Raw genomic sequence first — 72089 nt, 5'->3', positions numbered from 1 at the left:
TTAACTACAAATGTGTGATTCAAAAGTTCATCCAGATCCAAATAGCATGAATATCGCATTTGGCTATTTAAAAATCCATAGGAAGTATAATTAACTGCAGTACTTTTTGCAACTAAATTAACATAATTATTTAAAATATCAATTATTCAGTGCTTTGATGGAACTCAGAACTATAATCATAATAAGTGGCAATCTACCAGATTGATTTTTTTCCTAATTATTTCATCAGAAGATATCATTCTAACCTATCAAACTGTCTTAAAACCATATCTCTTTAAATTTCAGAGACGAATATAAGAAAATATAAATTTATGTTGTTATTCGCATGATTTTTCATAATTACAATATATTTTGCTTATAAGAAAAGATTTTCATGTAGATTATAATTGCTAGGAAATAAGCTTTTAGAAAATCTTACCTTTAGAATCTATGGAATATTCAATTTTACTACTGACATATAGCCAATTGGAGAATGTAACTCACACTTACTGGCGAGAGCTATTGTGCAAGTATACCTGTATGATGGAAAAGTACTGCAGCTATCTTTCCATCCAGAAACATTTCATCAACAGAAAAGATTAATGGCAATGGAGATTTCCTTTTAGAAAGGTAGAGCAACCATGCTTGATACAACTAAGCAAAATTAAATTTTAAATGATCATATAAATTTCATCTTCAATTTCATGGTCTTCAGAGAACACGTGAATACTGATTGGTTTGATCATGCATACTAAAAGAAACTAAAGTAAGATGCAAACAAAATCCGTAAAATGCATTAAGAAATTATAGAAAGTTACAATTTTGCCAGCTCCTGACTATACCTTTTTGAGCTGTCTAAGGAACTTGAACTCTGATTGAACAGGTAAGAAAATGAGGCTGGCAAGGCTGTCACTGTGTATTCTCTATCTCTGTGGAGAAGTCTCCAGGGACTAAGGTTAATCTGAACTTTTATGGGTTCTGCATCTCAGACACTCAGTTTCCTTAGATCTTTTATTTCACTGGCATTGTACAGGATTTTTGCCATTACTTGGTAGCTAAAGACTATGTGCTCTGAGCATACCTACCAATATTAATGTCTCATTTATCCAAAGCTTATAAATCCACAGAAAGAGTATGCTTTAATATAATGATTTCTCTCAAGAATGAAGGACAAATTCTCCACATTTTAAAAAAACTGGCAAGCATTCTATGGATGAGAATTAGGGAGATCTGAACATAAAAGGCCAATCCAAAATGTGACAGTCTTAAAAAACTAATCTAGATTCTACAGAGTTCCTGGATTTTGTGTCATCAGCCTAAGTAGAATATTAGTACCTGAATATGTAGCATAATAGAAAGGCTCATTCATGTGTACTTAAAATGTACTCCGACAAAAAATTAAGGATTACACTTACAATATCTAGGACAATAGCTAAATTGCAAGTAACCTAAACTAAATTTGATATATTATTGCTAAAAGTTTCCAGTTTATTTCAAAAGTGTACCTTTTAAAATAATCTTTTGTTCCTATTACATACAATGATATCTTTTAATGACACACAGCATATGGATGCATGGAAAGCAAGTTTTGAAGAGGTAGAAGAATTACATTTTAAATAAAATGAAGCTTTAATTTGAATTGGTTTTATAAGAGGGAGGTTAGATATGATCAAAGTACATTATATGCATGCAGAATAATAACACAAAGAAATCTACTATTTTATTTCTAGTAAATGTTAAGTATAACCTAAAAAATAATAGAAATGTTGCCAAGAGAGAAGAGAGTTTTACTATAGTCTTTAGTTTTTTTCTCACATAACTATAGTGCATGTATAAATGCTAAGAGGTTAACATTGATACTCTATATTTTAATAAATATTGAACTACAGACTTTATTTTAATTTTATCAGTCTTTATTTTGGTTGTTAGAATCCAGTCCAAGAAACTATGTTGCATTTATTCTCTTTAGCGTTTATGGCATGTGAGGATTTATCAATCTGAGTTTCCTGATATTGACAGCTTTGATGAATGTCCATCCATGAGTGCATGTCCAGTGTCTTCTTCATTTTTAATTTAGGATAAATACCCTTCTTTTCCTATCACACAATGGGACACATTCTGTGAAAGGATTTTAATCAATAAGTAAATGTATATATGAATAGGTAGATGATAACTATAGATATGGGAATATATATGCGTGAGGCTATAAAGATATTTTCTAGTTCTGTTTGCACCTAGAAGTTATAACACACTTGGAGAATGAGCACTGTTAATGTGTGCTGTCCTGAAATTGGATGGGGCATATAGTATCTATATAACTCACCACTGGTATTGTTAAACTTGAAAACTTTGTGGAGATATTGTCTGCCAGTCTCTCCTTAAGGAAGTTTCTAATTTATTCCTTTCAGGACTATGAAAATGAGCCACTAATTTAGGCAAACCTCAATAGGCATGATGGAACTAAAATCCACCCCCTTAAGAGGGCAATGCACACATATTATTTGGAATTTTGTAAAGGAGTTTTATTTCTTATCCCTCATGTTTTTTCAATCACTTCTATCTAGCCATCTGTCCATATATCTACCTACCTATTAAACATCAGTTGTGCTGTCTCTATCTCTAATCACATACCACAGGATACTTTCTATCCTCTATTCCCATAGTTTTTTTTTACTTTTTTCTAGAGATAGTGAAAACTGCATTATCCAACATTTATTTCTATTTTTTTCAACCTAGTACAGATAGATGTACAGTTCTTTCAGAAATTTCAAACCATACCTTAATGAGAAACAAATTTATCAAGTATATACAAAGTTTACATAGAATTTTTTTTAATTATGCTTTCCTTTTACTTATTGCCCTCCACAGTTCCTTAGTTACCTCCTTTAAAAAAAATCAAATCCCTTCAGTGAGGTTATGCAGGCCTTTATAACAACAGCTAGATCATTTATTAGAGTCTACATTCTTTTCTGAGATCCTCCTTCATCTTAATTTTTATTTTTAATTTTTGTGAACTAAAATAAGTGCATAAAGTATCCACTACATAAGCACCATACAGAAAAACTTATATTTATACTGAAAAACATTTGCAATTTGCATGTGCTACTTCCATCTGCAACTGTGTTGTAGTCCTCTTTTCAGGTAAATTTATGTTCTTCCTTTAATATTCAGCAAGATGATTGCATTTGGGGAGACTACCTGACTCAGGAAACTTTAGGATCTCCTGCCTCTAGGCTCCATTTTTGCCATGTGCAGTGCATATGGTAGTGATCTTTATGGTCTCGTAGTGAACTTTTTAACGGAGCAGCAGTGCTCAGAGCAAAACCTGTGCTTCTGAAAATGATAATATTTATTTCACCAATTTCTTCTATAAAGTCAAAAACTCCCTCTAGTTTTGCCTTCTTGTATTGCCAGAAACTCTTGTACCTGTGTGAGACAACTCTTCATCACTGTGATTAACACATCTGATGAGAGCAATTTAGAGAACAAAACTGATTATGGCCTCATGGTTTCAGAAGTTGAGTCCATGCTTGGATGACTCTATTTCTCTGAGTCTGAGTTAAGGCAGAGAATCACGGTCAAAGGATATGGTGCAGGAAAGTTGCTCAGTTAATGGCAACTGGAAAGCAGAGAGAGATCAGTTAACAGGGACAAAATATAAACCCTAAAGGTCTGTCCAGAGTGACCAATTTCCTGCAGCCACAACTTATCTTCCTATAGTTACCACACAGTAAAGTAGTCATTTCAAATTTTTAAATCTCCAAATGGATTAATACATTGATTATGATGCAGCTCTCAAAATCTAATCATTTTGCATTTTAATATTCCTGTACTAATGTATTAGCCTCATCCGTAATATACCTCATATCTGATACACCTCATATCTAAACCATAACATTCTACCCATGACCCCCAAAAGCTAATTCCCATATCACAATTCAGAATACATTTTTAGTTCCTCTCCAAGATTCTCCACAGTCTTAACAGTTCCAGCATTGCCTCAAATTTCCAAGTCCAAAATCTCCAAGACTGAAGACGAACTCTTGGTTGTGAGTCCTTGTAATTATCAAAAGCAAGTTATATACATCCAATATATAATGACACAGAGTAAACATTCCCATTCCAAAAGGAAGAAATAGGGGCATAGAAATAAGGTATGGGACCAAAACAAGACCTAAACCCAGCATGGCCAAGAATTCTGTTGGCTCAATGTTCAGCATGTGAGACACATGGCACTGTGACAAGAGCTCCACAGGACTTGGGTGTACCTCCCACTTTCTGTTGACTGCTGTGGCTTACACGGTCTCTCATGACTCTTTCCCGGTTGCCCTGAGTGGAACAGCTTTTCTCTACCACAGCCTTTCACTACAATGTTCCACCTCACTTTGTGCCTTGAGGTTGCTGATACCCAATTTTTCTCCCAGTTCTCAGGCCACCCTTTCTACCAGGTTATTAAATGTTGATTTTCACATTTCTTCATCTTCATAAAACATGGTCTCAGTAAGATTTTCAGTTATATTTAAAATATAATTGCCAACAATAAGTGAGTAACCAAAAAATATGCCTTCCTCCCAAACTTACAGTGATCTGGATATGCTAATATTAAACTATCTACGGAGAAACTTTATTGTACAGATAATTTATCTCATTTTGACTCAAGAACAATTTCCCTTATCTCTGTTTATTCTCTGACACTGATTAATGACAATGTGATTTATAATTCTAAATTCAAAATCTGGAGAGTCATTTTCAAATCAAGTACAAGTTTTCTATAATCCCTTTTCAACTGTTCCTTTCTATATAGTCCATTTTCTCTAATGTGCTTTCACAAAAATTGATTTAAACCCATTATAATTGTTAATATACCAATCCTATCCACTTTTTACAGTTTCTTATCCTTCAACCAACAATACGCACATTTACAACTTCACCTTGAATAAATACCATAGAGGATTACAATTTTCCCTTTTGGTTACCCTATTCTCACCACCATTGTTGTATTGTTTTCCTCATTTGCAAGAGCAATAAACAAATTTTCATTAAATTTGACACCAAACCACATTAACTTGTTGGTCTTTTTTGACTTCAAAATAGCAATTCATTAGTTATTAGAATCATTCTCCTGAAAGAATTTCCCCAATGGATCCTAAAACATTTCTAACAAACACTAGTCAAATATGACCTTAGAATAACACATTATGATATTTTTCCTTGAAATTCTTTCTCATTTGTGGAAAATCATTATAGATGGAATTAAAATTAGTATTAAATTATTATTAAAGATGGAATTCTTTCTCTTAAAAAAATTAAACATTTATTTATTTTATTTATTTGTGTCTCTCTGTGACTGTGTGCTTGCATGTATTAATGGCATGTTGCTTATTATTACTATGTAAAATTTTTAAAAAGTCATAGCCATCAATAATTTGTAGCCCTTTGTAATCCAATTAATGTTATTAAATACACAAGTTTCTCTATGTGGAGGAGACTGATTATTTAACATTGTAGCATGATGAGGTCTCCTTTTTAGATTAACAATTGTATATGGAAAGAAATTCCATGAAAAATTCAGAGTGGGGGAGAATGTACATATACAACTGGGTTAGGAGTATACACAAAACTGGAATTTTTTTCATTTGATTCTGTTAAAGATAGTGATAATACTCCTTGGTAGAGTCCCATTGGCACTCAAGGACCATTAGAAAATGTGTGCCTTCATAGTCATGTGTCTATAAATTTTTAATATACATCACCTAATAAAAGAGCTTTGTGCCTTCAAAAATATTGAAAAGATAGTACATATTTCCCATATGTCTTATATCCATTTTCTTTTCTTATTAATACTTTATATTAATATGGGATATTTGCTATAATTAATAACCTGTGTCAATGCATTATATTTAGCTAAAGTCCGTAATTTATTTATATTTCACCTATTTATATTTTCACCTATCCTTTTTCTGTTCCATAAACTTTTCCAGAATACCATTACATTTAGTTGTCATGCTTCCTTAGGCTATTTCCTGTCTGTCAGTTTTTTAGCCTCTTGTAGTTTTTAATGACTTTGACAGTTTTCCAAATTAACCTTTTTAAATGCTGCTTCAATAAATAATTCAAAGAATAATAATGTGAAAAATCAACTTTGATTACTCTAAATTCTGATGATATTAAAGATCTTTATATAAAAATAAGTCCATTTACATGTCATGAGGCTTCAGAAGGAAAATAAGATAAAAGCCTAAAGCAATTATATGGTTTCATCAACTAACACAATTTTACACCTTTTTTACATGGCCTTAGGCAATATGTAGCAATTTAATAATTTGTGCCTAGTGTGCTCTTTATTTATTACACATCCCAGTTCCAACTTTATTAAAAAGGCAAGTATGTTGCCTCACTAAATATTTTTTTTTCTTTCTATACAAGTAAGTATTTTCTATTTCCCACTTTCCATTGACTGCTGAAATCAAGCAAATAATTTAAGAAATGGGGAGTCTGTGAAATCAAATTCTACTTGCCTTTCCTTTACACCATTTTTCCATAAGGGATAGTTTACTATTCTTGATGTTCTGTTTTTAAAGAACTGCAGGAAATAGAACTTAAAAATGCATGATGTTGAGGAATTATTTCTTTATACCATGAATATTGCTGTCAGGATGACACATAGAATTCATTTGTCCATCAGCAACCACAAATGCATTAACTGCCTCCTAAGTGCTTGCAGAGTAAATTCATGGGGTGGAAAAAATGGTTAGAAATGGCCTTCTTCCAGAGAAGACCATTGTTTCATGACTCAGTCATATGCATTCCAGCCAAATGTTAATATTAAGTGCCTATGCTATACTAAAATCTGTAACAGAACTTAAATATTTGAAGAGTTGTTGTCCTCAGGGAGATTGCAGCTGGTTAGAGAGGACAGGATTTATTTCAATTACATACACATACACACACATACAATTTTTCCTGTAGGTATAAAACAGGTATAAAGTTAGCATAGTGCCTGAATCTTCTTAATAAGAAAAGTTTAACCTTAACTCACACCTAAGACTTTAAAAATACTAAAAAACAAACAACAACAACAAAAATGCATACGTTCCTAGAAGTTATATCCACCTGCCTTTTAGGGTTCTATGCCAGAAATTTTCTGGGATAAAAATCAAAGCTGTGTCTTTGAATTCTGGCCAAGATGTGATTTTGTAATGCAGATGGCACACCCGCACAGTAGCCTGGTGTTCATCCGATTGCCGTCCTGAAAAATGAGCACAGAAAGAGTAAATGAAATTTGATTAGCAAGTCTTCCTTTTAAAACAGATGTTGTACCAGATATAAATTATTCTTTTTAGAATTTCTAACATATGCCAAAGTATTTATCACAGATTAACTGCATGAACTTGCATGCTATTACTAAAGTTTCTGAGTGTGAAAATGGATGGATACATTTTTCACAGTTCTGATCAAAAGATATATGAGAATGTGTAATTGTAATTCAGATAAGAAAAGCTATATTTAAAGACCTTAGAAAATATTTATGTGAACAAAATGAACTGTTTTCTATGTGTTCTTTTCTTTGATCCTTATTGAAATTTAATTGATACTGAAAAATACTATTTAGAGTTAATATTTTATGTTACAAATATACCTTAACACGAATGTACCCTTAACATTTTATAAGTATTGCTCAAAATATCTATATCTTCTCTTGCTTCTCATTGTATCATATTATTCATAAATGAGTCCTTAGTCACAGATATTTCCTGAAACACTGAAAAATTTGAATTTAATTTTTGTTAAATTCCTTGTTGAAAATTGTCCAATGTATGCTTCACGTCCAAGCTGGTATTTACTCGGCATCAGATAATTTATACATCATAATTAAAACAGTGCTTTCTAAAAAATAATTCATCTGTTTCAAATCTTGTTTTGTGTTGCAGTCTAAGAGATAAGAGTATTCATAGTAAAAATAAAAATTGGGATTAACCTTTCCCATTGTATTTTTGAAATTAACCACTTATTGTAGCTAGTGATTTCAGAATATAAGCACTAAAGAGTCTATAATATTTTTAAAAAAATAGCCTGGCTATTCAGCTATTTTTATTGTTGTGATGTTTTAGATGTCTTTCAATTTTTTTGGCTTTGCCAGAACAAGCTAATACAAAAAGAAAAAACTATATTTTCTCATTAATTTATTCTGTGAAAATTTTCTTAGTTTTTAAATAAAATCAAATGGAAAAATTGATAGCAGATTTATATTACTTCAATATGAAACCTGAGTTGAGCCTCTTGAGGTTACAGTTACCATGGTAACAGAAGTCAGCTTTTTTTCAACAGTTTCTATCCTAACTGTTCTTATACTGAGTGATTTCTTCAAAAATAGGACTCAGGGGGTGTAGTATTGAGAAATTTTATTTCCTATAAGGACTCATATCCATGTAATTTGTTAGAAGTAATTCTGGAACATGGCATTTAATTAAATATAAATGTTATCAACATGGCTTTTGAAAGCACAGTAATCTCCCAGTAAACAGGCAGATATAGGAAAATGTAAAATGAAGAAGTATCCTGACCAGATCACTCTGATAATTATATTATTAATAATCAAATTTTCTATTTATGGGTAAATTTAAAAATACCTATAAAAAGTGTTCTGGATGATAAGGATACTTATCTGATATGCTATACTTTTACAAGTCAAATGGGGTGTTAATTTTAGCAAATTTATAAAAAATATTTTTCTTTTCACAATGTCTAGGTAAAGGGAAGTCAATAAAATACAAAGCTACATTCTCACATATATATACATATATTCAAAATAAAGTCATAATTTTTATACTACTTTTACCTTCCAAAACTTTAAGGTGTAACAGATTAGCTCTATTACAACTTTGCAGTTTGATATTTAATTTCCTTTTTTCTCTAATTTTAACAAATACTGTCAAATAACATCTTTTCATTTAAAAAATGAGCTGTGAGTAAGCCATTCCAATATGGTTAATTTTCCCCATGCAGTGTTTTACTTATCCAGGTGGTATTTGAAGTTTTCTAATCCGAAAGAAAATAGATAATGAATTCACCCATCACTAACTGTTTAGGTGATCTGAAGTTGATCACTCAAATTTTCTGATGTTTAATTTCTTCATTGTTAGGACCAGGATAAGAAAAAAAGCACTTTGCTTTGTTATTATGTCAAATAAAAGTAAATATGACAGATAATTCCAACTTTCTATAGCTTCATAAATTCCTATCCCTCTAGATTGAGTGACTCTCTTGTTACTAAATCATATTTGATCTATAGTGTGATTCACAATCATTACTCTTTTGTTTGACTAAGTTTCTGGTACACAGCTGCTCATGAAACGGGTGAAGTTAATTTAATGTGTAACTAGAGAAGATGAGTCACAGGGAATATGGAAATCAAAAGAGACCATTGTTAGGTCTCTACTCCACTTTAGGACTAACTCTATATACTGCGTTATTGACATAGAAATAATTCTACAACAAACCCTCCTCTTGAAATCAACTTGTCATTTAGGGATGCATTTTAATTGTTATTCAGGATTCTATATAAGAAAAAATTAAATCCTTATAAGTTTTTTAAAAACTATACTTTTGTACACCCATCTACATAAATTCTTTCTAAAACAAGCCAAGCTGTCTGTTGGGATAGAAATACTACTGGGTAGCATGGCATTATTTTAACTATTTGTGACCTTGAGAAAATGTCTTTCTTGTCCTGAGAATTCAGTCTTAGGATGCAGCAATTGGTATGGACTGACTCACCTGCAATTTAATAGAAACTTGATGACGATTAATGACTATGGAAAAAATTAATTTGAAGGGTAATGAATCATCATAAGTTTTACATGGGAAGGTAAAGATCATGTTCTCATAACCTTTCTGGGAAGTTACAAGTACAGGTTACAACCCAAATGTACCTTTTGGTATTGAATGGATAACAGACAAATGGGTGGAAAAATAAAAGCAAGCAAAATGTTTTACTTTAACACTTTAAGTTATATTATCGAATATTTTTTTCTAGTCTATATTATAATTAAAAAGGATAATGAGCCGCATTGCTTTTTTTTTTTTCCTGTCTTCTATTTCCTGGTAGTTTATTAAGGAACATACTAAAGAATGAAAGAAACAAACAAAGAGTTAGATTTTTTGGTCCTAAAACTTTTCCTGAAACAAAAGCTGAAATCTAAGTAGTTTCTTTCACCTCATACCATGTTGACATCTTTATTGGAATTGTTCTCTTTCTTGGATGTTTGCACCACTCTCTGCCGGTGATATTCATAACATTTGGGAAGGTTAGCCTGTTTCACGTATGTGTATAAACCTGGCTTATCACTCAGACTAGAGTTCTTTTCTAGCATTTGAATTATTCATTTTTAAAAGTTTTTGGATAATTCCTCATTAAGTCAGCAAGTTGATAGGAAAAATAAATAAATAAAAAGTGTCATATGTTCCCTAAATTGAGAAAGCATCTTGAAAGAAATGAAAACAACAACAACAAAAAATGCATCTTTAGGCCAGCACAGTGGCACAGGCCTATAATCCCAGTGGCTCAGAAGGCTGAGGCAGGAGGATTTTGAGTTCAAAGCCAGCCTCAGAAATTTAGGGAGGCATTTAGCAACACAGGGAGGCACTTAGAAACTCAGCAAGACCCTGTCTCTTAATAAAATATTAAATAGGGCTGGGGACGTGGCTCAGTGGTTGAGCACCCCTGGGTTTAATTCTCAGTACCAAAAAAAAAAAAAAAAAAAAACTCTCAAATTGATTTCAAATTACAATGTATTCTGAAATGAATATAATAAATTATCTACAAAATCTAATTGTAACTATCTATTTTCAAATTAGGTGTGATTGTCAAAAGGCATTTGAAAAAATATTTACTTGTACCAAGTATTGTATTTACTCAGACCTTATCTTCCTGGGGTAATAATCTTTTCAATCTTTGCGATAAAATATATCTCTGAGTATACACATTTGGGAAAAAAGATTTTAGAATTAAAAACCGTTTATATGCAAAACGACACTGACCTTTAAAAACAACATTTTAATATATTTGTCTAAAGCTTGAACCAATTTTATAAATTTCAAGAAATATTTTTCTGCAAAATCAAAAAGTACCTTAAATTGAGAATCATGTTTAAATATCACATCCATTATTTAGATAGAAAAATATTTTAAAATTAAAATCAAAATACATGTTAACTAATTTTCAGTCTGATACTTTGACCATAAATATATTTTAAATGATTCAGCAAATAAGTGCCCTAACATAGAAATTATGTTTTTTCTTATATGTTTACTATGCAGTTTTATTTCAAATACCAAGAAGTTTGATTTATTTTGAGTAAAATTTAGCAGTGTGTAAAAAATTTGTCAACATTAGCAAATGGATCCAATACTCAGTTTTGCTCATAGAAAACTATAATATTCAACTGTTGGGTGCTAAGGACCAAATTTTATGGAACAATCCTCTGATTTCACCTTCATACAGCTGTGTGGATCTAGCACAATCAGTAATGTCATCTTTATAACTACTAATGAATATCTCAGTACCCCACTGAAATTGGGTGAATTCCTAGAATTTTACCTATTCAGAGCCCTATTTTCATTTTGGGATCTTCTTTTAAAACATACAATCTTCCTTAAAATCAAAGTTGTCTTATTCACTAGTTAGAATATTGGTGTAAATTGATTGAACATCTTGAAAGTTAACCTGAAAGCATTCCTCAACTGTCTCTATTTTCCTAAGGGCATTGTTCCTTAAATTTTGATATTGGCAATCATGTAGCAATGTTACAGGTGGAACATGGATATATAGCTTTTACACTGGAAGCGGGTATCTGAAGAAAGTTTAACAATTTAATCATTAGGTATTAAGTTTTAAATTTTAAATATAATTAGGTGACTGTCTTTATAACAGAAATTTTAAGTTTCAGAATTTTAGTGGTTTACCTATAGTTATTCCTCTGTATTCCAAGGTCCATATCCACATATTCAACCAATCTTGGACTAGAAATATTGAGAAAAAAATGAATTCTATAGTAAACACGTACATTTTCCCTGTTATTATGCCCTAAAATATAATAATATGTGACAACAAATTCTACCATTATGCACAACTGTAATGCACCTAAAATGTGGAGAAAAAACATAGCATAATAATTATGTACATATATTTTATATTATATTAGGTATTAAAGCTAAACCACAGTAAAATATACAGGAATATGTACATAGCAGGTATATAAATGTTGTTCCATTTTACATAAATGATCAGATCATCCATCGATTTTGGTATTTTCAAAACTCCTTGAACCAATCCACCAGGGATACTGATGGAGAACTACACTGGAACATACATAAATGATTATAAAACATAATAACTAAAAGTAATAAAAACACCTCTTGAAGCAAGAAACAACAATGAAAGGCAATGTTATGGTTCATTTTCCTTTCACTGGATCATGCAATTCCTATACACCTGATAAAACATTTTTTTCTAAATGTTTCTCTAGGGATGATGCTAGAAGAGATTCATATTGGAATTGGAGAACTGAATAAAACAAATGACCCTCCCATTGTGGGTATGAGCCATCCAGCCCATTGAGAGCATAAATAAGAGAAAAAGATAAAAGAAAATTGAATTTTCTTTCTCTCTTGGATTATATCAGCTTGGTAATTCATTTTGTTCTATTCTCCAAATTTTTGTTTTTCAAGGCTTTTGAAATTTATACCAACCATCAGGACTCTGATTCTGAGGTATTCTAACTGTGCCACTGAATTTCTGAGTCACACACTTACAGATATCAGAAATTTGGACTTCTCAACCTCTATAACTGCACAAGTCAATTTCTTATTATTAGTCTTACTATGGATATATTTATAAATACATATTAAATATCTATCTATACCTATATCATATTTGTCCTATTTCTCTGCAGAACTCCAAAATATATAATTTGGTATTATTAATGGTTTCTTTTTTGTCCCCATTATTTTTGTCCTGTTTCTACCTTGTATTATATATATTATTATAGATTGCCCATTTCTGTATTACATATATGGTGCTTCTCTTCACTGAAGGGCAGACTCAGAATTTGATTTTTCCATAAAAGGGTTGTTACGTATTTGGTGAAACATACCCATCAAACCAGATACAGTCATTCATACCTGTCATGCCAGCTATTTGGGAAATCAAGGCAAGAGAATTGCAAGTTTGAGGCCAGTCTGGGCAACTTAGTGAGATGATAATGCAGCTCAATGGTAGAACACTTGTTTGTCATGCACTAGGCTCTTGATTGAGTTCCCTATACCAAAAAGTAAATAAATAAACAACCACAAAAAAATACCTCACCAAATAGTGTCATAAGATCCATGTTCAATGTCTGTCTTTTTAAAATAATATCTTATAGTTTAGTTTGATGATTTCCCCAGCTTCTAGTTTTATAAACTATTTAACCAATTTTATTACTTTGGTACCTATTATTTGAGATTATGTTTGGTGACCTCAAACTTAAATAATCCTTGTTGTTGTGTACTATACTTACTGTTTTGTGTTAAAATATAGAAAAAAATCTTATTATATACTTGAAATATGATAAGAATCATAATAATTTAAATTAAATATATTCTCAGGCATACTTTGAAAGATCTTATTTATTTCAGCCCTTTAAACAAATACTGAGAGAAAACATCCTGTGTATGATGCTCATTTACACATAAAAATGTGTGTGTAAATATATGAGATATTTTTCTTGCTTCTGGAAATAAATTATTTGAAAGATAACTATGTCCCCTTTCTTCACTGACTATGCAAGGGAGAAAATATATTTTTTAATTAAAATTTTATATAGTGGGTATAGAACATCTATCTTCAGCCATGAATCAATAGATGGCACAATTTTCACTAAAAATAAATGAAATTGGAAAAGTCTGTAGAAACTAACTTTAGTCACAAACAACAGGTAGCACAAACCTGTGCTCATTGAGAAGACAGAAAATGCCAAGATGAGATGCATACTCATCTGGCTTTCTGTCAAGATATGTGGGGCCACATCAGAGTATGGTGATCTTCCTTACAGAAACAAAGTCTGCAAGTTGAGGATGCTTAATTTGCTCAATGGTGGTAAATTCAAATAGGAAAATAATTACCTTATAATTAAAATGTATAAACCTGTCTATATGCTATATACAAAAGGTAAAATTTAAAAATGAAAATACAGCAACAGCAAGTGTAAAGGTTTAAGTGGGAAAAATTACCATAAAATCATAAAAGTAAATAAAAAAGATTTATGTGATCTCATTAATGAGATCATAGACAATAATTTTAAAATATTGATTAATAATTTATTGGTATGTTGTACGGGGGATAGAACTCAGGGTCTCACAAATGTAAGACAACAGCTTATGCTGATGTACATTTCCAACCCTTAACAAACATTTCAAAAGATGACTTTATAAAGGAACATTTATACAGACACAAGAATTCCAATGTGAAATCAGCCATGGTGGAACTCTCAGCAACTAGGCTCACTCAGGAAGGAAAATACCAAGTTCAAGCCCAGTTTTGACAATTTAGTGAGATCCTGTCTCAAAATAAAAAATAAAAAGAAAAGATTGGGAATATAGTTCAGTGATAGAGTGACCCTGGGTTCAAAAAAGAAAAAATCTTAATGCGAATTCACCCAATGGATAAGCTCTAAAACATATGATACAAAATCACATAAAACTAAAAGAATAGTCATACTTTTAATCAAAGGTATCTTAGTGAGAAACTGAACAATTAGACTTAATAATCCCTAAGGATATAAAAAAATGAACAAAACTATCCACTAATTTAATTTTTAAAAATTTTTTATTCTAATTGTTATATATGGTAGCAGAATGCATTACAATTCATATTATATAGAGAGAGCACAATTGTTCATATCTCTGCTTGAATACAAAGTATATTCACACCATTCATGTTTTCTTCATTCATGTACTTAGGGTAGTTTTGTTCATCTCATTCCACCATTTTTTATATACTCCCTTGCCCAGCTCCCTCCTCTTCCCTCCCCTTTGCCAAATCTAGAGTTTGTCTAATCTTCCCATGCTCCCCCTCCCAACCCCCCTAAGAATCAGCCTCTTTATATCAGAAAAAAAATTTAATTTTTTTAATCAACATAAATTCTAAACCTAACATCTGTTAAAAAGCACACACACACAATACATCAAGTCTTATCTTGGTCAGTTTTTCAAGAAATTTCATGGTTAGGTTAACAAGAAGTTGTAAGAGATTGATATACAAAACCTAATTTTATCCCTATATAGTTGCAATCAAAACTAAAAGTAAAATAAATATTGCACTTACAAAACCATTAAAATAATTAGCAATAAGGATGAATTTACAAATGATATGTACAAATCTTCTAATGATGAAACACTGGAGATAAAAACTTTTAAAAATATATAAACAAAGCAAAACACCATCAATAAGATTTAAAAGACTCAAATTCTTAATGTTGTCATTGTTCTGAAATTAGTCATAATACAACTTCAATCAAAATTCCAACAATCTATTTCATAAAATAAAAATTTGGTTCAATTTTTTAATAGTATATAGAACAAAGCCAACTAAAATAATTTTCAGCATGAAATCCATAGCTGAAGGATTCACATGACTGAATTAAAAGCATGTGAAGCAATAACTGACAATAATATTAAAATTAGATAAGTAGATCAAGGTAAAATAGTAGGTATAAAATGACACAACTACATATGGTAAATCCATATGGTTAGTAGAATTTGCACAAAGACAGACCTATTAAGCTACGACAACTATATAAAACAAAAATACCATATCTCAAAACACATGCAAATTAATGTAAATTAATTTATAGATATATGCACAAAGTTAAAATTATAAAGCTACTGGAAGGAAACAAGATTTTTACAAGATGTTTATGGAAACCTTAGCAACACATATTGTTTCTTTTGCTGAGAAGAAACTTTTTAGTTTAAATCCAACAGGAACATATCGCAACATCATAAAGTCTATCTATACTAAGCCCCAAGCCAACACATTCTAAATGGAGAAAAATTAAAGGCATTCCTTCTAAAATCTAGAACAAGATAGGGATGCCCTCTTTCACCACTTCTATTCAACATAGTTATTGAAACACTGGCAAGAGCAATTAGTAAGATGAAATAAATCAAAAGGATATTATAGGAAAAGAACAACTTAAAATAGCACTATTTGCTGACAATATGATTTTATACCTAGAAGACACAAAAGTTCTACCAGAAAAATTCTAGAACTAATAAATGAATTCAGCAATGTAGCAAAATATAAAATCAACACCCATAAATCAAATGCATTTCTGTATATCAGTGACAAATCCACAGAAAGGAAACAAGGAAAACTACCCCATTTATAATAACCTCAAATAAAATAAAATATTTGAGAATCAACTAAAGAGGTAAAAGATTTATATGAGAATAACTACAGAAACCTAAAGAAAAAAAAATCAAAGAATACCTTAGAAGATGTAAAGATCTACCTTGCTCTTGGATAGGCAGAATTAATATTATCAAAATGATCATACTACCAAAAGCACTATTTAATTCAATGCCAATCAAAATTCCAAGGCATCCCTCATAGAAATAGAAAAGGTAGTCCCAGAATTTATCTGGAAAATAAAAGAAACCCAGAATAGATAAAGCAATCCTTAGCAGGAAGAGTGAAGTAGGTGGCATCACTATACCATACTTTAAACAATACTACAGAGCAATAGTCACAAAACCAGTATTGTATTGACACCAAAACAGACTGTTAAACCAATGAAACAGAATAGAAGACACAGAGACTGACCACAAAACTGCAATTATCTTATATTAGACAAAGGTACTGAAAACATACATTGGAGAAATGATATCCTCTTCAACAAATGGTGCTGGGAAAACTGGAAATTTATATGCAACAAAGTGAAATTAAACCCCTATCTCTCACCAGGACAAAACTGAACTCTTCATTTCTATGAGCATTTTGATCTTATGAGTTCCCACCAGAATCAACCATTGAGTACCATTTACATAATTCCAAAGCTTTTCCTGTCTGCATCTTCAAACTTTTCCAAATCCTTCCCCTCAAAAAACAGTTTCAAACATTCCTAAACTACATGATCCACTTAATCATAGCAATAATCCTACTCTCAGGACAAATCACACTCTCAGGTCAACTTTTTTATCCTTTGTGACCAAAACACCTGACAATTTAGAGGAGGAGGAGTTTGTTTTGTCTCTTGATCCCAGGTTCTAGTCCATTGTTGAATGAGTCCATTGCTCCAGGCTGAAGGTGAGGCAAAACATCATGAACCAAGGCAGTGATGGAATAAAGATTCTTAACTCATGGCAATCAGGAAGTACAGGGAGAAAGTAAGACTACAAAGCAGGTTCACCCTTCCAGGGCATGCCTTCAGTGAAAAAAAAAATACATTCAGAAACACCTTACTTGTCTACAGATACTATCCAGTCAGTCCTTACCAACTAAGATAAACTGATCTGATTATAGTTCGCATAGTCGATTCATTTTATCTTTGGATATTTCTCGATTAACACAAGAGATTTGGGAGAAGTCCTCATACCCACATCATTAAAAATCCAATGTAAAATGAGGTTGAATGAGAGAATAAACTTTGGATTTTTAATTGAAAGATAAAAAGGAATTATCATTTTTAAAGGCATATTTAGAACACAAACAATGGAACATATTTACATGTCTAAAATATTGGGTTTACACATAGTATAGACTCACATATTGGTCTTTAAGAAAAATCAAACATATTGTTAACTCCATTCTAAAATAAATTAGTTTAGTTATAGGAACTAGATAACTTCCGTAAATATATTGACCAAAGTTTATTAGAATTATGTACACTATAATAAGTTAAGTTGAACTGAAAATATATAAAAACGAGATACATGTTTTATTTTTTTTTAGTAGATTAAATATCACCTTTATAACTTTAGAAATAATACATAGTTTTTTATGTGCAATGCTTAAGGCAAGTTCAAGAATACCACAAAGTTTGCACCTACAGTTTTTTTTATTTGAATCTTTGCAATGTTCTCCTTATTGGCAGCTTTGTAACTATAATGTCTCCATTTGGTAAGCAGAAAGCATTTTCTGATTAACACATTTTAGCCCCTTGTCTCTAACTACAATAACTTGAGAGATACTGGGTGTTGTGTGTGAATGTAAGTGCACTGTCTGGGAACAAGCGTATACAAATGTGTACAAACACACACACACACACTCACACACACACACACATACACACACACACACACACACACAGGTAAGTAAGTAAGTAAATGATATAGTTTTCCAGAAAGGAAGGTCAAAACTTTAATAATATTCTCAGAGTAAAAGAAAATTAAAAAAAAAAAGATTATACTTAAGATCAAAGTATGAGGCCTTAATTTTGATAGGCCCTCATACAAGTACATTTTCTGATGACTTTATGTGCTCACATTTTACACACAAATAACACTATATATGGTGTTTTTTCTACACAGTCTGTTTCTACATAATTGTTTTAGTTTGCTTATATTTTCCCTTTTCTTGCCATTTTTTTTAATTTATTGTTTTACTAACACTTTCTCAATCATGCAATAAGACCACATTCAGAAGTAATAATTTTGAGGAAACTCCTCAGTATGAAGATGAATCAATTGATCCAAAATATGCTTTTAAAAGAATTTATAAGAGCATCACTATTAAGATTTTCTAAATGTATTTCCAATTACCTATTTGTATTTGTACATACTATCAAATTTTAACCCCATGAGTGTTTTTAATATTTCTTGGCTTCATCTCTGTCATACAGCACACTGAAAGTCCTTCCTCAAATGTCTTTTACATTGAATGAATAGGATACTGAATAACAATCACCTTACTTAAACATGTTTACACAAACCCACAGGGGATAAATGAAAATTTATTTTGTATTGATAGTGAAAGAAATTTTCTATTGCCAGGAATGTTTTAAAAGTGTTCGTGTTTTAATAAAGTTTTGTTACTAATTCATGCAGATTCAGGATCAGCGGAACTGGTGAAACTTTGTGGTTAATATTGGCAAGGACTTCCTTCATTCCCAAGAACTGTGTGCCTAAGAACAAGGTCAAAGCTGATAAGACTCTCCAAACAGAGTCACTCCTTGGAGAGCCTTGCCATAGCAACTGGACTTCCTAAACCTTTGCATAGAAATTTTCCCAGTCACCAAGCCTGCCACAGCCATGAATTCATCAGGGACTCCAATCTCACACATTGGTCTCCCAATCACTGTCACCACTCTCCACAGTCTATAATCACTTTTCTCCATGTCTAATTAGTAACAATAAATAGTTTATGAAGAGCAAGTCAGGCAGCAGGCTAAATGGCATATTTGGAACCAGAGCACTAAGAATTCAGTGAGGGTCATGGGTAAGCCACCTGAGAGGTGGGTAAGAGTGTATGAATAAACAAGTGAGCCTGACCAGACAAATATAGGACAGGTCAAGATTACCTAGCAGCCTTTTTTACTCAAATTCGTGCAGGCTTAAATTTCTCATGCTCATGTACCATATCCCTTTCTTAATTATCATAAATCCCATTTTAAATTGTTCTGCTTTCTCTCAAATGCAAAACAAAGTATTTCCTGCTCCTAACATCTAGTGACATAATTTACCCATAATTGTTTCATTTACCTTAGCAAGAATAACAAACTCAAACCACAATGAGGTACCATTTCTCACTTGTTTGACTGGCAAAGACACACACAAAAAAAATTAAAAATCTTGCACTGCAAAATTCTGACAAGGATAAGGATAAATTTTAACTCTCATAACTTGCAGGAGGAAATGCAAAAATCAGAATTATTTAGGAAAATGACCTAGAATTTTGTTTTTAATTAAATTTAAACACAGCTTAGGTATTTACCCAGGAGAAAGCAAAGCATCTCAACCTACAAGCTTGTATGCCAATATTACAGAGAGAAATGTTTATTTAAAGACTTGTAATTTCTAAAATCTGAAAATAAATAAAATGTCTCTTGATTTGTGAGTAGGTACTTAGCCACCAAATCCACATGGTGGATTAATATTTAGGCATTAAAATAATTGGATTACTGACATAAGAAACATCATAAATTGTTCTCATATGTATTATGCTAAATGAAAGAAGCCTGATGCAAAAGGCTATATCTATATCGTTCATCACTCCACCTACATGACATGCAAGATAAGACAGTATCAAATAGACAGAAAATAGACCTATTTTTGCCCGGGGCTAAATGTTGACAAAGTTGATTGGCTCAAAAGTGGCACATTGGAAATTTATAAAATAATAATAAAACATCATATCTTTTTGGTGGTTGTTACACAACAATATGCATTCATCAGGACTCATAGAACTGTAGCATTTTTAAGGGATAAATTTTATTCTACATTCATTTTACCCTTAAAAAGATATGGATTTTAAAACTTTCATTATATCATTATAAGCAGTCACAATAATATATTTGTGCTTTGAAAAATGTAAAGACTTTGTCCAATTCATAAAAACAATATTAACAAAAGTTATTTTTTTCTAATTTATTAAATATTTCTTCATGAAATCCATCATTATGGTGTAGATGTGAGGTGTCTCCCAAGATCCCCTGTGTTAATGCAAGAATGTTTGGAAGTGTCCTTCTGTCATGATGTTCTGTCTCAAAATTAGACCCAGAACAATGGACTAGAGCATCTATAGACTGAATCCTCTGAAACTATGAGCTCCAAACAAACTTTTTACCTCTAAGTTGTTCTTGTTAGATTTTTTTATAGCAATATAAAGCTGACTAATATATCCACTCAAGCTTTTTAACACACTAAGTTAAAAACTGACCAATGAATTTAACCTATTAACCAGTGATCATACAATAACAATAACCTGAAAACAACTAAAGTATTATTTCCAAAAGTCTTGCTTTCATAATTTAACTTTTTAACATTAGTTTCATCTGTTGTGTAAAGACAATACAATTCTTCCTCAGATAATTTAATTATATTGGGCACTTATAAAAACTATATGCAAATTTTATGATTCTTCATAATATATATATCTAAATTTGAAAAAAGGGAAAATCTATTGGTTAATGACTAGATCTATAATCTTCTAATGCTCTAATCATCAATGTATAGAGATATTATATGTTAGTTATCTTTGCTTCCTGGTGCCTGCTCAGTCTGAATCCTAATAATATTGTTATATTCTTCAAAAATTAATTTTATAAGAAATCAATAATTTGGCTATTTAATGACTCTTCTCTATGTGTAAGTTTGCATATATTGAAACAAACACAGATGCACATAAATTATAGCTAGCTAATAAGCTTGATAGAAGACCAGATGACAGACAGTCCAATAGTTAGATAAATGCACATAGCAAAGTGTAGTATTTTAAAGGTCTATAAAATTTCAGTGATTTCCTATGTTGAAAGCCATAATTATGAATAAACAATTTTAACAGAATATGTTTTCTTTTAAATAACTGTGGGGGGGGGCTGTGTTCATCTGCCCCCTATAGTGGATATCCAAATTATATGGATACATATTTTTTATAATGTTTTATCTCTTCTCTGAAGACTAGGACTGTTGTCCACCATTCTCACTTACATGGTAATTATTTGTTTTTGATGTCCAAGTCCATTAATCTGCTGGTAACCAAAGTATGTAAATCTCAAAATTTCTTAAATATATAGAAAGTGAACTACACACAAATATAAAGGTTTCACAAGTATCTTAAACTAATATATTCAAACTCAAAACCAGGCGTGAATAGGAAAAATAAATTAGGGAAACCATGTTTCTTCTAAATTCTCCATATCAGGCATAAACAACTCCAGATATTCATATGCCTCCAAGAAATGGCATCATCCTCTAGTGTACCTATATCCTCCCTAACAATTTGATCAACAATCAGTCTTAAAAATGTAACATTGTAATTGTTTCAATTATTATCACTTCTTCCCATCCACCTGCAACTATTTTGGTTCACCATAGCCTCTTACTGATCTATTGCAACATCTATCTACACATTATTCTCCTTGCCTCTTTTCTTCATACTAACTATGTACTGTCCATACTGCAGCCACAGTGATTTTTTATGACATTCTCTCTGCATGCACTTTTTCTATGACTCCTGTTATCTTCTAGCCTCTTAACATTATTAAAATGTTTTTCAATATCTGATTCTTCTTTATTTCTCTGAATTACTTACTTTATCTCTCTAAATCAATGACCATTCTGTGTTTTTATTCTCCAAAACATCTGTGATGTTTTATCTCTTGGTCTTTTCACTCTATTCCACTTTATTGGTATTTTATTTCTTCTTGTAGTCTATCGGGTTCACATAAGATAACTAAAATGTCAACATTTATCACATTTCCATAGGCAAATTGCTTCTTCTAAAAGAAGTTTTCAGATACTTTCTTACAGCTTGCATTGACAATGTCATAACTTGTTTTCAATAGTCTAATTATATGCTTGTATCTCCATTGAGTATTGTTAGAAAATTATTCATCATACTTGTTAAAGATGGCAAAGAAGACACTAGTCAAAAATGGAGTTTTGAGGTAAAGTGAAAGTACCAAGCTCAACTCCAAATACAATAAGGAAAAGGGAAGCATAGCCAAGGTGCAGGGTGAGAGTAAGGGATGAATAATTATAGGGCAAGCATCAGGAGTATGGGGAACTCTTGCTAAAATGACTGAACAGTATTCTTGCTAAAGATGGACAAGGGTGATCAGACATCACTAGGGAATGGTGAACGATGAATAAACTAACCACATCTTGAAGATGAGGGATTCTTGCCAAACTGACTTAGAAGGATTCTTGTTTTCAAAAAGATTCATGGAGGAGCCTAAATAAAGTTGGGGTAAAGTGAGAATTTTGGTCAGTATAACCATGCATATGCATATATGATGCACAATTAATAATGTTCTTTCTGACTTTTATTTTAATAGCAAACACTGTATTGCAAACACTATTTTTTTTTCAAACATGAAGTAAAATCATTGGGATGATTTTTTAAATGTTCCTTCAAATTCCTGTGAATAACACATGAAATGAGGTTGCAAAACATTTTGTCTAAGCTGTGTCACACTGTTCTTGATAAAAATGGAAAAAAGTACCAAATGAAATTACATATAATGGAAACATTATCGTTTACCACTGTAATTACTCTCAGAAAAGCAATTGTGTGCATAAGAAAATAACAGATTGCAAGACATACCTCAATGAGAATAGATTTGAGAACTTCACAGTAAAGTCATGGGCTCTCTGACACTACAACAGACGGTATTGGAACTGTGAAACGGAAGAGATAAGGCAAACTTTCATACGGGAGAATGCTTAAACTGACAAGAGAAATAAAACATTCAAGTTTGAACCTAAATATAACTTTATCTTCTGACTTTTATACAACAATTCTCTTGTTGTACTTCTTTTTTTGCACCAGTAATTGGTATAGGATTAGTTTTCCTCAATTTATTTTTTATTCTCACACCTTTTTATGTATAGACTGCAGTGAAATAAAGATAATATGGAACAAATTGGGCCCTTACTTTCACTGAAGTAAAACAAAACAATTCAAAAAAGAAAAAAAAAAAACATGAATCTGAAGGGATATAGTAATAATGAATCATGTCTTAAAATTCTGCATCATCAAATTCAGAACAATATGTCAAAGAAAGATTTGACACTTTTGAGATGTGGTGAATTCACATTGTAACCAACAATAATTACAATACATACTAAATAAAATTGAGTATATGTGCAATAAATAGCATGTAAAATACATACAGACATAATTATAATAATTGATAAATGATATATTACAACATCTTTATTTTTTTTTCCTGCTGGTCGCAGGGAATCAATCTAGGGTCAATTAACTACTGAACCACTGAGTAACGCCCATAGTTTATGTTTGTTTGTTTATTTGTTTGCTTGTTTTGGTGAACATCTTTGGATTGTATGAACAAGAATGGTCTGGATATTAGTCCCTTAACAAATATATGATTTGCAGATATTTTTCTCCATCTTGTAGGTTGCTTTTATCTGTGGGTGGTGTCTTTGATTGCTTAAACATTTCAAATCATCACAAAGTTCAATTTATCTGTTTTTTCTTTCTTTTTTAAAAAAATTTATTGCTTTTGTCTTTGTTGTCTTACATAAGATATCCTTAACAAATATATACCAAGTATAGAGTTTAAAGGAAACATGAATATATTTTTGCCTTATTCTTATTTATATCATCAGTTTTCAACATTCTTCCATGTTAGTGTTTCACAGTTTCTTTGTGATTTATATTTTCCCCTAACTATTTAAATGTGGAGAATGAAATGCATATTGGACATCATTTTTAAGCATAAAGTTCACTGGTATTAAATACATTCAAACTTTTTTACAATCATCTTCATAACTCTATTCATCTTGCGAAATTAAGTCTTCGTACCCTTAAATACTGATTCCCCATTTTCGGTCACTCCCAGCCCCTATCCACCACCATTCTTTCTAAGTATTTGAGTAATCTAGAACCTCTTGTAGGTGGAATCGTACAATTCTTGTTTTTATTGTGTGAATGGCTTACTTTACTTGATCATAGTATCCTCAGAATTTATCAATACTATAGTAAATTCCAAGATTTTCTTCTTTTTAAAGGCTGAATAATGTTTGCTAATATACCATTTTATCTATCTATCTATCTATCTATATATATATATATATATATATATATATATACATATATATTACATTATCACTTTCTCCTTATCAATTTATAATTCTATGGATATTATCATTCTATGGATATTAGCTATTGTGAATAATTATTCTATGAACATGGATAGTCAAAACTCTTTGGAACACTGCTTTTATTTACTTTGGGTTCATATTCAAGAGTTATTGGGCTATATGATAATTCACTTTTTAATTTTTAGAAAAACTATCTTCTTACCCAAAGTGACTTTATCATTTACATTCTCACCAAGAGTTCACACAGGCTCTTAGTATTTAAAATCCTCATAAATCCTTGTCAATTTCTATTTTGTTTTGTATTAGGCATATTAATATGTAGGAGATGATACCTCATTGTCATTTTTATTTCCTAAATATTGGTGATGTGCAACATCATTATTATTTTCTCATGTGTTCACCTATCTTCTTTGGACCATCATCTTCTGTAGACAGATGTTTATTCCTGTCATTTGCCCACTTTTAAATGGTTTTTCTTCTTGTTGTTGTCTAGTTTTAATAGTAATTTACATATTCTGATACTGAACCCTTAACAGGTATTTGATTTTTAAATATTTTCTATCATTCTGTAGGTTGCTTTTTAGCTGGACTAGTAGTATCTTTTGTTATTTTTTTAATATTTATTTTTTAGTTGTATATGGACACAATACATTTATTTTATTTTTTAATTTGTATGTGGTGATGAGGATTGAACCCAGGGCCTTTCAGGTGCCAGGCAAATGCTCTGTTGCTCAGCCACAAACTTAGCCCAAGGACTAATAGTATCTTTTGATGCACAGATTTTTTAAAAAAATTATCATGAAGTTCATTTGTTTGTTGTTTTTGTTTTGCTGTCTCTACCACTGATATCATATTAAAGATATCCTTAACAAATCCAATATCAAAAAGCTTTTTCTGAGACTTTAGTGGTCTTAGATTTTACATTTAGATCTCTGATCCATTTTAAGTTACTTTGTATACGTGGTGCTAGATAAGTAGTCATCATAATTATTTTACATGTGAAGATCTAGTTTTTCCAGCACAATTTTTTTGGGAAAATATACTTTTTCCTTAGCATGGTTGAGGCATTTTTGCCAAAAACAAATTGATCATAGAAAAATGGATTATTTCAGGGTCTAGGGATATAGCTCAGTGGTAGAATGTTTGATGAAAAAAAGGGGATTATTTCATGGCTATGGATTATATCTCATTAGTCTATATATATATCATTATAACAGAACCACACTTTTATTTTTTTTTCAGTTTTATCTAGTGAATCATAAGTTCCATAAAATTTCTTTCTTTCTTTTTTTTTTTTTAGAACCACACTTTTAGATTACTATCTATTTGTAACACATTTTGAAACCAGGAAGTGCAAATTCTTTACCACTTTTGCCTCTGTGGAGTCGCTTGAAATGCCATGAAAATTCTAGATTAAGTTTTTCTTTCTCCAAAAAAATTCATGGGATTTTCAAAGAGATTGCTTTGCATCTGTGGATAGCTTTGGGTAGCATGGACATCTGAACAATGTAGCCTTCCAATTGATGAGCCAGCCATATGTTCCATTTATTTATATCTTTAATTTCTTCTAGCAATATCTTTTAGTTTTTTTAAATTTTACAAGTCTTTTACATCTTTAGTTCATTCCTAAGTATTCTATTCTTTTTAATGGTATTTAAATGGTATTGATTTATAATTTCTTGTTTGAAATGTTCATTGAGGGTGAATAGAAATGCAATTATCATTTGATTATTGATTTTCCATACTTCTGGTTTGCTATCTTTATTCCTTAGTCCTTTTATTGTTTGTTTATTTGCTTGCTTTGTTCGTGGACTCTAGGACTCTTTACATATAAGTTCCTATCATTTCTGAGCAAAGATAATATCACATCTTCCTTTCCAATGTAGATGTCATTTATTTATTTCTTCTTGCCTAAATGTCCTGAATAGAATTAACAGTACTGTGTAGAATAGCAGGGGCAAATACAAGCCTTCTTTCCTTTTTCCTGAGCTTATAGGAGAAACTTCACCATTGAGTATGCTGTGCCTTGCAGGGTTTTCATATATGGCTTTTATTATACTGAGATAGTTTCTGTGTATTCTTGCTTTGTTCATTTTGTGAAAGCATTTCCCAAACTGCTGAATTTTCTCAGATGAATTTTATGCAACCAATTGAAATCATCATGTATTTTCCAACTTTATTTGGTTAATCCGCCACATTTTCAAGATTTGAATGAGTTCCCAAAAGTTCAAATAATTATTTAATTTAAATCCTAATGCTTAACTTGGAGGGGTTGAAGGTGTATGGTCATGGGAGGGCCACCCTCCGGAATGGATTAATGCTATTGTCACAGGATGGTTCCTCATAAAAGGAAACATTCAGCCCAGTCCTCTTTCTCACTCTTTGTTTACCCTTCTGCAGTGGAATGACACCGCCAGAAGTAACACAACACAGACTAGTACCTTGACCTTGGACCTCCTGGCTTCTAGAAGCATATGCTAATACATCAATGTTCCTTGTAATTATTGAGTATGTAAGATCCTTTTAAAGTGGTACAAATTAATACTATGCTGTATTTAATGATCAATTTTCATGTGTCCCCTTGCATTCCAGAAAAAAAACCCCTGTTTATAATGAATAGTGCTTTTAATATATTGTTGAATTCATTTGCCAATATTTTGTTGAAGGCTTTTGTAACCATGTTGTTATGAGAAATTATCTGTATTTCTTTTCTCACCATAGGTTAGTCCAACTTTGCTATAAGGGTAATGTTAGAATTTTATAGTTATGAATTATTTCTTCTGTTTCATTATTTTGGGGGGGAAACATTAAGAAGTAGAGAGAGAAGAGGAGAGGGGAGGGGAGGGGAGGGGGATAGTAAAGGATAGGAAAGGCAGCAGAATACAACAGACCCTAGTATGGCAATATATAAATCAATGGAAGTGTAACTGATGTGATTCTGCAATTTGTATACGGGGTAAAAATGGGAGTTCATAACCCACTTGAATCAAAGTGTGAAATATGATATATCAAGAACTATGTAATGTTTTGAACAACCAACAATAAAAAAAAAGAAGTACTGATAATAAGTTTTTAAATAATGATAAAGAATAAACCAGAGTAGTCTTCCCCACACTCATTTCTAATTTTAATAATTTGAGTCTTCTTACTATTTTTCTTAATCCATCTAAATAATTACTTGTCAATTTTATTTATCTTTGGAAAGAAAATTAACTTTCCATTTCATTGATTTTTGGAAATGTTTTTCTACATTCTATATTGTTTTCCTCTGCTGTAACACTTTTTGTATGTTTCTTTCTCCTAGCATTTTGTTTAATTTCTTGTTCTTCAAGTTTTTTATGTTGTAAAATTAGAGATTTTTTAATGTTTAATTTAATTTTTATAGTTGTAAATTACACTTCTGGTGTTGCTCTTGCTATATCCTCTGTATGTTTTGTAATATTTTGTGTTGAAGTATTTTCTAATTATCTTTGTGACTTCTTATTTGATCCATTGGTTAGGAGCATGATTTTTGATTTCCAGAAATTTATTAATTTTCCAGTTTTCCTTCTGTTATTGATTTCTAATTCCATCTGCCAGTGAGTAGAGAATATTCACTGATTTATATGTATTTTAATATCTATACAGAATTAATTTATGGCCTATTACATGGTTATCCTGAAAATGTTAAATAAATGCACTTGAGAAAGATTTGTGTGCAATTGTTCTATTTATATGTATTAGATCTAGATCACTTATTGTCTTAAGTCTTTTATTCCCTTACTTGCATGCAAATTTGTCTGTCCTTAATATTGAGAGTAGAATATAGCAATCTCCAAGTAGTATTTCTTAACTTAAATCTTTAATATTTTTCTTTCTATAGTTTGGTATTCTCTAAATATTTATAATTAGCATATCTTGCTCTAATTAACATTTAAGAATTCATTACAGTATAATGTCCTTTTTTTTTTTTTTAATCTTTTTTTGGTTGTTGATGGAACTTATTTATTTATTTATATGAGGTGCTGAGAATCCAATCCAGTGTCTCATACATGCTGGGCAAATGTTCTACCACTGAACCACAACCTCAGCACTCTTTTGTTGTCTTATTTTAATAATAGTCTTTTCCATAATCAATTTTGTCTGATATTATTAGTATAGTCATTCATACTTTTTTGTAACTATTTGCATGGAATACCCTTTTTAATCTAATGTCTCTCTGAATATTAATTAAATCTCTAATAATATACAATTGGATCATGATTTTTTAAATCCAATTTAGCACAACTTATTGTCCCAATCTTCCTTTGCAATTTGCTGTCATCAGATGATTTATAATGTTTAATATTTTATATTTATTGGGCTTGAACCGTGAGTGAAATTATGTTTTTTTCAATATTTTATAGGTTCTTAAAATAGTTTTGACTTCTTAGCTATGTGTAGTAAGGTTATGAATGGTTGTTTGATCAAGGTAATTATTAAGGTTTTATGATGTCTGTGTCTAATTATCAAATGATAGAAGAACTTTAATATCCCAAACCAGTCTGGTGACATCTTTTTTTTCTTTTTCCTTTTTTGGCTCTAATTTAGTGAATTATACTTTATTTTTAAGTTCTGTGCATGCTAGACATTATCCCTTGAAATAATTTCACTTAATGTTTTATGCTTTCTTCCTTCTCTGCATCTCTAATTGTAACAATCTTCAACATTTTACATTGTTTTACAAGTCTCTAATATTGTCTAAATTATTTGTCTCAATATTATTTAATTTTATACTGCAGATTGGAAAACAGTTTATTAAACTATTTTTGCTCTTTTTTTTCTGAAATGTCCTATCTTGTATTATTTGTTTTTCTTGCTCTAGTTTCTTATACTGTTTTTTTAATCCCTTAATTTCTATTTCTTAAAATACAAACATTTTTCATTATGTGCTAAACATAATTGGTTTACTAACTCTTAATACCTACATCACCACCACTAAATTATCTTCCATTTATAATCTTTTTACTTGAGTATAGGTCACATTTACTGATTCTTCCTATATGCAGTACTTTTACATTCTATGTTAGATATTATGACTAATAGGGTTTGAGGACATTGATTGCAGTTATGCTTTTAAATATAATAAGTTATTATCATTTTAATAAGGCAATTAATATGTTGCATTCAGACCATAAACTAAAATCTCAAGTCAATTATTTTATCATGAGTCGTGCTGATTGGAGTTTAGCAGTACATGCAAACCTCACAGCTTAGCCTGACATTTGTGTGCTGTCGGCACAGATTCAGGTTCTTGGTGTGGGTTTCTTCTTTCCAAGTTCTGTCTTTCTTATGGATATTCCAAAATCAGTTATTTAGCTATTCAAAGAAAAATAATTTAAAAAAATTCTATTTGGAATTTAGCAATAATAACATATACTTGAGACCTGGCCTCAGGCAAAAGTAAGAACATATTGATATCTCCCAGTATAGTATATTTCTTTGATAAGAAAAAACACTATACAAATATCTTCTACTTTTCTTCACTTTCCATTGTCTTCAGTCTATTCGTGTGTAAGCACTTTACCTTTTTTTAAAATAATATTTATTTATTTTTAGGAGGAACTGTTTTATCTAATTACTCTGAAATGGAATTTTAATTGTATGGCAAGAATAAAATCTCTAAAATATTCAAAGTTCATAGATTTTCTTGTATGTCTTCCATATTTCTGTTTTGGATTTCTATACACACATTTGGAAAGCTATTCTACCACTCCCAATATCCTATCATGGGATTGATTGTATCTATTGAATACTTTAGTGATAATTGGTCAAAATATCCTGAACTTGCAGTGTTTTAATCTAATTTCATTTGAACCTTGTGGGCATGACATGGTATAGATATGGCAGCATTATTTTTCATTTCTCCATTAACTTATGTTGTTAAATTCAACTGCTTCAAGGTGAAGTTGTTGCTATAATATTTATGAAAGTGATGTTATTGCAGAGTCCATTACAAGAAAGGATGCAGCTGGATCACAGGTTTTGAGATATAACTTTTACTGCCTGAGGCTGTTATTTAAACTCAGGACTGAGTACAGTGTGATGTGATCACCATTTTTCAAACACAGTGTTTTCTATTAGTATTTTATGTGAAGGCAGAACCAAAACATGAGAACCACTGCATTTATACACAAACCCATATTATATGCATTTATACACAAACCCATATTATATGCATTTTTTATTGTGATAAACATAACTAAGATATCCTAATTGAATTCATTTTGTGCTTTAATAACAAACCATATTTAAAATTCTGATGAGTAAACCTTTTTCTAGAGTTTTATTTTTCTGTTTCTTTCTATTATCAAAAATAGAGTTCTTTTAAGAGTATATCAGAAAAATTATTTACTTATTATGCACAAGAATATTATAGTTTGGATAGCATTGCAAATGAATGTTAACAATAGAGACACTGCAGAGAAAAGAAAGAGTAGGCAAATATAATTTTAATGGTTTCTTGCTAGTAATAATTTTATAACAAATTTTTTCTCTATTTATCAAACATAGACTACTGTGTGATCTAATTTCTCCTCTCACAAAATCCTCATGTTTTTAACTTCCAGCCAAGATTTATCTCTTAAATACGCTGAGCTAGAGGGGTCAGAATTTATGCAGTGTATATAACAATATGTTTTTTAAAGCAATAAATAAATGGCTTACAATTAGTGGAGCCTAATATCTGTGTGTGGTAGAACTGGGTAAGATACAGATAGAATAATACTCAGATCAGGAAAACAGTCCTGTGTAATTCTTGTTGTCTAAGGGTGACAAGGAGATAAACATATAAGGGAATTCCAAACAAATTTAATAGATAACCCCCCCCCCCCCGAATTTATACTTCTTATTTCTTTAACAGAAAATTTTTTAAACTATAAATTATATCAGCAGCATATTTTGGATTTTTAACACATATAGATGCAATAGGCATATCAATAATAGCACAAATACAAAAATAGAAGAAAAAGACATTTTCATTTCTCCATAAAGTTAATAGGAAAATTAAGTATATTTTATGAAATTAAGATTTCTGCTATAAATCCTAGATCAAATACTTTCAGAGATAAGAACATGATACCCCCAAATATGGTACATTGACAAAAATTGAAAATGTAGGTCTCATCTTCTGCTTTTGTACTCTGAAGCCGTGTAAATAACTTTTCTCCCTTCTCCCCAGAAGACCTGAAGATATGTTTCACCATATATCTGGAGGAAAAGAATGAAGGGAGATGGAGACTGACCTCATGTCTACTCAGGTATGTGATATACCTTCAGGGACAAGGAAAAAAGGTCTCAACTTGATTATAATCATATTTTTCCAACTCTGTGAATATGATATAATATACCTGATTATAAACTGTAAATGGTTGAACTATATAACAATAAAACTGTTACATAATAAAAACACATTCAATAAATCAGTGTCTCTTACAGTTTTTATTATATACATTAAAAACACTAAAGCTTGGCTACGATAATAACTTTTGCAAAGTCAACTAGAAAGCTAGGATTAGGGCCTCATTTAGAACTACATTATTTGGACTTCAAATTTCAAATTTCCAAATAGGTAGATTATGGGCATTTCTCAAAAAGGAATAATAAAGGGATGTTTGATCCCTTTATTTATTTAATCCCTTTATTTATTTCCCAAAGTTACACTATTTCCATTGAACCATATTAATGATGCTACTCTATTTTCTTTGACTTTTCATGGTCTCACTTTTGCCAGGATTAGTATAACCACTCCTTTGGTATAGACCTCTGTAATTCTAAAAATAAACTTATCTCATTCATTTGTTGCTATGCAGCCAATTACCCTATAGTTCAGTTACTTAACTCATCAAGTCCCAAATTTTCAATTCTGTGATGACAATAAATATTCAAATATTATTTCAAAGTTGCCATAAATGGTGTATTTTTTGCTCAATGTAATTTTCTGTAGGTGTTTGACATCTAGAATGATTAGATGAAGTGGGTTAAAACAAGTTTATTTGTTTTGAGTTCTCTGGGGTTTTTTGGTTCCATGTAGCTGGTTCTTCGCTGAGCCTTTCCTGCTGTCCCTTACATGCTGTGGCCCTCTGGGATTAGTGAAAATAAGGGACACTCCATGTTATACATCTTGGTACTGGCTAGGGGTCATGCCTCTTTCTCTGTGATTTCTCATTTTTAAGGCATCTATTTGCGAATGCTGCAGTCTGGCTGGGCACAATTCACAAGCCACTTGTCAAGCAGGAACAAACTTTATTTTTAGAATGCACGCCGCACCACACGATCTCTCCAGGAATTCCCCGAGAGCCCAATTTCCACCACCGGCTCTTCCAGCAAGCACCTCAACTGGCACTCTTCCTGCTCTTGAGGCAGACTGCCTGGGTAGCGTGGACGGAGCCAAAAGAGTCCCCCAATGAGCAGCTCTGTGGTCTGAAAGGGCGGGGAAATAGCCCAATGAGCGTCACCACAGAGGAGCCAATCAGCTGGAAGTTTGCTAGGGCAGCTTCGGCTGCAGCTCTCAACATCTCCCCCTCTCTGTTTAATTAAATAACAAGCATGTGGCTTAGGGACTGTGCCGGTCTTAGGTTGTCCAATACTACATATGGTTCTTACCCATCATTGGATGAGCTGACCTCAAGGCATCAGCCTCCTGTCTTAGGTTGATACCATTGCAATTGGATCTTACCAGTGATTGATTACTGGCCCAGCATACAGCCACTCCTGTGGATAGGCCTTTGTACCAGTGGAGTGGTGAGGTTCTTTGCCTCACCTCTATTGACCTCCAAATTTTAGCTGAATGACCATCACAAGCAGAGGGAGGAGGATACACCAAGCCAATTGGCCAATTGACAGCTCCTTTTGGAAAAATTGTACCACCGATGACACCATCAGCAAAAATACCCCGGCACTATCACAAGTCACTGCACCAACAGATAGTTCACAATGCATACAAGTGATACATAGTCCAGGCAAGTTCTACAAGCAGTTCAAAGCAGAGGAATCCATTAATAGCGGAAGCTGTAGTTTGGTTTTAACTTTGTCTTCACCTGCACTGGGATGAAGATAGGCATCATAAATGATAGGAGAAAACAATCAAATGATCTCAAAGAAGTCAAGTTCCTCTTCGGGCAAATTAAAATTGGTCAGAATTATGATTAAATAGCCAAAGTCAAAACCACTGTGAAATGATAACCATTTAACTCCTTCACAAAGGACTACTCTTAAAGTCATAAGAAGTTCTGCAAAGTACTGGGTCTCAATTCCTTCCTCCTCATGTTTTTTAAACTGGATACCAGATGTTGTTAGTAGCTCTATAGAATCCTGGGCATACATGTCCTCCATCAAATTAAATTTAAAATTAAACTGCCAAGTTGAAGTTCCTGGAGGGTATTTTCCTTGTTCATTCATAAATGTCAGTCCTAGCTGAATTATCTTTAACAAGTCTACATTACATCGCAATAGCTGGTACTGATAGTCAGCATTACTCCTGAATTCTCCAATGGGTCTCGCAACCACACCTGGAAATTCGGTGTCCATAGCAATGTAATTATATTTTCGGATAACTTGACCAATTTTCTTCATTTTTTCATCCAGGTTACAAGCCCAAACTTCACAAATTCTTTGGCTATGATCTACAGTTGCTGCTGACCCTCGTAAGGTCCCTTTCCTAACAGCATATCTAGATTTCTCAGAGGATAACCGGCTGCTGCATTTTGCCTAGCCGTCTCCGTGCAAAATTCCTCATTGGCAATCTTCCATAACAGTTATTGCCCTCCATTTAGCACAGCTTTAAACATACTAGTCCAATCTGCTGGCATCATGTTCAAGTTGGTAATGGATTCGACCATGCTTACAGTGAAGGGTTCTTGAGGACCATATGTTGTTACAGCCTCTTTTAGCTGCTTCAGTGTTTTGAAATCTAAAGCATGGTGAATTCGCTGTCCTCCTGCCTGCTCAAATACAGGGCATGCTAATCTTTGGGTCCTGTCTCAGGATCCCATCTATCAACTATGGAGGTTGAGGGCCACTCAGCATATGTTGTCTCCATTGATGGAGCTGTTGGTCAGACACTTACGCCCTCTGGTGATAGAAAGGTGTTAGTAGCAGTCTCCTGTTGTAACTTTTCCCCTGATAGCTTTTTCTGCTCTAAACTTTCTTCCCCTTTTTGACTATCTCGAGAGACCTCCTCTTTTTCCTGATCTAATATATCTTCTCCTTGACTAAGTAAACAAGATTGTACCAACGTCCATAACAGTAATGTGCCAACTGGCAGAGTTCCTGGGCTTTCCTTTTCTATCCTTTTTAAATCTTCAACGTATGCCCTAACTGTTCTTGATATTACTGGGGTGCCTCCTTCCTTTAACAATTTACTTAATATTTTTTCGGTTTGTTTTTTACTAATTTTTAATTCCATATTTCCGTGACAAAGATACCCCTTACTAAGATGATGCAAAACAAAACCGAGACAAAATGAAACAAAAATAGAATAAAAATTCATTATATCAGCCTTTCTATCCTCCTGAAATGTCTATCCGTCCTTTCTCCTATCTGTTCCTCGGACGCAAATAGTTTTTCCTCAGATATGAGGGGTTTTTCTTGCATCTCACCCATCTCCAGGGACAGGCAACTTAAAACAAAAGTGAAACAAAATGAAAGAAGAATCTTAAAATGGCTACCCATCCTCTCGCCCTGCCCTCAGGGGCGAGCAGTTTACCTTATCACTTACCCTCAGTTGTTGCCCGTGCAGCCCACCAATTTCATAGTAGTGAGAATTTTCAGAAGTATCAATTCCTATGTATTAGAACTCACACAATGTACCTTTTACTACTACATTCTATTCATCACAAAAAGTCAAAAAGCCAGCCCACATTGATGAGTAAAGAATATATACTGCCCCCTTTCATGATAAAAGCTACAAGGAAATCTTAATGTTCAACCATAATAAGCGTAGTGATGTTGAACTGACCAAATAAAGATGATCAAACATTCCTTTATTACTCCTTTTTGAGAATACCTATAATCTACATATTTGGAAATTTGAAATTTGAAGTCCTAATAATATAGTTCTCATCTTTAGATGAGAGATAGTGTACTAAGTTTTCAGTTTTTCCTTCATTTTACTTTGTTAAACATTTATATTACCTGTTTATCCCTCTGTAGAAAACTCCACGTGTAACCCTTTGTTCTACAGACTAAATATATAAGCTCCTAACATGCTAAACAAGACTCCTTCATAACCTGAACTTTGAGTGGCTCTTTAGTTAATTATTGCCATGCTTCTCAGTTTATTTTTTATTACAATACATAAAGACTATTTGATTGATTGTAATTTTCTTTGTGATGATGATGCATAGCTCAAAAACATATGGAGATGGCATGTATACTTTTCATTGAAGGCAGAACAGGGATGGGAAAATAAACAGGATTTTAGGCTGTACAAATTTGTGTACCAGGAATTTGTGTATTTAGAAATCAATTATCAAATGACTTAGACAAATTTGAAGGTATCTTTTAAATCTAATGTCTATTGATTGATAGTTCAATGAATGTCCATTTTATTTTTATTTATTTTCTTGCTACCAGGTACTGAGGATTGAAGCCAGGGGCACCTTAACACTGAGCTGCATAAGCAGCTTTTTTTTTTTTTTTTTTTTTTTTTTTTTTTAAGTTTGAGATAAAGTCTTCCTATGTTTCTGAGCTTTGTCTGAAATCCACAATTCTCCTGCCTCGGTCTCCTGAGTCCCTGGAATTGCAGAAATATTGCATGGTACCTGGTATGAATATTCATTTTTAAAAACAAATGATTGGCATATTTTTAAGACAGAGTCTTATTCAACTGCCTAGCATACAAACTCATGTTATATTTTATTTCTGAAAACTAGAAATTATACTGATATAGTAAAAGATGCATAGAGTAAAATATCCATCCAATCATTTTTTTACAAAAATGGTATTCATAGTGGATTTAATCAATTGCCCTAAACAGCAGAATGTAGACCTAAAACACATATAATTTAAATTACATTTTATTTACTCTAACAACATAGTTAAATAATAATTAAATGAGAAATGCAAACTATTTCTTATTTTAACTCAATTTTAAATTTTTACTAAAAGCTCAAGTGGAAAGTCAAACCTATTGCTATTGCTTATAGAGTTTGTTTTTATTGTTTTTCAATTAAATTTTATGTTAATTACTGATTTAAAAATATGAGCATAACAATTATATTTTGCTTAATTATAAAACAGGATCAGGGCTGGGAATGTGGCTCAAGCGGTAGCGCGCTCACCTGACATGCGTGCGGCCCGGGTTCGATCCTCAGCACCACATACAAACGGAGATGTTGTGTCCGCCGAAAACTAAAAAAAATAAATATTGAAAATTTTCTCTCTCTCTCTCTCTCTTTAAAAAAAAATTAAAAAAAATAAAACAGGAGCATTATAAAACCATAAAGAAATTCTTAAAAAAAATTTGTCTGTAGTAAAAAGTTCAAATTCCAGATTCGAATGTCACCAGAAAACAATAGCAAGAAGAGATCTATTAAAAAGCAATGCTTCAACATTTGAACTTTGCTTAAGAATTTGCATGTTTAAATGTGAATAAAATCTGTTTTGCAGTTCTTTATTGAGCTCATCTCACACTGAGTACTTATATGTAATATTTAGTATAATTTTAAAAGTATAAAATATAAATATGTGAATCACAGAAAAATTGATCAAATGTTATGCAAATAGCAAAAGAGCTCAATTGATTAATTCAGGCAAGAAATATTCACTAGGAATGTTGTTTGTCCTGAAGCACAGATTTTGTTCAATAAATTAAATTGATTTCATTAAAAATTCAATGTCTTCTAAGTGGAGAAAGGAAACTCAGACTGAGATATTAAGAAACATGAAAGTAAAAATTATTTGGGGACATGTATGCTCTTTCAAAAGTAGCTCTTTCAAGGGTTTAATAGATAATACTTATTCAATTTTGCAAACTTATTTCAGTAGCTATATAATCCTCTATGAAAATATCAATGTCTGAGGAATCTCATAGAAAAGGGACAGACAGGAAAGTGAGCCTCAAATTTGTCTGTGTTGTTTCCCTGTGTTTATTTACTAATACACAATGCAGGGAATCAAGGTGTAGAATACATCTGAGACCTCTGATTTGCAATCTTTCTAAGATCTGAAATGAAAGGAATGAGTTGGAATTTGGGCTACCTAGAAATTTGGAATTTGAAGTCCAAATTCAGTTAGCCACAAATTCTGCTGTATTGTGTCCTATTCCCTTAATGAAGTGGTCAAATTCTTAACTGCCTATGCTCAAATCTAAATACATAGGCTCAGAGCAACTGAGCAAACAAAAGCTTGGTGGTAAATAAGTTGACAAAGATTTCAGTTATCTCTGTGTTAGGAGAAAGAATCTGAAGTCTAAGTTAAGTTCTTAAAAAAAAAAAAACTAAAACTCAAATTGAGATCTAAAAAGAACTAACTACAGTAGATTGCTGATATAATAACACACTTAGCCATGGGACAATTGGGAACAATCTAGAGAAATCTAGCTCAGTCATCTTATCTATGAGGATAATTACAAAATATGCATGTTGCACACTTCTCTGTATGATAAAAATGATAATATCCAAATTGAAATATAAGAACAGTTAAAAATTATAGAGTACCTGTTATTATTCTCCTACTTCAGCTACAATTTAAATTGCTTTCTAGAGCAATTAATGGAAAGTAGCAAAAAAAATCCCATAATGTTAGCTCTATTCAGAGAAAAATTATTGCACTTTTTCCTTAAGAGTTAAATATCTGTCTTTACAAACAATTCAAACATAATATAAGTATTATAGTATATTGTCCATTACACATTCAATTCTATATTAAAATTATAATTAAATTAAGTTCTACATTTAATTATATTGACATAAGCAATAAAAAAAAATCAGCCCAAGTACTGAATGCTGGCATAAACACAATATTCATAAATACTTAGACAAGCAAAATAACAATGATTATTAAAAATAGTTAATGACACAGAAAGTCTATGAGAGCTAGGTGCAACTATTTCATAATAATTATTGTTAAAGCTTATTTTCAAAGATTTATGATGTTTAAGAATGTGGAACTGAAATTTCATACAAAGTATTCCTCTACTAGTAGTGCCAAAAGCCATTTAGTCAGTAGCTAACTATTCTCTCCTACCCTGTTGGTATTTTCTGTTGATTCCTGTGCTGTAGTTTAAAAGCTACATAATTAAATTGCCCTGACAAAAAAACTGTCATACTTAATAACCCAGCAGTGTAAGTGACTGAAGTATTTGTTACATAAACAAGGAAAATAATTCGTGTGATTAGAGTTACATCAAATTTTACCTAACTATAAAATACATGAGATATGAAAAGTCAGTCCAATATGGAGGATTCAAAAATTATATCATGAGTTTGTGTTCTAAAGCAAATTAGATGAAATTAGCACTGAATTCTCTGGGGGAAATGAAGATGAATAATTTCTTTAACCTTATTTAAAAAGTAACAATATGTAATTTATACAAATTCCAAGATGGAATAATATACATCATACCATATCTATTCTTTGCAAACCCTTAGTCAAGAGTCAGCTGCAATATGAGTAGAAAAATGAAAGTCAGTGTTTACAAACATGCATAGCATATTGCAATGGCACTTTTCTTTTCTTTGTATATTACAAAAGTATTTATTGCTTTAAAAAATGTCCTCAACATAGAGACTTTGAGAAACACTGTGATAGAACTCAAAGGATGGTCATGGCAGAAATAAATATCATGAAAAAGGCTTAGGAAAAGTGGTTGAAATACTAGTACTCATAAAATATATTTATTTCTGCTTTTACTACATGCAATCATTGTGCTAAAAAATTTATGTACATTTATACATTTGTTTTATTCTCAAAACAGTAAGATAGAATGTATTAAAATTCTAAGATGCAGAGACTGAGTCTTCAAAATATTAAGTATCTCATCTGAGGTCTCAAAGGTAATACATACACGGAGAGAAATTAAATACAGATCTAATCCAAAATCTGAGAGTTTATCACTCTTCTACATTGTATCTTTCTCAGTAGCAACCACAAGCATTATAATAATATCTAGGTTTATATTTGCACAATTTTGTCTTAAATCAGAATATTTCCATTGTAACATGAAGATTGAGGGAGTAAAGGCTATCATTGGTATCATTGTTTTTCACTTCCAACTATATGTGAGACAATGCCCAGATGTTTTCACAAATATTATTTAACTTACACAGTAGCTGACTGCAAATTCAACTTAAAATTTTTGATGGTACAAATTAAATATTCCTGTAAGTCATTGTTTGTCCAGGAAATACTCAATTAACAATTCACCTCTCCGAATTTGATATAGAGGTCCTTCTATGAAATAAAATAAAATTAGAGAGCATAGTATTAGAATTAGATTGATATTAAAGTACAGTCATTAGCAGGGCACGGTGTTGCATGCCTGTACTCCCAATGGCTTGGGAGGCTAAGACAGGAGAATTGTGAGTTCAAAGCCAGCCTCAGCAACTGCGAGGTGCTAAGCAACTCAATGAGACACTGTCTCTAAATGAAATACAAAATAGGGCTGGGGATGTGGCTCAGTGGTGGAGCACCCCTGAATTAAGTCCCCGTGTGTGTGCGTGTATATATATATATATATAACCCTAACCCTAACCCTAACCCTATAGAAATATTCTGATTTAAGACAAAATTGTGCAAAATTTTGTAGTCGGTATAGTACACTTAGAAACATAAACCTAGATATTATTATAATGCTTGTGGTTGCTACTGGGAAAGATACAATACATATATATATATATTCACACCCACACATACACACACACTCACACACACAGTCATTAGCAGTAAACATATTTAAAAGGGAAATAATTTCCATTATTATTGTGTTTTGAAATAGAAGCTAGTATTTTTCTTCTCAAGGATATAATTTTAGAACTTGGGAGTTTTCAGAAGGCATAAGAATCTTGTGCAAATTTATGTAACATGGATGTATATAGTGATATCCTTATAGACATATTTTTCTTGAAATGAAAATTAATGGAAAAATAGAGTCTATGGTATCTCACATGAACATTTTAAAATTCTTTATTGAAGTGCTTAGTTTACTATCTCACATGAACATTTTAAAATTCTTTATTGAAGTGCTTAGTTTACTCTTTTCCCATGATGATTCTGATCAAAATACAAAGGAAAATTTGTTATAGGAATATAATTATGGTTCAGTATTAGAAAATCTATTATTGCAGGTTAATATACACCAATAAAGTTTTAGGATTTAGGAAAATAGCTTTCTATATATCTACAAGAAATTATTTCAGAAAAGTTAACACACATTAAGAATTAAATGTTTTTTTAATAATACAAAAAAGTCTGAGGCTTCAACTCTGAAGCAGCAACTTACCTGTTTGGAAAAAAAAAAAAGATATAGTTCACAAAATTCCAGAAAAAGCCATGTATGCTCAATTCTCAAGAATATTTAACATTGTTACTGGCCAACTTAGTTAATTAAGAGGCAAACTGAGGCAGTGGGAAAATATATAGTCTCTCTTTGAAAGACTTTATAATAGACATGGAAGCAGAAAAATATATAAGAAATTCTAACATAAACAATTAAGCAAGTTAGCTATTTGTAAATATTTTTAAAAATTTGTATTTTCTTCACATTTTGAAATCTAGCAAGCATAAATTTCATTAAAATAAATGCAAAGAAAGTTCTTACTTGGATGCAGAATAAATTTATACATCAGAAGGCATGGGAACAATTAAAAACCATCTGACATTGTACTAAGGGGAAGGATCGAGGGCTTTTCCTAACAAGAACAAGGGAAGGGAGTTTGCGGAGCTCAATATTGTTTGAAGATAAGAAAAAATGAGCAAATCCAGTGGTTGGAAACTGACTTAAATTAGTGTGATACCAAATATTGCAGGTGTTGAAATATTCAGGCCAGTGATAAACTGGTCACTCTGTAATCTCACAAGGTCCAAAGGGTATTTTAGAATTCCAGAAAGTAGTTTCATTTGGTGGTTTCAGTTCTCAACATAGCAACTTGTTCCTAACAGAAATCTCTGAAGCATGCAAAGGAGTTTTTGCACCCTGTTATAGCACTCTGTAGACTTTTGAATATTTCCTTTATCAGATTCTGTCTGTCTCTCTAGTTTCTATTATTATCTATCTTTTCCTGTCCTTTAGATGATGGAATGAGATATTTTTGGTTCTTGTTCAGAACTGTGCAGCATCATGAAGATATCAGTTTTATGTACTTGATTTAGAAATTTAACATTATCACAATATAAATAACAGAAAAAAATTGTGTGTGTGTGTGTGTGTGTGTGTGTGTGTGTGTGTTTGTAGAAAAACAAATGTGTAGGAAAATTATAATGGGATTTTTTTCATTAAAATGTGATAATTATGTGGATAAACATGCCAAAGAAATGGTATAAGATATGAGATATAAAGAAACCTATATAAATTAATCAAGTTAATGATGGAAGAAATATCTTAAATCATTGGGGAAAGTTGACTTTTGGATAAATAAATATCAACTTGCAAAATGGTAAAATAGGCTCCTTGTAGTATATATAGGAGAAAAGCAAAAAAAAAAAATGGATTTGATATCTAAATGTCAAGCATGGAAGCAAGGAGGAACTCTTCAAAAATTATCATCATTACTACAACAGGCTGATGGATATCATGAACATCCAAGTGTTATTCCCTTGGAAGAAATACTGGAAGTATATAATATGAAGCTGGAGGATGAATAAGCTAAGTTTATCCACACAGTATAGAAAAGAAATGAAATTTTAAAAATAAAAGATGAACATTTCAAAATGTAAATTATATCAATAAATCCAAAGAACTGTTACAGATTAGGAGACTCAAGACATATATTGTATCTAAAAGCAGCATGTAATGCCAGATTTTATTTTCTCCTGAAGTGAGTACAAGCTATAACTTACATTATTTGATCCATTGGCAAAAATGGACATGGGAGGTAGATTATTAATAAGGCATTATATTAAATTTGCTTAAGTTTACAATAAAACTGTAGTTCATTAAAGGACTATTCTTATCTTTAAGTAATATAACCATAAATATATACAGTGAAGATCCATAATATATGTATCTTACTCCCAAAAAGTCCAGGAAAATTGTATATCTGTATCTGTAAGCCTACACAAACATATAAACACATACATATACCATGTGCATGCTTATGTACAAAGATTGAGAGAGAGGTCACAAATTAGGTCAAATGTTAACAGGCAAATCTGCAGGGTAAAGGGTAAATTTGTACCACTCTTGAACTCTTTTGTAAGTTTGAAATTATTTATAAAGCAAGAAAAAAATAATTTTTCAACCTGAAGATATTTTGATAGTAATGATTCTAATTTTTTTGGAGTACAAAAAGCAGAGAATGAGATAAGATAATTAGATAATAAATGTATATGCAAATGTATATGTAATAAATGCATATGCAAATCAGTGGCAAATTTAAGGCTGAGAAAGGAAATAAGCTCAATGAGGGTGTGATTTTGTGCATGGGGATAGTTCCCAGCTTGATCAAGTAGGAAACCTGGGAATGCAGTCTTACTTCAGTATTGTCTGTCTAGTGCCAGGGAGGCTAGACTTTTCTCTACCTGAATTAATTTTGGCACTTCCAACTCTCCTGGAGGGCAGACAAAGGGGTTCCATTTATGTAGAGTGCAGGGCAAAGAAGAGTATGGGTGGCTGGCACAGGAAAACAGTGGGGAGTGAATATACAAAAGCTCACAGAAAGGTAGGGAAGATTTAGGAGGTCAAGTGAAAACTTACTTCATGTTTTGAAATGGAGACTTCCCTTAAACAGACTTGAAAACTAATGTGTAAATTTGGAAGAAAAAGATGCTTTAGAGTTACTTAAATATAGAGAATAGCAGTTGTCCCATTCCAGATGTAATTTTTCAAACTTATCCATAGTGTTCCAAATGTCTTATGGAAAATAGATGGATTTTTAAACTTAAAATAAACCCTTCAGATATATGAAAATCAAACCTTTGCTTTGCATAATTACAGGTACCACCTTTTCTCTCTGATAATTCAATCCTAGCTGTTCAATGTCTCAGGAGAGAATCATGTCACCCCCTAGAGTTTTTTCATTTTATTTTATTTGCTGTTAAGAATATAAATAGAGGATCCCCCAGTGATTTCAATATTTTCTCCATAATTTTTTTCTTCAGGTTCACTCTTAAAATTTCAGCAATAAAATCTCCTTGTATGTATATTATAGTATTCCAAATATTACAGAAAGTTTAAGTTCCCAACACCTTACCTGAGAAACATAAGAAATGTACCTTCTCCCCACAGTGACATAGACAAAAACGCCTCCACATGTTTTCAACATGTACTTCCAAACACTCCTTAGGCTTAAGTGGCTATGATGTTGTCATCAAGACAGTGGAGTTATTCAGGAAGGTAAAATTCAATATAGAACTTCTAAAGTATTATTTTCCAATTATGAAAAAGTCATTTTTTCCTGAGTGTTATAAAACTTGAAAAATAATATCTATTTTACAGATTTGATTTCTACTGGAAAAGAAGAACTACATTTATTTTGTTTAATATATCATGGATATATTATAAATAATTTTACATATGCTCAGGTAAAATTTGAATATTAAAGATAATGATTTTTAGAATTAATTAATTTTATAGATTTTTAATAGTACAAATATTTTCTTTTGATACAATAAGTATGTATCTGAATAATGTTTTCATTAGTTCATATATTTCCTAATGTGAGGAATATTTTCTCAGACAATGGGACCAGAAAGTGTTGATAATCATAAAATTCTGATTTTATCCTATAAAGAGTATACAAAAAGCTGGTACAATTCATAACACAAATACAGTTTCTTAAAAAGGTATAACTTATCATGATACTCTGAAAAAATAATTTTTATTATAGGTAATCTATCAAGAAACATTTTATATATTCAAAATAAGACATTTTAATTGATTTTTAATATACTGTCTTATGATCACCTAGAATTTTAAATACTATATTATACAATATTATGTACATTTATTTCAAGTGCATTTACAGATATACAATCTTAAAAATAAGCAACATTTTTTTTTCTTATTTTGACCTATGATTAAACATAAGGGTTAAAAGAGTGAACAACTGTGTGGGTGTGTTTGTGTGTGTGTGTGTGTGTGTGTTTGTGTGTGTGTGTGTGTGTTTGTGTGTGTGTGTGTGTGTGTGGGTGTGTGTGTGACATTGGCAGAGAGTGAGAGAGAAGGAGAATCAGGTGAAGCATAGTTTCAACAGGTCTGAATTAATTATAACCCCTGAGGCAGTTTCAAGCTAGGTAACATTATTGAGCCAATTGAGGTGACTCATAGTCTTTGACAACTGTAATAAAGCACAACAAAAATAAGCTCTATAGAGAATTAGTTATGTCCAGGAAAATATTTTCCACTGTGTTTTGATAGAAAAAAAAATTGTACCATAGAGGATTTGGAGATTGTGATTAAAATGTAATATATGTTAAGCATGTGTATGGGTAGTTTGAAGGAGGAATTTAGTGGACTGTCTGGAAAGCAAGCATATATGCTCCAGAATGCTTGTAAACCAAATGGAAAGTGTAAGTAAAAAGGGATAACATCCTTTACAAACACATAATGATCATTTTAATTAACTGATCATAAATCAAGCAATTATTCGAAAGAATATCTATTTGTTTCAGTTACAATTGGGTGACTTTCAGACTTACCTTTTGGTCTCCAGGGATGTTTTACAAGTATAGAATAGTCTCAAAGTTCATAATCAACCAACATAATAAAAAAAATTAGCAAAAGAAACTGAGAGCCCATGCAGAGGAAAAAATCTGATAATAAGTTTGAGACAATGTAAGTAAAAGTCTATTAATAGAATGACAAGTTGGAGGTAATATACTCTCAAATGTGCACTTTTATAAAGGTAATTGATTCTAGTAGGCTATCCTGTGCCTTCAAATAATTATGTGTTTATGTAGATGAGGATTTTTATTTCAAAGAAGTTATCTCTCAGAGATGTTAAATTTTCAAAAGTAATACATAGTTTTACTGTGTGGTTTTATACTCTTACAAAGTGTGGTAATTGGAACAATAGTTATCACATTTTATTTCCTGAAGTGTTTTATGTATTCTGTATGTAGTTTTGCATGAAGTATTAAAATATATATTGATTTTCTATACGTATGACAACTTTATTTTTGATAACACTAAAGTTTGATTTATTAAGTAAAATTTTATAATAAAATTACTCCAATACTCAGAGACTTTTAACATGTATAATCAATACAGGACATTTAATCTTTATTTTCTTACATATGCATGGAAGTTCATTATCTCAAATAATGCATAGCTCTGATATTTAGGAAAATCACTTTGTTTTGCCAATGCAAAATATAAAACCAGTTTTATTAGTAACAAATACAAAGCAATTTTTGTTGGGATGAGTGAAATAATCTACTGCTACAAAAAGACTAAATTGTTATATAATTCTTGAGGAAATCTTTTTGATAATGTATCTCAATATGATTTGAAATTATTTTATTTGTAGAGCCACCATTTTAAATTATAGAAATCTTGCTGAGAGGAAGTGAGGCTGTATGTGTGCAAGGTCCTTCAGAGAAATATATTCACTTATAGTGGTATAATAATTGTGAAAAAATATAATCTAGATATAAAATATATCTGGTTGTCTAAATAATCATTTGAAAAATATAAATATGAACATCAGACAATAACTGAAATTACATTTGTGATGATATTTAAGCACTTGTGACATTTTTTTAGCTAGTACAAAATTATAAAAATATTTACATATGCATACAATATAATGCTTATGATTCAGTATGAAAATGATCTAGACTCTGGACAGAAATTTCAAGAAATTTATTAATTTCTAGAATCAACAGTGATTTACCTGCATAACAATTCCACCATATTCTTTCCAATACAATCTGTTGAGGGCCACAGCCGAGTTGGGATGACGCATGGCACTTTTGCCAGAAGTACTGGTTGAGAGGTGACGCCAGCTAGCCATTAAGATGATGACTTTTGAGTTCTCGCGGAGTTCCCATTGAGTTCCAGTTGAGCTCTCGTGGGGACTCCTGAAGAGTTTGCTTTGGTTGGTGAAGTTCCAGTTGGTGTGTGGTGTGTTCCTGGAGGAGCCGCGTGGGTGGCGTTCAGGAGAGTTCCCGGGGAATGTGCTGGTGGAGTTTGGAAATAAAGTTTGTTCCTGCTTGAGTGGCTCGTGATTTGTGCCCAGCCAGACTGTGGCAATGATCAACAAAATACTTACTACTTTAGTACTTACTACTGTGAGGGTTATAAAATATGCCATCATTAAAGTATCTGTATCTAACAATGACAAAATTTGGAAATAATTAATCCACCTTCTTTTTTCCCCCAAAGCCTTTCCCTTGACTTTCAAATGTGACTTTCCTGCTGAGCCTTTTTTTTCCCACCAATATTGGAAACTGATCCAGGAGGGCTCTACCACTGAGCTATATCCCCATCACTTTTGATTTTATTTTGAGACAGAGTCTCACTAAATTGTTGAGGCTGGCCTTGAATTTGCTATCCTCCTGCCTCAGCCTCCAAAGTGGCTGATATCACAATGCCAAGCCTCTTCCTGAGTCTTGAGGAAATCTTTTATTTGTCAAGAAAGGTCCCTGGTATCTGTGTGTTCCAATGTTCTCTTATTATGAATCTTATTATAGCAGTCATAATGGATTATGGTCTTACACTGCAGATGTCTTTACATGGATCAATACCCATTCTAAAAGCCTTGAAGTTCCAAATATCATCATATTTGGACTTACTGAATGTGAGGGCTTCAACACACAAATTTGAAGGGACAGAGTCTAGCACATAAAACCACTCATACTTTCTCTTCTGAAAATCAGGTTTACTCTTGTTTACATGGCTTATTTCTTTATTCTTTGTCTTCTTAATAAATGTTTATAATATACTGAAAAATATTTTACAGAATTTTGGCATAAAAGATTTGCTTTTTTTTGTCTTTTAGTCATATAGCAGTGCTTTTTTTCAAGGAATTTTATATTATAGATGATATAAACAATAGTGAGTAAACATTTCATTTCTAGAATAGGACTGCCTTGCTTCGTACAGAGTCAACTCATTATCTTAAGATATTTGAACATGTCCTTTTTGTTCCTTAGTTTGTTCTTCTCTGCAAAGATAAAATTGGACAATTCTTATAGGATTTTATCAGAATTAGTTTTAAATATACAGGCAAACCACTTAGAACAATTGCAACCCACATTAAACATCCAAATAATATTATTGATTATTAGTATTTCAAGGAGTTCTATTAAATTAAAGGTTGAAGTGGAAATGATATTTTTTTGGTGGAGCTTTAGTCATAATTCTAAGCAAATGCTCCTGATATCAAGAAATTATTTCACCAATATTTATGTGAAACATACTCTTACTTCAGCATTTCCACAATCACCAAAGGTAAGAAATAGAGTTTTATTGGATATTTGTTACCTACATTAAATCTTTATATTATGTATGCATAATAAGATCATAAATACCCAATTCAGTGCTATGTTAAAATTAAATGATAAAATATTATTAAGATCATCTGTGTTTTAAAAGTAACAATTGTCACTTATTATTTCCCATGTGACTTTCTGGTAATCTTCTACCTATTTCTCTTGGGGTCTTTGACTTCTTCAGAGTAATACTCTAAGGGTTTTCCACCAGATTGGGCTTTTCTTCAAGAATCTGTCTTAGGGTAGGTTTTCTAGTCCTGTAGACAATGAATACCAAAGCCACAGCTTTTCTTCTCATTCCTATTAAAATCATGTACACAAGCACACATGCACACACACACACACACACACACACACAGAACACACACTTAAGCATCCTGTTAAGATCTTCTTAAAATGAGGGCTCTTGGCTGATACTTTTAATCACAAATTGACTTAATATATAGGATGGTCACTTTACATAATTTCCAAATTAGTACATGAGCATCATGAAAAGAGGGATATTACCATTCAAATATGAAATATTAAGACAATAGAAAAAACTTTGAAAAACACCTCATATGTTTAAGAGAGAAGTAAATGGGGGATATACATTGGGCTCTCAAGTCAAAACTGACATTAAACATATAGCTCTGTGAATTTAGAGAGTTGACCTCCCCTTGCAAGACCAGAAAAACGTTAATTCTCTCTCCAGAGAACACTGGCACTTAGATGTTAAAGAAGGAACAGAAAGAGGAAGGGAGGGAGGAAAGGAGGGGGAAAACTGTGGAAAGGCAGAAAGAGAAAGGAAGAAAGAAGGGAATTCGTTTTTTTAATTTTTAATTTTTCAGCATTTGTGTGAATTCAAATAATTCTCTAGAATGTGAAGTTGAAATTCATTCACAATTTTATTGACAGGTATGTTTTATAGACATGTTTTTTCTGCCCAAGAATTTGTAAGCACCAAAATATGTGCCGAACAGCTACCATTTGGATATGTGCAGGAACTGGCAGCAAACACTTCTACAAAATCCATTCCTTCTTTTACTGGGACATGTTCAACCTCATAATAACATACAGCTACAATATTCAACCCTGTGATCTTCTTTCTCATTGTAGCAGAACATCTCTTTTCACTCTTAACTATATCAGGAAACCCATCTAATGGGAAAAAAATAACATAAGTTAATTTTGTCTTAATCCATATTAACAGCCTCAAAAAAAAAAAACCTACAACAAAATAGACTAATAAGAAAGAACTCTGTGTGTGTGTGTGTGTGTGTGTGTACGCGCGCACACGTGTGCGTGTGTGTGCACTCCTGGAAATTGAACCCAGGGCCTAGTGCTTTGCAAGTGTTTACCACTGAGCTACTTTCTCAGGTCTAGAAAAAAAGTATTTAAGTATAAAATTTGTACCCTTTAATTTGGGTGGAATGTGACAACTGAAACCCCAATAGTTTGATTTCCATTAAGAGTTCAGAATAAAATTCATGATTTGGTCAAAATGAAAGGTATATTTTATTTCTCAGCAGAATGACAACTGTGAACAATGGTGAACTGATTAGTAAGACTGTCCTGCAAGAATACAATAGTAGGTACTATATAATCCAATTGAAAGAAAAAAATTATAAACAGGTAATATATGATGTCATATTCTATAGGAATGGAAAGACGATACAGACTGAGAATAGCTAATTGAAGCTGGCCAATCAGAAATTTACAGTAGAGCAAAGAAAAATGATAAATTTTATAGATTGTGAATAAATGAATATTTGATATGGAAATATAATATTTCACTAAACTATATTAATGAAATACTTGATAATATTTTTATTTCTAATAATAAATAGGAATGATTTCACTTACATTTATGAAGATAAATGCCGAAGTTATTACTTGGCTGTTCTATGTATTCTTTCCTCCCTCTACATGAGCCTGCTGACCTCCAGGAGGGTACCCAAGACGCTGACCTCAATGAATCACAGGTACGAGATTTGTGATTTCTGGGCTATAGGTGGCTTTTGTCAACAGGGTGTACTAATGCAATATAAAGCTTTATAGACTTACATGTATCCCTCCTAAATTTTATATATTCAAGATCTAACCCCTTGTTCCTCAGAAGCCAACTATTTTAAGCACAGAGCTTTTTAAAGAGGCAACTTAAAATGAAACCATTATAGTGAGCTCTATAATCCAGGATGACTGGATATCTATATAAGAAGAAGAGATTAATCATGCAGACAGAGAGACTTCAGTGATGTGCCTGCAGATCAAAAAGGCCATGTGCAGACATCTGAAAGCCAAGGAGACCTGCCTCTGCGAAGACCAACTCTGCCAACATCTTGATCTCAGAATTGCTAGTTTCCAGAATTGTGAGAAAATAGTAAATTTCTGTTGTTTAAGCTATGTAGTCTATGGTCTTTTCTTATAGAGACCCTAGCAAACTAACACAGAGGGCAAACTTCTTTTTTTTCTACTTCTTACCTGACACTCTATCTATGCAGTTCATGGTTGGCAATGACTTAATTCCAAAATCACAGCCTCTTTTTGGCCACCCATTTTCACACACAAAGTTCCTGTCGGGCCCTTTTCCCTTCAGGTTTGTCAAAACCTTCAGTGCCCACTTTGTTTTGTTGATTCCTTTTAACTCTCCAAACCATTATTGTGTCTACCTTAAACTCTCTTTGATTGTCCCTTTGAAAAGTACAGTCTGTTTTTGTGCATAATCTTTTGAGATACAAGGGCAATATAGATGCACACTAATGAGAGAAATCAGTTATTTTCATGGTGCAGTGATACATTGACATGTTGACTTGAATTTGCCATATATTACATAGTATATTCTATAAAGTAGTCATACATGATTTGGTATATTCTAATACTGGATATTATGTATTTTCTGTTATATAGTATATATTTTATTTTTATATTAACAAGTCATTTACTTGATTGTGGTAAATAGTCAGAGAATGAGAATTCTTAACAAACTACTGTTTTCTTTTTACAGCAGAACCATGCTCTCACATACTGATGGGGATACCAGTCCATAGATTTTTATATTCTATAAATTTCTAAGCTTTTATTTATAAGTTATGACTTCTTGAAACTATCAGAAATAATGCAACAGACTACATGGGTTAAATCTCCTTATAGCATTATCTCCTCAATTATTTCAAGAAAAGATAATATTTTGATTATTCTTAATTTTTACTCTTAGTAGTGTTAGCATGAAAGACTGGGCCAGGAGTAAACTTCACAAATCAACACAGCTTTTTATTCAGGAACCGAGTGACACCTCTGATAGACTCACTTTCCTAGTGGAAAATGAACCACTGGACAAAGGAGGAGTATGGACTTATGTATGTTACACTGAGAGGTGACTTAATTAATGAGCATGCCAGTTTGGGCACTCAGGAATTTAGGGTCTGCTTTACTAATTAGTGTGTCAGTTTGGGAACTCAGGAATTTGGGGTCTATTTTACTAGGTGAGATGGTATGGGGTCTGAAGTCAGGGGTCAGTATCTTGGATTTATCTCTTTGGGCCAGATAGAGAGCCTGGGGTCAAAGTTCAGTATCTGAGAAAGGGTTTTTTAGGGAAGTATCAATGCTTTGTCCTCTTACTAGAGACTGTCATTTCAGACTTGATGGATGTCTCCTCCCTGGGGCCTGTCTTGTCACAGGGAAAGAATGTATTGGGAAAGGATCAATTTATTGACTTCTTCCTCATCCCCTCTCCCCATGCCACATTATTATGGGGTTTATCATTTTCCATATCTAATAAGTAGAATAAAAATTTTATCCTCTGACTTTCTTCTCTAAACAGAAATGAGAAAATTATTGGGTTGTTAAAATTTCGTATTAAATGCAATTACAGAAACATATGAACCAAGTCTTATCTTCAGCATGAATCTTTATTTACACCTCTATAAGAGTCTCTGTCACCTAATATCCTACCTGACCCTTTTGAGTACTTAGAGGAGGTAGATGGAAGACACTCTGTGCGTCCCCTAGAGCTAATGTGATTACTTCACCCCACTTTTATTTATTTAATATATATGTGTAATATATGTTTATATATTTATTATAAATATATAATATATTTATTTTATACACATATATTTAATATATATATGTGTGTGTGTATATATATATATATATATATATATATATATAGTTTTTATCAACCTTTATTTTATTTGTTTACATGTGGTGTTGAGGATCAAACTCATTGCCTCACACATGCTAGGCAAACGTTCTACCACTGAGCTACAACCTCAGCCCCTTCAATGGCATTTTTATAGGACAAATACCATGTGCCAAAAAATTTGCTAAATTCTGGAAATAATGTGGGAAGAACACACTCACTAGCATACATACACACACAAGACTTGGGCCTATGGAGAAGTTTATAAACAAATTATCACATTAATCATTTAAAATGATGCATTCAAGTGTATATACATATACAAACACACACACACACACACACACACACACACACACACACTTGTGTGGGGGGAGCAAATACACTTTGCTTAAAAAATGATTGTTACTAGAGGCTCAATGTCATTCCCTTAAATGGGAAATAGCTGGGTTGGGTGATGAATAGAAATCTTGTCAGGTAGCCAGTAGAAATTCAGAAGTTTATCCATAGGCACACATTTTCAAATATCATGCAAAGATAAACAGGTAGGGTTCTCATCATTATGAAAGGGAAGATCCTACCAAGTCCTCATGCTCACCAAATACTGAAGAACTATTTACTGGTAAAGATATTTAAGATAGCAACCAGAACAATAATGGCAGAAGGTGAGAATATAGATTGGATCTGACCTCTCAGTAGCGAATTAAGGGATCTAGACTGAAGAGGCAGAGAACTTAGCATTTGCTTTTCTACTGTAGCATTTCATTTTAGAGTTAATAGCTATCATTGAAATTTTAAGTCCTAAGTCAGGATGATACAAGGGAAAATGCAATTATTGAGTTGCCTGGGATAGGAAAATATAAGTGGGTTAAGCACTTACTGAAGCAAACTTCACATGGATTGGGAACTGGGAATGGCCTGAACTAGCAGATAAACAAGATGATTCTCAGAAGGGCAATGATGAAGACAGAGGCTGGGCAAATGACACTGAGGACAATAGGGTATAAAATGTTGTGGAACAAAAATCATCTTCTGAAAGTCAACCTCAGTCTTCAGTTACAAATAAGGAACATTTTCTTATTTGAAAGATTAATAAAATTTATATCATAGGCCTTTAGCCTCCTACGAATGATTAATATTTTAGCAACATTTTTCATAAAGTGTGCATTCACTGATTTAGTTTGACCAATTGTTCTGTACTCAGACAATCAAACAAATAACATTATCTGTTTTCTGAGCATCACTGTCTGGCACCCTACTGATGATACGTTTAATAGTAGACTACACTTGTTTTAAGATATGACCCAAGGATGCTGCTTGAATATTGATATTGTTTACTTAGAATTTATGATGCTACAGGTTTACAAATCCTACAAACAAATCAATTCTAAAAAATACAAGAACCATATTTTGTGTTTTGTCACCATTGTGAATGATTGTGAATCAAGGACAGCAGCCATTGGTATGGGAGGTTGTTTTCAGAGTATGAAGTTGTTATCCTATTGACTGTCCAGCCGCAGTTATTTCATGTTTTCCTTAGGGAGCCTTAATAATTTTGAGTGCTACATAAACCATATGAATTAGATTCCAAAATAATTAAACATGTGTTGTGCAAAGTTTGTTTTCCTACTGACAGGCATCCCATTCTAAATTGAAACAAATCAAATAATGTCAGAAAAATATGAATCTACCTATAAATAATATATGAAAAAAGTAATAAATAATAAATACTACCTTATCATGTCTCAAGTTAATGGCAAGTTTAGTTTATTCAGTGGAATTTGTAATTTATGTTTCCATAAAAATCACTCTTTCCGATGTATTTTAGAAAAATCGATCTGTCAAATATTATATGTGTTAGAGCCCAGCCAAGCTCCATAAAATGAAAACAAAGTTAAACAACTTTACAAGAGACAGAAATGGCCTTTTAAGATTCACAGGAGTGTGCCTCCCTGTCTAATCTGAGCAGCCATCACAGAGAGATTGATGTGCATTGGCTGAGAAGTGTTTCATGAGGCTGCTGTCGGCTCAGTGGTACCAGAATGGAGCTATCTGTCTTCATCGTACCCCATTAACATGCCCCTCAGATATATCAGGCAAATGTCTACATACCTACTTTATAAATTATTACTAGCGACAGTTAAATATTTTAGAACTTGTTTGGAAATATCACATATCTTAAAGCCTTAATTTACCCACATGTGATTTTAAGCTTTTTAAATTCAAGGATTATTCAGAACTACTTTATATTCCTGCTTTAGATGACTCTCTTCTGCTGAAAGTAATCTGTTGGGTTTTGATAGGTGCAGTTTATTGAAGTAAATCAAAAAAGGAATGCACATTATTTACTAACAAGGGCACATTTCCTTTGAGAATTAAGAAGTCAGAATTTTACATCAATATGATCAGAAGAATGAGATTTTATTTATTATTGTTTCAATGCAAAAGAATTCTGAATTGGAAAGAATAACTGCTAATTTTAGACTTTTGCTATTGTAATTACTTTTATTTCACACATTTAAATTTCACATATACAAGGACATATGACAATACTATTTGTAGTAATGATTCATCAGAGCTCAGAGCTTTGCTTTAATAATCTTAATGTGTTAATTGTTAGGATCCCAAATTGTTAAGGGTTATTCATGTAACAATTAATTCAATTTCCTCCTGTACTAAGAATCTCACTGTACAGGAGATTGAATTGCACATGGAAATGCAGGCAGGGAGCAGTTCTTTTCAATATAATGAAAATAAATTTTGAATTGAATAAAGTCAGGTGCATTTCAGATCTAAAATGTATTTGCTAGCCTAAACTTTCCATTTTTGAGCTTACATTTCCTTGGAGAGTAGAGATGCCTTTCATTAATCTGCTATTTTAGTTGGATGAGAGTGTATAACTGAAACAGAAATATTAAAATTGAACTGATATTCTTCTTGGATTGTAGAGCAGTATTTGGATGGAAACCAAATCGTAAAAAATATCACTAACAAATAATTAAATTTTCTTGTCACATTGGAAGTTATAAAATTTACTGAGGCTAGGATAAACCAGAGACTTGATTTAAATTAATCACTTATATCTACCTAACAGTTCTCTGTGGTGAATATTGTTTCATTAAACTTAGAAAAACAGGTTGAAGGAGTTAAGTCAATTTCAAATTATCATTTGAGTGAAAAGTATAACTGGTGGTCTCTTTTATTTCTGCCTAGTTCCCATGACAGTTATGTCTCCATTACATATGTTTGTTGGATCAAGAGAAGAGTAAGAGACTTCAGAAGAGATGGTGACCAAAGAAAGTCAGATTTCTCTTTATTTCACTTTGTCTTTTCCCATTTATTCTTTTTGGAAATTTCCTCAAAATATTAACATGTGATGAACTGCAATTTTTAGAATCTAAATTTTGATATGTATATATCCAATGCAACCATGAAGATAGTGAAAATATTGCTTATTTGTCAATTAAAAAAGTATATCCAGGTTCCCTTGTAGTTCCTCTTTCTTTCCTCTTTAAACCACTAGTCTAATCCTTGTTAACTATAAAATTCATTTACACTTTATATAAATGAAAAAAGTACAGACATTTTTATACTTTCTTATCTCAGCCTACTTATTATTTTGATATTCATTCATGTAATAGCATATATCAATATTTTTTTTGTATTACTGAATAGTGTTCCATTGTATGGATATACCACATTTGTGTCTTCATGTAATGAACATTTGGGTTTCTCTAATTTCTGGCTGTTGGAAATATAGCTGTTGGAAATATAGCAGGTGTAAACATCCTTTTCCATTCTTCATATAATCATAGCTTCTCATTCTTGTCAGTGCAGCAGGTAGATTATGTGACAGGTACATTTTTTGTTGGGAGCAGTGATTGAATTATGGGTCTTTGAACTGCTCAGAGATAGAGGTTGACACCTCCATTGAGAATCTCTCCGTGCAGGAAAATTACCCATTTATTTGTATGATGATGCCCTGTTTGACGGGAAATTCTGTTGTTGCCATTGAGTTTGTCAGTCCATGACCTAAGGTTCAGGTTCCAGGAGCCCAGGGGTGGAGAATTGTGGGCAGAAGCTGTCAGCTGTAATTGGGCTGTTTACACTTTTGACCTCATTTCTATTTTAAAGTAACTTTCTCACAATTAATCACCTTGATGTAAAAAACTATATAATAAACATGTAGAGGCTGCTAATGGTCAGACCTCCCCCATCAGAGGTTGCTTGAACCATCAGGTCCCACTTTTTCTATTTTCTCTATTTTTGTGTTTGTTTTTCCAGTCTTCTAATCAGCCTAGCTTGGTGCCAGTTGTGCCACATTTTTATCTATTTATGTATTTTAAAAGCAGCCAAATACTTTCCAAAGTGATTTTACCGTTTTACACTCTCATCAGCAGGTTATGGGAGCTCCCGTTCCAATATATCCTCAACAATACTTGGAAAAGCAAGTTTTTCTTTTCATTTTTGGAGCTTTTTATTAAATTTTAAATAGTTTATTTTAGAAGACAGTGACTCATGAATTAAATGTTCCAAATTACAGGTGGTTTGGGGTTCCAAAAATGGGACATGAGGAAAAGCCTTTTATGGAGTCTATGTGCAACCAAATCAAAGGAAATCTTCTGTTGCAGGCCCAGTTACTCAGGAGGCGCAGGCAGGGATATGATGAGTGTGAGGCCAGCCTGAACAACTCAGCAAGAGCCTGTCCCAAAATTAAAAACGCTAAGATTACCGTAATTTAATTTAATTTTACTTTTTCTTTTATTTTTTTCCATTTTTTTAGTATGTTAAAATGCACCTAACACAAGATTTACCATTTTACCAATCAGTAGTGATAAATATATTTATAAATGTGCAACCATCACTACCAAACTATCTCTGTGATGCTTTTCCTTTGTAAAACTGAAATTTTGTACTAATTAAACAATAACTGCCCCAATCCCTGGCAAACCACCATTTTACTTCATATCTCTATGATCTGAACTAACCTACATACTTCTTATAAGTTGAAGAATCTAGTATCTGTCCTTGTAAGACTGACTTATTTCACTACCCACAATGTCCTCAGGTTTTTACATGTTTTAGCATATGTAAAAACTTCCTTCTTTTTAAATATGACTTAATTAATTAATTGAGAAGGACTCTTACTAGATTGCCCAGTCTGACCTTGAACTCCTGGGCTCAAGTGCTCCATGTGCCTTCATCTCACAAGTGCTCCATCTTACAGGCACTTACTTATAGAAAGTGCACAGCCTTATTTTTGGGGGGGAAAAAAAAAAGAAAAAGAAAATCATAGAGTCTTCTAATAAGTGGGCACTAGAAGTTCATTCTGGACTAATTTACACCTAATGATTTTCAATCCCAGCATCTTTAAATATTCATATTTGCTATTTATCTTCTCTCCTGGAAATTCTCTTCAAATCCTTTGCTTGATTTGATGGTCATGCATCCTATCTTATTGACTTTTACAAGTGCTTCTATTTTGTGTACAAATTCTTTACCACATACAAGCTTTGCATATATGTTTTCAAGTATCTGGAATGGTTTTCCTTTCAATTTTTAGAGTCTTTCAAAAAACAGACGTTCTTAACTACTAAAAGAAATTTAATTCAGTAGATGTGAAATATTCCTCTAACAATATAAAACTGGGATATTTGCTATTCTAAGAAGCCATCAGATAATGCACATACTAATCTGAGAATGACATTTTGAGAATCAGTGGGAAAGAATGCGCATTAGGTATTTCTTTTATTCAGAAAGATGCAAAGATATTTATTTCCAGTTGTACATATCTAAGTATATCACAAACTTGTCTTTTTTACAAGTGTTATAGCTTGAATCAACATTGTTTAATCACAGCTTCTGTGAACATTCTTAAATATTATTTATTTCAAAAATGTCAATTGTTTCAAGTGATCTGCATCCTTTCATTCTTCCTCTGATATAAGGTACATGATTTTCCTTGCATTAACAACCTAATTTCATTCCAGGTACTATGGATGAATCTGATCCCACTCTCAGAATACAGGAAGAAGAGGATGCTAAAGTCTAAGCCCTTCAATTGTGTGCTATCCAAGCAAGTGCATTTTTTTGTGGGGGGAAAGAGATTTAATTCAAACTCATCAAAGTCACAAGAAATGAATCCATTAAATAAAAAAAATTGAATCCAGCAGTTTGTAAGCTTTCTGCATAAAATATTGAAAATACAAACTGAAATCCAAATGGCCTTTCTAGTGTATTTCAGCTTTTTATAGAAATCACTGAGAAACTACCACTACAAAGGAGAGCAGAACAGAACAGAAAAGATATAGTTCTATATGTGTGTGTGTATGTGCAGATACAAGTGCATGACTTAGATATAGCAAGCATTAAAATGCCATAATTGTTGTGCTTCAGAATATTGGTGCCAATCTGAATTCTATTGGTTTTTGAACTGTGTCTGATGATTTCTCTCAGGAAATTTTCTTCCAGTTTGGAAATAAACTCCTCGCATATTTATTTCACCATGTGAATGGAATTTTTCACACCCTTAATTGAATATCATTTTACTACTATATAACATATGCAGAACAATTTTATGATATGTTCTTAAGGGACTTTTTTTAAGGTTTTCTAATAAATATTTTTGCATATTGCAATTTCAAAACTTAAATTCAATAGGAAGGACATAAAGGTAGTGTAATTTCCTGTACAGAGGTTTCCAAGATTAAATTAATTTATAAGTAATTTTCATTTTCAAGTAATTTATAATCCTCCAGGTAAATAGTAACAATAAAAAAAACACAAAACACTGTATTTAGAAACTTCTTTGATTACACTGTTTACCAAAGTACAGTGGATATAGATCTGATATGATTATGGAATTGGAGAAACAGGAAATCAATAAAGATGCTGGTCTTTCTAAGATATGTCTCTCCAGTAGGAAAGGATATGATCAGAAATGGATCAACATTACATTTTAATATCAGCATTTAAGAGCAAAATAATTTAACTGCTACATAAAATACTATAATTCTGACATTTTATATTAAATTGAATACAAATACAAATGAAGTATGAAATTTTAAAATGATTTCCTCTGGCAGTATGATTACATAATTACAATGTTCATAAGACATCTAAGCCTCTAATCAACACTTAAAACTAATTATAGCAGTAATATTTTTATTCAGTTAAAAAAGCACAATAGATTTTAAAGAAGCACATAACATTATTTTTTTGGTGAGAAAAGAAACATCTCAGATGAGGAATTATAATAATTTAAACTCAAGACTGAGGCTTGATAATTTAAAAATTCTTTAAAATAAAATAATTTACAGGTAAAATATGCTATATTTATTTTTCTTATTCATTTTATAAGTATTTGCAACATTTCAATTATATTCTTGTACATTTATGTACATTTACTATAATATGGCACCTTGTATATAACATCTCTTTAATAAATATTAGTGAGCTTTTTCTGGAAAACCTGAAGGCAGACCACTTTTACCTATAGTAATGTGGAGTAGTTGTTATTATAATTGTCTTAACTGTTTCTAGATTGTTTCCTGCCAAGTTACATGATTATTAACTACCAGGTTAACAATTTTCCAGTAGTGCTGTCTTAGTTTGTTTTTTTTTTTTTATTCTAAAACATACAACTTTTCAAATAACACTGGGGAAATTTTTTAAATTTTATCTTTATTATCTTGTTGAATATTGCTGATATGTCAATATTGATAATCACCTTCTTCTTTATGAATTCCTTGTACTTCCATAAGATTATATACTCTTGGGCTGGGGTTGTGACTCAGTGTTAAAGCTCTTGCCTAACACACATGAGACACTGAGTTCAGTTGTCAGCACCACATAAAAATAAAATAAAGGTATTATGTCCATCTACAACTCAAAAATACAAAAAAAAATGACGTTAAAAAAGAAGAAAATAAATATACACTCTTGGCCTGGCCCCTACTTCTCTGAACAAGTCTTAAATGTGGAATATTTTCCAAATGATTTTTGTTCAGTCGAGTATTCACACCCCTGTATATGCAGCTTAGAATCTCATTCTCTGAATTCAGATGCCTTAAATTCAACTTCTAGTGTGTCAACCTATATTTTCAACCATATGCTTTGAAGGACAGGTAACCCAAAGTTAACCTGGCAAAAACAGAAAACACATTGCCATAGGAACTTACTTTTTCAGTCACCTTCCTCCTTAATTGATCTTAGTTGTATCCACTATTCTTCAATTTTCCCAAAAGTAAAAATAAATAAATATATCCTAGAAATGCCCTTGGTTCATTCCTTCTGCCTTTCATACATTAACTGATGTATCAAGTTTTATTTTACTACCAGATAATTACCAACTGTGTCTCATTCCATTTAGACTCTTATGATGCAGGAGTTTACTAATCTCTAGTAAATTCATACCTTGAATGTTTGATTACCTTTGAAATACTCTTCCAATCAGTGTATTTTCAGTATTCTCTCTCCAGAGTGGTGAAAAAATGATGGGTCTTTGAACTGCCCAGAGACAGAGTCGGACACTCCCTTGAGAATCTCTCTGCACCAAGAAAACTGCCAAGTTGTAGAGTGATGCCCTATTCAAAAGGAAATTCCATGGTTACCATGGAGTTTATGAGTTCAGGAGCCAGCTGCCCAGGGATTGAGAATTGTGGGCATGAACTCATGACTGTAACTGCCTGTTCAAAATTTTGACCTCAGTTCTGTTTAAAGAAAAGTTCTCACAGTGAATTCCCTTGATGTAAAAACCTATATAATAAACATGCAGAGGCTGCTTTTGGTCAGTCCTCCTCCATCAGAAGTAGGTTGAACTACCAGGTCTGCATTTCTCTATTTTTGTTTTTATTAGTCTTTTTCTAATCCCATCATCAGCCTGGTTCTGTGAAACTGAGTAAACAGCATGCCAGTCACAACAATTATCTCACAAGTCAGTGCTGACTTGACCTATTTGGAAAACTAGCATGATATTTTTTCTGTGTTATCTAATGTTCTGTTCCTATAATTCTTCTCTACATCAGGGTTAACCAGCAATTTCTTGGTTTGAATATGATGGAGAGTCATAGCATTTCTTTGAATTTCTATTTTTGCCTTAGTTACTTTTTCTTAATGTACTCTATACACTAGCGACAGATAATTATGCATTATACTTTGAAAAAGTAATGCAATGTCTTCTTTTAATGCATATGCTAACATGGTTAATTCAGCTGGAATAGCCTTTCTCCAAGTGTTTTATGCAATTCCTATTTATCTGTTCTACTCCTTTTTTGTGAAACTGACACTTTGATAATTGCTGTGAAGATGTGTTTCACAGTGCCAGGAAATTGTGTAATGATGCTTTGACCTCGACAGTGTCTAGGAAGCAGGGTTACCAGACGTAGGTGGACAAACAATAGGATTTTGAATTAAATTTTAATTTCAGTGTATCTGTAGGCTTAGTATATATGTATGATCCATGTGATATTTGGGACTTAAGGATAAAAAACTTGTTTCTTATCTAAAATTCATATACGACTGAGTATCTTGCATCTTATTGTCATAACTTGACATGATTTATAATACAAATGATAATTGCTACTAGTTAGTGAATTCCAGTACAAGACAAAGACCTTCAAACAATTTATCAACTCATCTTACATTCTTTCTGGAACCCCAAACTAACATATCAACAAGACCTAGAGGATTAGGCAGGTAAGCTCAATTTCTAGCATCCTCTTGAGAATAGTTGAGTTTTTTTTTTCCCTAAAAATTAAACTAGTGACTTAGATTCACATCTAGATGTTGATCTATTTATTCATCATAATTTTTCATAGATCAAGCTTTATTCCCCCACCTTCTGAAAATTTATTGGTGTACAATTGATATGCAATAAAGACTTAAATTTTAAATATTTGAACAAAAGCATATGCCTGTAGAAATTTTACTGCAATCATGATAATGGCACATATTCAGTTTTTGAATATTGTTCTGATATCCTCAATCCCAGAAAACTGATTTGCTTTTTACTATATGTAATCATAAGATAGGTACTTAGTAGCTTCTTTTATTAAATTCAATTGAGAGATTCATCCATTTTATTATTGTATGAATAATTCACTATCATTAATATTGTCTGCTATTAACTATAAAAGTATACTTAAATTTGTTTATTCATTCATTCATTGGTGGGCATTTGTGTTCTTCTCAGGTTGGTCCATTACTAAGCAAGCCCATATAAACATTGTATACAGTTCTTGTATGAGCATGCTTTGTGTAAATACTTAATTGTGTAACTTTTGTTATATTGTGTATAGGTTTAAAAATCTTTCCAGTGTTTTTTGAGGAACTTGTAGCATTGTCATTGCTACCAGCAGTGTACAAGTAATTACTGGTTGTGCTGTATTCTCAATAATACTTGAAATTGCCAGTCTTATTCATTTTAGACTTTCTAACACATGTGGTTTTACTTAGTATTTACCTAAGGGCAAACTTTGAAGAGAATCCATGTTCTTATTTATAATCTATTCATGGTCTTGGGTAAATAATTTTTTAAAATATTTTGCTTCTTCTTAATGTTTTTATTTATTATTGAATTTATTTTATATTGTGTATACAAGTCTATTTCAGAAATATGCACTAAAAATATTTTCTACCTATCTGTAGCTTAACTTTTAATTCTCCTATTTGAAAAAAAAAGAGCAGAATTGCATAATTCTGATCATTAATGTATTTTTATTTTATGTATTTTCTGATATGTATTATTCTAGATATTTTATAGTTTTTAGTTTTACATTTAGGCCTACCATCACTTTCTATATTTTCTGAGGAGTTTGTCATTGTTATGTATAAATAAAAACAAATTTAACAGTTGTTAGTAAAGGAGGCATTGCTATAGTTTCAATGAGCATATAATTCATCATGGTTTAAATCATACTTAAAATAACATTTTTCCATGTTTAGTTAAATATATTAAAATTTTTTATGAAATATTTAAAACACTTTAGAATGACATTCAAATGAAACCCAGATATGGAAAATTTATAATGTGAATGAATTAAATATATTTTTAAAAATTATGTTGTTACTTCATGATAGAGTAATAGAATTTTAAAAGTTAAAGGAGCTCATTTAAAAATCAGATTTATAAATAAGTACCCCAGTGACATTTTTATGCATAATGATGCTTATGTGTATGATACTTTTGGTATGTAAGTCTATATACTATTTAAAATGAAAGAATAGTAAAAATACATCACTTTTCCTTATTAATAATTGAATATTTTATGTTGCAGAACACACTTATATTCTAATATAATAAGCAATCACATAGCATGCAAATCTTATAGAGAAGTAAATTTTCCAGGAAAATAATACTAATAGCATCAAAACTATTAGATTAATTTTTTTTTCTTCAAATGTTATTACCTTGTTCTAAATCCTATTGCAGATTAATGACCTACTGAAACATTTTCTACAAATATAAAAATCTGAACATATTACTTTTTCTTATTTTTAGAGGAATAATAATTAAGTACATTCATTAAATTTATTTCATGGCATCGATATTTTAATCTTAAAAGAAAAAATAAGTTAAAATTATGATAATGTGTCGGAGGGGAAAAATGTTCCCTCCTAATTTCTCTCAAGTTCTTCATAGACCTGGACCATCTATAATAAATGACATATTAACAAGAGAAAATCAAGTTTGTTAACATAATATCACATATCATGCAGGAAAAATCTCAACAAAAAGTATCTCAAAGCAGTGATGAATTAAATTAAATAACAGTCATACATTTTTTAACCTGACATTAAGGCTTGATTTAAAAAGTAATGGAAACCTAGATGTGCATTGGTGATGCATCAGTGTGTGTATTTCATCCATGGCTGTCGGTTTGGATCTGGAATGTTCTCCAAGGCCCCTGTGCTAAAGTCTTGTTCCTCTGCTTGACACTATTGGAAGGTGGTGGAAACCCTCAAGAGATGAAGGCTGTGAGAATTTTGAGGTCATTGTGGTATGCCCCTGAAGTTTTGTTGGGACACCAGTTTCTTCTTCTCTTGTTTTCTTCCTGGTCACCATGAGGTGAGCACCTTCACCTTACCACATGTTCACTGCTATGAAGTACTGCCTCATCACAGACTAGATTAAAACATTGGAGCCAACCAACCATGGACTGAAACTCCAAGACTGTAAGCAAAATAGAGCTTTGTCCTTTATACATTTGATATCTCAAGATTTCATTATAGTAGTGAAAAGCTTAGTAATATAATATTTAAGGTTTTAAGCAATTTAATCAAACCCACCATGTTCTATTCATATGTTGAAATATAAATGTAGAGATTAAATAGAAAAATATCAAATATCAAAATTATTACCACCTTTCATTGTGGTACTTGTGTTTATGTCTTCAATCCAAACAACTCCCTAATATTTGTTTCCAAATTATTGGGGAACATCCACTTATTCAACCACTAACCATTAAATGGTAGAGCTCTCCAACAAAGGGGTAGAAAACATTGACTTTGTCTTCTCAAGTCTAGAAGTATCTGGAGGAAGGAGCAGACACCCATATCTTTCCTCAATCAGATATGTAACCCCACCTTCTCTGGGTGACAATGAATAAGTTGGGGGCCAGAAGTCAAGAGATTGCTTGATTATGGACTGTGATTCTTTATAAATTCATCAGTGTCACCTTCTTTGATCATTATTAGTCTTATAAAACAAGGGGTCAGAGAAACAGTTTTAAATCTTATCCTTTCCCTCACTGTACATAGCAAATTAAAAAATCCATCATGGGTTTGGGGCATCCTAAATCCAAATCTTAAATGGCTTGGGATAATCTCTATCCAAGCTTTATTTCTATCTCAAGAATTCAATATAGTAACATACTGGGGAAGAATACACTTTAGTTAAATAACTAGATATTTTCACAATAGACATAAAACTAATAAATATTTTTCAGATAAAATGAAAGAATTATATTATGTTGTATAAATTTATTCTTTAGTGCTAGAATTAACTTCTTGTTGTATTGCAAACTTATATCTGGGCATGACATAATTTTCATTTATTTTTATCCTATTCTTGCTCTCTCTTTTAATCTTTGCTTTAAGAACAGTTAATACCAGAGAAAATCCTCTTGTCTTAAGATACAGTGTTTCTTCTCTTCTATGGATAAAAAGTTTCCTATTCTTCCTGCTCTTTAAATGTAGGCAGCCAATCTGGAGAAAGATCTCCTGAAAATAATGACTAAAAAAGTTAACATGTAAATTTTTTAAATGTTAGGTCTATAATTTTTTAAATGATAGTCAATCATTCACTACATTCAAAAAATATTTTATAGTATTCTGTCATTATATTTATATTTAGCTAAATATATCTCTGTTACTCAAGAAATGGTGTGTAGCCAGGTGCAGTGGTACTCATCTGAGTATTATCAACTCAGGAGGCTAAGTGAAGAGAATTGCAAGTTCAAGGTCTGGCAGCCTGAGCAACTTAGCAAGATCTTGTCTCATAATAAAATAAAAAGATATAGGGATAAATTTCAGAGGTAGAGCACCCTAGAACTGCCAAAAAAAAAGAAAAGAAAAAAATGGTATATATAAAATATCATTATAATTTTATATCTATATTATTTTCTAACTCCACCTCTGTGAAGGAGTATGGACACGTTCCTTAACTTTCTAAGCACGGATTACATCACTTTGAGATGAGAGAACAGGGCAATGTAAGTTTTCTTGGGTTCTAGTGATTCTAAATGGTAGCTTATCAAATGACAGAAACCAAGAATTATACATATACATTCACTCACATTCTTTTGTAACGGCAGGTATTAAATTAAGAAAAAAAAAGTAGTCGTACTAAACTATTTTTTTAATGTGGAACACATAGAATTCGCTTCCTTTCATCTAGATTCTTACTTAAATAAAAGTAAAATGAACCTCACCTTCGGTATTGGTTTTGTCAATATAATTCCATGCTTGATAACTCCAATCTCTTTCTGCATACAAGACTCCGATGTAGTGGGACCCACACCTATCATCTTGGCCCCTGCATTAAGGACACATTGCCATCTTAACAAATGTCAAGAGATTTTTTTTCCTTAATAGTATCTAATAAGACTTCATAAGAGATGGGAAAAATTTCTTTGGTTACTATCTTTTAGAATGCTACATTGAATGAGAGAACAAGAGAAAGCTTCTAAGAGTCAAATATAAATTCTTCTATGCTAAAGCACTCCATATATCCTGGAAAATCTTGAAATAAAGTAAACCTGGGTTCAAAGCAATATATTCACATAACACAAAAATTATTGTGCTCTTTCTTCAAATAAAGCTAATTTAAGTGAATGAAAAACAGCCTTAATTTCACCTCAAATGAAACAACAGCTTGACACTACATAGAATTGTAAGGGATTAAGAGAGAATCAACATATTTAGGCAGGATTTCATATGAAATATGAAAAGAAATAAAATAATACCCTTTTGTGAATGACTTTTTAAATGTAAGAGAGAAAGCTAAGAAGGAGGGAAAAACAGTAAATATTTATATAAATGATTGAAAACTGTTCAAAATAGAAGAACTTGGTGCCAAATTTGTTTTGCAATATTAATTATGCAATAAAATATTATTTAATAGAGCAAGTGGTCATAAATTATTTTTGTTAAAAATCAAAATTAGATAAAATGTGAATGTTTTGAGCTAAAAAAATAATAAAATTATGCTATAAGGCTAATTAAGACAGTGCAAGAGGGGGCTGCAGTTGTGTGTCAGAGCACTTTCCTCACATGTATGAGCCACTGGGTTTGATCCTCAGCACCACATATATATAAATAAACAAAATAAAGGTATTGTTTCAATTTACAACTAAAAAAAAATTTAAAAAAGAAAGTGCAAGAGACAAAACATATGTTAAATGAAAATTAAATTCCAAATAATACATTGGAAAAGACCAACATATGATCGTTTTGTGCATAATATGATAAATGTAGAAGGAAGAAAAATAAACATATCCAGTATCCATGAATGAAAAAGGAAACAAAAAAGAAGAGAAATATGCAATTTCTAATATATTTCAACAAAATAAGACCATCTTTATATTTTTTTTTCAAATTCTTGAATTTCAATTCTGTTTCTTAAAGAGGAAATAAATTTATGGTAGCATGCTCATTTAGTTTCTATTATATGACAGCATTATTATAACTTTTCTGTATTTTTCTATCTTTTTGATAGTACCTATCCCTAAAAAAACGAATAGAAGTATTAACTAAATATTTTATTAACTTCACAGATTCAATGTTAAAGGATTAATGTTTTATTTAAAAAAAAAAAAATCAAAACAAGAGATTCAGCATTCTGTATCATCCAAATATGCATCTTTCCCTTTCTTGATTATGGAGAAGGTGACTAGGAAGTTAAGCACATTTGCTTTTGCTTTCATTGAGCAACCCTATAGAACAATAAAGATGATCATAAAATACATAGAAGCAGGTACATATTGTCATGTCAAGTCATTCTGTGCATTCCCAAATAGGATAGACAATAGAACTAAGAATATCTTTTGTCCATGAATTTTGGATTAAGTAAAGTATTTTGTTATTTTTTTATTCCAAAAGTGGAATTGGAATTGAATATTGTAGCTTTACCATTAACTGGATAGTCATATCCTTTTAAAAATAAATACATTTTTATTTATTTTTCTTTTATTTTACTTATTTAAGTATTAGAAAATAGGCATTCATTTCACCATATTTTTTAAATTAGGATTTTAATGGTAGATATGCACCCCAGAAAAGAAATCCATCTGAAAGATTAGAGCGATTGGAGAGGAAAAACTAGGGGATAAAAAGCCCTCAGTTGGTCTGATACAGGAAACACATCCTTCACATCAGTGTCAAATAACATGGCAGACATTGTTGGAGCCGTCACTAAGTACATGAGCACTTCTCTCTCGGGAGGAGGTATATTTAGTACCTGTGAATTTGTGACAGTAATTCTCATCCTGAGAATTAGAGATGTGCTTGAACCTAGGAAAGCAGGTGATATCCAAGTGAGATATATGTTCACCAAAATAAGCAAAGGAGATTCACAGGCCCAAGGATGGTTTGAAAAATAAATGGTTCAAAGTTATTTTCTTCATCCTAGGTTTTTCAAAAAAAAAGTTAATGTTGAATCTTTCCCAATCTTTGAGCCTGAGGAGGGAGATATATATCTATATCTGTATCTATCATCTATCTATCTATCTATCTATCTATCTATATAAATGGAGTACAAAATTACATAGAATAATTAAGTCTGACTTTGCCAATCACAAAGCATTAAGACCAAGTGCATGAGAATTTTGTTTTTATTTTGCCTTTCTGCTCTAAGATACCAAATCAAACTGGTTATCTCAAACAGGAGAAAAACTCTGCAGTTGCAACAGCATGTTCAAATGCAAAATAAATTTCCTCGTTTTAGTAAGTAGAAAATAGAAACAAAATAGAAGAATCAAATATAACCACACTGACCCTGTAGGAAAAAAAATAGTAATAGATGAAAAAATTTAATCCCTTGGGCTTCTATTTGTCAAAAAGAGAAAACTTTGTGAATCTTTAATTTATTGAAAATACTCATTATTATTCTTAACGTTTTGGAAGAAAGATTCAATTTTGACAAGGTAACCAGAAAAGTGAATCTAGGCAATGCACAAAACATATGCTGTAATACAATTTAAGAAAGTCCTTGGATTGATCTGATTAAAAGGTGCATTTTCAGATAAGTCAAAGTGAGACACAACAAGTTAAACAGCCTGGGCTTTAGCAGTGCTAATAAGTCAGGAATGAGAATCCAATGTATTACATTGAAAAGGCTAGAGCCTGAGCACTTACCCACAGTGCTTTCTTTCCTGATCACCACATCATCAACATACTCATCATCACCACCATCATCTCTTGCATTTCCTCTTTGCTCCTCCTGCTCTTTGGATACCCCCCACCCCACATCTATGAAGAGGAAAGGGTGTGTGGAAAGGTATTGTGTGGACACAGCCTGTTTGCTCTGTTGATGGTATACTTTCAACACTCCTTGGGCCTGAATGTTTGCCACAGACAATTAAGCAGGTGATAGATGAACTCTCGGTTTTTCCTGGGAAGTAAAATAAACTATATTGAGCCTGAAAATATCAACATGCAATATGAATGATGTGTCCTTGCAGACTAGTTTGCATTTCTATCAGCCTCAAATTGGTTCTCATTGTGTAGCCATAAACATGTCATAATATTCGTTAGCTGTCAACAAAGTGTATTTTCTTGCATACTGAGTTAAATATAAATAAATATTATTGTGTAATCATAGTTTGTTCATGAGATTATAAAATGTTACAATTAATATATTTCAGTTATAAAATGTATGTTTGTGAAGGTATGGTAAATTTATGTACATAAATTTCATAACTATATTGTAATGTTCATATATGAGTGTGTATTTTGATTGATGTCAATGTACCATAAATCATATTCCTATCATTATTTGATTCTTACTCAATATTTGTTTACTGAGTTCATACATATTCAATGCATACTTTCATTTTAAGTTCTAACTTGTTTTCCTTTGGCAAAACTGACCTCTTTATTTAATAGAAAAATAATTTTCAAATTAAGTTTCATGCAAAGAAGAAGATGCACACATTTATGTTGGCAAATGCAGCACGATGAGGACAGAGGTTAGATAAAATCAACAAATATTATCCTAATTTAATCTCTTCTTAATTTTTCATTTTACTCTATTTAAAATAAAAATTATAGAAGAAATTTCAAAATAAACAATAATATAAATGTTTTATTAATATATATGAATTAGATAAAATTTTAAAATGTTTAGTTTGAATTTTTTCATTTTCTAGCATTAATTTTCATATCCTGATGACCTTTTTTCAAGTATTTTCCATTTTCTGTACAAATGCTCACAAGCCCCATGTAAGGATTCAAGGAGCCTTGCTTAATTTTATTAACAGTTTTCCAAGGAAATGACTTTTTTTTTGAGGATTATTTTCTTGAGAAATATTACATAGTGGTCAGTGAAAAGAAATACAGATTTTCAATTTACTCCTAATAGAATATGGGTTTTAGCTATAGAAAATTTTGTTTCTTAAAACAATTCAGTAGTACTGGTAATTTCTCTACTTTTCAGATTTCTATTCATTTAAAAATGAGTCAGAGAAAATTAACATAAATAAGAAAATACATAAAATCAGTGAACATAAATAAGAAAATACATTTTAATTTTAAAAATAAATATATTATAAAAATAATTTTCATATACAAAATGAAAAGAGTTCCCCAAAAAAGAAAGAATTATGTATTTAGAAACCTGATGCTAAAAATTAAGTTAAGCTTTTGAATCCTTATATGGGCATTTTAAGGATTTGTATAAAATTGAGCTAAAGTGTTTGAAAAAGTATCATCAGGATATGAATATTTATTGTAAAAAATAAAAAAAGTTCAAATGATACATAACTTTTGAAATGGAAAAAAATGCCATAAATTATGTAATCAACTTCCTCAGAATAAGATGACTAGAAATGAGTAAAATTTATTTATGAAAAAAGCATAACTTTTAATTATAAGGGGAAGAGAGATGAAGAATTATGGATCTCATAATATTAAAATTTCTATGAGACCTAGCCATGTCACATCCCCAGCTACTAATTTAAAAATTTCCATGTGTCTATATTATCTGTAAAGAATTTTTGCTATACCGATTTACTGGTTGTGACACTGAATCAGTGCTGCCAATTACCCAGAGGTGAATGGAGCCGATAGTGTAAATTCAAAAACAAAGAATATAAAAATTAATCGGAGGGAAAATTTGGAAACAAGATACACAAAGCAGGAAACAGAAGGGGAAGGATTTAAGAGAGAAAAATGCCTGTTTATAAAATTGCAAGGGAATTGGCACACTGTAATCATGAAGAAAATAAGCATGGCAAAGAGTGGTGCAAGAGGAGATGGATAATATAGGAAGGGGCCACATGAGGTCAACCATGATACTGAAGAGAATGGATGTTTTTCAGTTTGGAATGGGGAGGCTGATAACAAGGATTGAACCCAGCGCCTCACAGGTGCAAGCCAAGCACTCTACCCCTGAGCTATAACTCTAGCCCCAATCATACCATTTTTTTAAATAAAAGTCTTATACATTTGTTTATTGTATAAATATTTATTAATCACTCACCTGGTGTTGAGAAATTTTCTGCATCTATGTTAAACTAAATAAAAATCCTTGTCTCTCCCCTGAAGAAGAGACAGATAATTAACCCACACCAGAAAAAGTTACATTTTTATTAAGTAAAATACATACTCTATTAAAAATGATAAATGCCTTGGAAGGGTGATGGTAAAAGTAAAACCAGATAAGGAGGATTGTGAGCAGACAATGGGGATAATAATATGCTCCCACAGGTGGGATTTGTTGGGTAGATGATATTTCAAAATAGGATTATACAAGATGAAGAAGTTATATGTACAGATTATCAAGAGGAAGCTCACTAAGATGATGTTCTAAGGATGAAGTCCCTAAACTTAA

At 31.7% G+C, this 72089-nt stretch overlaps 1 pseudogene; it reads right to left on the bottom strand.

Annotated features, from left to right (window-relative positions):
• Positions 1–19154: 19154 nt before the first annotated feature.
• Positions 19155–50905, bottom strand: LOC143407765 (CCR4-NOT transcription complex subunit 7-like; annotated as a pseudogene).
• Positions 50906–72089: the final 21184 nt, after the last annotated feature.

This window comes from Callospermophilus lateralis, chromosome 10 (assembly GCF_048772815.1).
Source record: "Callospermophilus lateralis isolate mCalLat2 chromosome 10, mCalLat2.hap1, whole genome shotgun sequence".
In the NCBI taxonomy this organism is placed as follows: Eukaryota; Metazoa; Chordata; class Mammalia; order Rodentia; family Sciuridae; genus Callospermophilus; species Callospermophilus lateralis.
This window is presented reverse-complemented; position numbering and strand designations above follow the sequence as displayed.